The sequence below is a fragment of the Thermobia domestica genome, chromosome 4 (genome assembly GCF_964235325.1).
Source record: "Thermobia domestica chromosome 4, izTheDome1.hap1.1, whole genome shotgun sequence".
NCBI lineage: Eukaryota > Metazoa > Arthropoda > Insecta > Zygentoma > Lepismatidae > Thermobia > Thermobia domestica.
The window spans coordinates 199,194,340-199,266,428 of NC_137457.1; the positions used below are offsets into that span (position 1 = coordinate 199,194,340).

General features: G+C 36.2%; 2 protein-coding genes and 1 pseudogene across 2 annotated transcripts; 1 reads left to right on the top strand and 2 right to left on the bottom strand.

The window, feature by feature from the left end:
- Positions 1-5,579: 5,579 nt before the first annotated feature.
- On the bottom strand, positions 5,580-15,266 carry LOC145683001 (uncharacterized). The gene is made up of 3 exons (XM_081754357.1): positions 15,260-15,266; positions 5,808-7,059; positions 5,580-5,667 (listed from the first exon to the last, which is right to left on the bottom strand). Exons 1-2 carry the CDS (start codon positions 15,264-15,266, stop codon positions 5,966-5,968), a joined length of 1,101 nt encoding a protein of 366 aa, XP_081610483.1. The 3' UTR covers positions 5,580-5,667; positions 5,808-5,965.
- Positions 15,267-15,723: 457 nt separating this feature from the next.
- LOC145683002 (E3 SUMO-protein ligase ZBED1-like) lies at positions 15,724-16,752 on the top strand. The gene has a single exon (XM_081754358.1). The coding sequence runs from the start codon at positions 15,724-15,726 to the stop codon at positions 16,750-16,752; it is 1,029 nt and encodes a 342-aa protein (XP_081610484.1).
- A 9,249-nt stretch (positions 16,753-26,001) lies between these two features.
- LOC145683003 (protein GVQW3 pseudogene) lies at positions 26,002-26,322 on the bottom strand (annotated as a pseudogene).
- Positions 26,323-72,089: the final 45,767 nt, after the last annotated feature.

Genomic DNA, 72,089 nt, shown 5'->3' on the forward strand with positions numbered 1-72,089 from the left:
CCGTCTTTAGTCTGGTTACGTTAGGTTTCTTCGTCTCCGCTTGCAAACTTGTATGTTATATTTTTCGATTCAAAATGTCTTTCGTATTTCTTTTATGAAGTCGGCAAAGTTTATATTAATAACTTGAGTTTTTCTTAAACCACTGGTTCACAAGTTCGTTCTTTCTCCACATGAAACTACAAATATGACAGATTGAATTCTCATACTCCCCATTTCTTTCAAAGCAGTCGCTATTACCTGGTCAAAGACTTATTTCCGCCACGATTCATATTAACCAAAATAAATTCATTTTTCGGAAGCGGAACTTTCACTTTCCGGATTTCGCAAAATTATGGAATTCAGTTATACTCCGGAATTCAGAAGAATTTCGGAACTCGGAAAGAATCCGGAATTTACAAAATTCCGGAATTGAGAAAAACTCCGACTTTTGAAAAAATCCGGATTTTCCGAATTCCGAAATTATTACAAAATTGGAATTTTCCGAATTCCGGAATTTGTCCGGCTTTACTTTCGGGAGTCCGAAAACTAATAATTCCGGAACGGGCTATCCCTAGTTTATACACAACCTTTCAGAACACTAAGCTAGTAGCTGTCTACAAACAAACAAGTAATGCAAAGCATGTTGTATACCGCAATACGTCATGTATTAAAATCCGACACCATGACCCTTTTATTACATTATATTAAGAGCATGTAGGTCTAAATACCTCATGTATTACATATAATGTAGGTTTTACTCTTCCAGCAAATAAGAAACATGTGATCATAGTATACAACCCACAGAATTGATAGCTGGCAATACAGTGGTCGTAATCCCTAACGACACAGGAAGTGAGCGTTGCCATCGCCGCTGGTCTAGAGGCTAGCACGTGAGCCTTGGGTGTATGGAGTCTCGGGTTCGATTCTCGGCGGGAGAGCATCTATCATTTTTAACTGTTCTCGATGTTTCTGTGTTCGTGTCCCTGTCGTTATAAGTTATTAGAAAAAGCAAGTTAAACGAGTGGAGCAAGTAAAATTAGCAATAAGTAAGTTACTGAAACGCGTTCGGTGAGTCAGTTAAAAAAATAGTGGACAAAGCACTGGCTTTTCGCGCCGTCCATGCGAGTTCGAATCAGTCTCGTCTTGATATTTTATCCATTTGAGAGAAAGAATTGTTTCTTTTCGCTACAGGATGGATTTTCTCTTTGGTTTCATGTCAAACATGCTCACGTAATGAAAAGACGCTGTAGAAGATGATGATAATAATAATAATAATAATAATAATAATAATAATAATAATAATAATAATAATAATAATAATAATAATAATAATAATAATAATAATATTTAAATAATAATAATAATATGAAATATTAGTGTGTGCAGTATGAAATATGAAAACTCGTGTGTGTATTTCGACAATATAATTTTATATTATTATGTGGAAATAAGTGGGGCTGGCTGGCGCCCGCCTCCCTAATTTTTTCGATACGCCTTACGGGTCCACGGTGTCCAACGTTGGTCCCATCCCAGTATCACCTCCTGTTTTCTCGATATAAGCTATCGACATTTTGCCTAAAGAGGGCTCTGCCGTGGCCCCATGAGTACCCATGACAATGACTCTTCGTTCATTTTGCATTGAAATCGCTTACTTTTCTGAGTACTATGAGTGCATACTGTCCAACGTTGGTCCCATCGCTCTACAGTTTCCCGTTCTCTCGATATAAATTGCTAATATTTTGTTTGTAAGGGAGATATGGCGTTACAATCATTACGTTTGAAGAAGAACTGAGGAAGATATTGCCTTGCCACAAAGAACACCTATTATTATTATTATTATTATTATTATTATTATTATTATTATTATTATTATTATTATTATTATTACTTTACTTACCATTAATGTTGCCTACCTTTATTTGCAATGCAATGTGTTACTAAAAAGTAAATCAAATAACACTCCTCGCCATTCAGGCTCCCGAACTCGAAATACATGATTTACAGTTCTCTGTGTTAGAGGAATGCACATTTATTATATTATTCTTTCAAATAACACGTTACACAAGTTACTTCACTTTCAATGTGTAATTTCATATCATCACTAACAATCATCTTGTTCCAATAGGAAAATAACCCCCTCCTGCAAAAAAAAAAAAAAAAAACTGACCGTAGCGAAAGGGCGTGAACCTTCTTTAGGCGATTAATCGGGTCCAATATTTCAATAAGTTTCTGCACACAAATATTTCAGTAAAAGAGGAAAATTTATTCAAACTTTCTGAATACCTATTTATGGGCGAAATTTGGTTCCCTTGGAACTTTTTAAGAGTTTGAAGGGCCACCATTTTGAACATTTTCATCTGATTATTCTGGTTAACGAACTCATCAAGATATTTCAACAATTAATGTTTGTGCCAAGTTTCGTCTCAATCCGCTGAAAATTAGGGTGGTTATGGCATTCACAGATAGCGTTATATATATACAAATAGATAGATAAGTAGACACACAGAGGGAGAGAGAAAAAGTGTTTTTCTCCCTTCTTGCACCTGTGGTGCGTCAGAGCTAAACCGGGCCCCTTTGCAAAACGTATTGACGAGCCTAACCTAAACACAAGCCTCTTACTTGCTAACGTAGAAACGTGGTCGGGAGGTGTAAGGCATGTAGAAATTGTATTTTTAGTAACCATGAGTATGGTCGACTTCCATGTTTTTCTTTTTACTTTTTGCAGCTACATCGGAACATTCAATTTTTATTCTTCACTAATTGCAAATGGCGTTTACATTCAAAATATGAGGAATTTTGGTGGCATTTGTTCGGATATTCTTCTCTTTGGAAATGAAGAAAAGAATAAAAGCAATACGCAAAGACAAAAAGTATTATCAGTACTAAACATTACCAATAATAATTGCTACGAAAAACTAAATACGACCTCTTTTAACATCTCTCATGAGTTGTATGTATTATTAAAAAAAATTTTTTTAAATGTTCTTGCCGAGGATTCGAACTTGCGTCCTTTGCATTTGTAAGCCAGCACCTTAACCACCACACCAAGATCATGGCATGGTGACCGTTTAGTTGTCGGCGTATTTGTTGTATTTGTGGTTTATGTTCCCACTTCGTCAATTTTTACTCTTTTTTTGTAAGTTTAACAGCTGTTTCTGACTTTCTCTTTCGGTGTCGTCCTTTATTTACACAATGCACTATTCGTATTCACAGCTTGTGCCCCTCTGCAATGTCTTATTCAGATTAAGTATTTCTTTTTGCCCCTCGTAAACATTTGATTGATTTAATTCCCATACTCTCCACGGATGGAGCGCAGAAATGCCAGACTCGAAAAATAGGTGTACATTTACTTTCCTGACAGATCATACCTCTATTAGTATTGGGGGTCTATGTCGTTTCCTTTTATGGGTAAAAAATTGCCAAAAATTTAAATTTCGGAGGTTTTTGACCTAATTTATCCCCTTTGATGAGGTATTATTACCCTATATGATTATATGTGCGTATACAGGGATTCATTACCTTTCATAAGACATGGGTATATTGGTGCACCCCTTTAAATTTTTCGGAGGTGTACCTTGGCCTACCCCTTCAATTTTGGAAATTGCCCAATTTAAACATTTTGGTACAATAGTATAGAACCCTAGTATGTATTACTATAAATTTGGGTGGTCCACTTCGTTCCCTTTTAGGGGTACAAAATTGCCAAAATTTTAGTACAACCACATGTTTGGTTTTTTTTGGCTCATTTTATTCCCTTGGATGAGGTCATATTACCTTATATAGTTATACGGGTGTATACAGGTGTTTATTTCCTATTGTAAGACATAGGTACATTTGTGCACCCCTTTAAATTTTTGGCAGGAGTGCCTTGGCCCACCCCTTCAATTTTGGAAATTGCCCAATTTAAACATTTGGTATAATAGTATAGAACCCTAATATAGATCACTATAAATTTCGGTGGTCTATCTCGTTCCCTTTTAGGGGTACAAAATTGCCAAAATATAAACGTAAGCAATACGTTGTATCACGTGTTTGGGTTTTGACCTAATTCATTTTCCTTGGATGAGGTCCTATTACCTTATATGGTTATATGGCCATGTATAGGAGTCCATTCCCTATTATGAAACATAAGTACCTATGTGCACACCCTTGAAATTTTTGGGAATGGTACCTTGGCCCGCCCCCTTAAGTTTTAGAAATTGCCAAATTTAAACATTTGGTATCATAGTACTGGACCCTAATATATATTACTACAAAATTTGGGTGGTCCACCTCGTTCCCTTTTAGGGGGCATTTTGTTCCGCTTTAGGAGTGAACATGGATACCTTGGAAGCGTCCCGAGTTTGATTCTTGGAAATGTTGAATTTAATGTCCCCGCGAAAACGGTGAGAAATGATAGGACGAAACATGAACTTACTTGACTGAGGATTGAAGCAGGGACCTCATACAATAGAGACAAGCGCTGAGCCATCGTACACGTGTGTTGATTACTATGCAATGGTCCCGAGTTTGATTCTTGGTGCTAGTTTCAGGAAATGTTAACGTCCCACTTGAAACGATGATGAGAAATGAGAAAACATCATAAACTTACTTGCTTGCGGATTGAAGCAGAGATCTCACACATCAGAAATAAGAGCTGAGTCACCATGGCCCATTGAGAAGTTCAGTTTGTTGATTACTATGTCATGGTCCCGAGTTCGATTTTTTTTTGTGTGTGTTAGTTTAAGAAATGTTGAGTTTAACGTCCCCTTGAAACGATGATGAAAAATGATAGGAGGAAACATGAACTTACTTCGTTGTGGATTGAAGCGCTGAGCCGCCGTACTCCATTCAGTGCGAACAGTTTCGCGTATGAAAAGAAGACGAGCAGATTATGTTACATTACACATTTCAGTGCGAGCAGTTTATACTAGGTTTATGTTTCATATAGAAAGATAGAAGATCTGTGTTGTCATCTTTTTACTTCGTGTGCGATTTTTGACCTTGAAGAAAACCTTGTTGACTCAGTGCAAAGCATTGACGTATACACATAATCTTATTGTTTAGTTGGCTGTATTTAGAGATGAATCAGACATTTAAGGTTGCTGGTTCGAATCTAGTTGTGTTCGCTGTAACTTAGGGTCTGAGCGATACTTACCGAAATTTTTCCAGTGTTGCCAACACTATCAGAATGAATCGATTCATTTAGTCGGAGCAGTTTCGTGACGAAAACTGATTTTTGTTTTGCACACAATTTTTTTTTCTGAAACAGAATTTTGTTTGTACATAAAAATTTTTTCTGAAACAGAATTTTGTTTGTACATAAAAAATTTTCTGAAACAGTTTTTTGTTTTGTACACACAAAAAAAATTCTGAAATAGAATTTTGTTTTCGTACACAAAAAATTTTTCTCAAAACATTTTTTTTTCGTACACAAAAATTTTCTGAATCAGTTTTTTTTTCGTACACAAAAAATTTTCTGAAACAAAAATTTAGTTTGATTTTTTTCCCGCAAAACATTGATTTATTTTATCGGTAAACTGATTCAGAAAAAAGAAATTGAAATCGCAGTACAGGAAAAAGAATTTGATTTTAGGATGTGAAATAAAAACACAGAATCATGTTTTTGTACATTTATTTTAGCATGTGAAATAGAATACAGAATTTCTTTTTCTTCAAAGGAAGACGTGTCCGTGACGGGTACAAATTCTGTAAAGAGAAAATAAAACATATGAATATACATGGTAATATTAATTTTGTTTCCTGTGAAGAAGAAAAACAGATTATTAACATCGAACTAACTGATCAAGAGAGAGTGAGGTGAGAAAAGAAACGCAAATGTGACGTACCTGAATTCCTTTTTTTTTTTCTCCACGGGTTTCTGCAAGGTGATGTCATCTGAGTTTTGTTTCCGCTGTGGCCTCGTTGAAGCATGTCCCGTGTTGCGTTGATTCTTTGCCCCGTCTTTGGGAGGTGATGTTGGTGGGATTAGGGGAAAATATGGCTGTTATTCTGTTCTGGCTTTTTTATACCCATAGGGCAATGTCTCGTATGTGTCTGGTATTAATCGGCGTTTTTTATAGTTGAAACTGTACTTCTTTTCTTCAGGTTTTGTGACAAGATGATGATCGTGGGTTCTGTAAATTTTGTGCGGCGTGCTAATGGAGATTTTTTCACTCGATTGATTTATGATCATTTGCTCCAGACTATTAAAATTTAACTTTTGACTTGCAGTATAATTGAGTGTGAATCCACGAATTTTGCATACATAACTGGTTGATTTCGTGTCGGGGTCGTAGATTTCCAAGGCGTACTGTTTTGGGCCACCAGACACGAATTTTTTAATGTATGCTTTTGGTCCAATTGATTCCAGTTCATTTGACATTGAACCAAGAAATACTTCTGGTTCTATTGTGGGCTGTGATGGTCGCTGCGTGAATATCACGGAATCTGTATCGAAATATAGTACTCTTTCTTGCAGCAGTTCTAAATATTTGTAGAGTTCCAGACGAGCTTGACACGTTGTAAATGCTCCAAGGACAACATTAGCATTGTTATTTTGTACTGGAACATCATCTTCATACTGCCAATAAAGGTATAACAACGAATCGTTAACAGGTAAAATTTGGTTGACTTTTATGTCTGGAGCAGTTAATTTCTGATACAGTTCTTTGGGGTCGTTAATGATGGTCGTTTGGCTGAAATTGTCTCTTATAGCGAGTCGTCCCCAGAAGGCATTCAAACAGAGTTTTGCAAGACTACGACGTGCTGAATTTGTCATTATATTTGCTGCATCCAAAGTTATGCCTTCACGTTGTTGTACCACTTGAATATACTGCTGCTTTTCTTCTTCGGTGACGCAATTGGCAGGCCAACCAGAAGCTTCCAGCTTAGATTTCAAAAATGTGTTAATGTATTCGCTGAATAATCCGCCAGTCTTGGTTTCTGGATCATATACGGTGATGTCGTAATCCCAAATTTCGTAAATTTCAATGACTTGATACCCAAGTTCAATGGCTTTTTGAATTTCATAGGACACCCATGTTCCTGTTAGGCTTCGTTCACTGTCCGAATGTGTACAATCAGAATCTTGATTTAATGCTGTGGCACAGGCAGCACAAAGTGGAAACAACAACTTCTTATTTGAGCGAAATGGCAGCACTGGATGAAACACATTTCTGCTAGGCAAAATCTTCAACTTGACCAATCCGTTAACATCTTGAATGTCGGGCATTTCTGGATCTCCCTGTAGATATATTCGTGGATGCCCTATTGGATACCGTCCACATTTATTCACATAAGGATACAGGGAAACGATATCCAAGAATTTTATTTCTTCGCCTTCATTTTCATTTGCGACGTGATACAATTTAATGGCATTAACACGGCCACCATAGAAGCTGTCTCTTGGATTTAATGGTGTCTTATTAGTATAAGGATGTGTGCTTAAAGAAGAGGCCAATGCTGGATTGGATTTTAACACTTGACGAAATTCACATTCCCACATTTCATGTACTTTATATCCCATGGATCGTAATAATTTCATTTTACGCTGTGTTCTCTCGTAGCGATAGTTCATCGTTTCTTCGGAGTTCTCATAAATGGGTTGATCACGGCCTGTAGGGACACATAGAGGACATCCATGGAATCTACAGCCTTCAAATTCATACACGTGTTCCTCTTTAGTGTCGGGATCTTTGTAGTAGCCGTCCAGATGAAAACCAGCAACATAAACTTCTTTTCCTCTCGCAGCGTGCAGAATTGAATGACCCTCTTTTTCTTCCATGTAGGCAAGCCACTGCAAAGCAATCCGTGACTGATTGTTTCTGTGACGGTATCCTCGTGCAGGAAGAATGCTAATAGTATTAGGTTTTAAGAAATTTCGTCGAAATACTAAATTGCACGCACTCGCCAAAGTGATAGTCTCCAGGAAAGGATTGACGTGAGTTTCTTGTTCAAAAGTGGTCATGAAAGATATACAAGCCAATCGAAGTACGTTGACGTCCTGGACACAATAGTTCACCAATTCTTCTTGGAAAATAAACGTATCGTTCTGGTGTTCGTTGTACCATGTCATGAATTTTTCTCGTTCATCCACTTTCATTTCATCTGCACCATAATAATGGATGTCCGGTAATTTTCCCACATACGTTTTATTTGCAGCAGTATTAAAAAAGTGTGGAAAATATCCTTTGGTCGCTGGTAAATGAAATGCCTTGGATAATTTACTTAAAGCCATTGGCATGAAATTTAAGGAGTCAATAAACGATAAGTGATTCACTTTCATGCTTAAAATTTTTGCTCCGTTCAAGATCAAAGTAAGTTTCAATTCATGTTCTTCCACTAAAGATTTAAGAATAAAATGACCATCATATCCCTTACAATTATGTGCCAAAGATACAATAAGTTTGATGTTGGGTCGTGGTTGACGTAAATACGCAAGAAAGGCATTGATCGGATCATCTTGAAAAATATGTTCTCGCTGTCCACAAACTTCACACGGATGATGTATATCCTCATCTTGAACACAGTTGTAACATACTTGTTGGGCCACCAGTAAATTGGGCTTATGAATGAACGTGTCTTCATCGAAGAAAGTATCCTGTGTGGCTTCGATATCATAGAAGACAATCATAGCCTTCTTGGCATGTAACACTGATGGAACTCCAGGTTTTAATTGAGTCGTATCAGGCTTCATGTAGCATTGGTGGGTAGACGTCACGTGTTTACGACACACATTACAAAAATAATCTGTACAATCATGTTTTCTTTCCCCTGTATGGACAAACGAATAAATGCGTAGACATTTGGAACACTGTTTCACCATCTTGCATATTGGTTGACCTTTATGGTATGGTACAGTTAGATGATTTGTATAACATGTTTCACCATAAAATTCACGATTGCATTCTAGGCACTGCTTCTCCGTATTGGTCTTACTGCATGGCGGTTTTTGCAAACATTTCTCACACATGGCCGAACAGTTCTTAACGTGTCTATTAAGATGATCATATTTTTTGTGGCATGCAGCACAATAATACACAGTTGAAAAAACGGCCGTTAATGACGTGATGATGTCATAATGAGAATTGATGCACATTAAATTGATTGGAATCTTGTCTTCGCCACCCGGCCCTTCATACAGAATATCTTCTCCGGAAAAGCTGGTGTATACGGTAAGTTTATAATTTGTCAAGTAGCGTTGCAATTGTCGCAATTCTTCCACGGATCCCCCATGGTCTAAATTCACTGAGGATCTGGATAAAAGTTCATGTACGTCAGGGAGAACAACACACTTGCACTGTTTGCGATATCGATCGTAAACTCTTTTATTTGTATCCTTATATTTCTTTAGGCCAATAGCAATCACAATTGCATAAGCCAAACATTTCTTGTCGGTGTTTTTCACTCGTAAAATGCCTTTCTTGCACTTTAATAATTCGTCGTTTGATAAAAGACCTCGACGCATTCTCCCAAATCCACGGGGCACATCCACATGATGAAAATGTACAATGAACGGTTCGTTCATGAGAAAACTATCGTTACTTTGAAGGATGCGATCAAAGGAAGCCCATAAAGTCTCCAGTGTCAAATTACTTGCACGCCGAAAAGATAAATAAAACGGTTTGTTCTTCTCATCGTGAGATAAAATCGACAATCCAACCATCGATAATTCGTCGACATTTTCCAATAAGTAATCCAACATCTGTTGAAAGGAGGCCTGAACCCATTCAACAATATCGGTGCCACTGGTCGGAGCATTAATTTGAATTTCCAGCATTCGTCCTTCAAGATTAAAACGCCGATAATGTCTATTGATTTCTCGCAAGACAGTAAAGCCAGAAGTAGCCATATTCAAATAGGAAAAAGGTAAGGTAAGCAAAAAGGTATAGGCAAAAAAAAATACAAATATCTAAAACGATAAGAGAATAAAAGCACGAATTAAAATTCAATTCAGAGATCACTACGTTATCAAAATGACTACACGATCAATCCTAAAAGAATTATCATATCTCAAATAGTTCTACTACTGAAACGTTTTATTGTCGTCATACTGGAAATCAAACCCGAGACCAACATGTAACTGACCTAAGTTTATGTAGTGATAAAAAGAATGAATGAAATTGTTTTCCAACTCAGCTGAGAGAATCATTGTAGTAAGCATTTTTTTTCCTCTGACACTGAACTTTAAAACGTATGACGAACATGAAACGAAAACAAAATCTCATGCGCTTGCTTTTCTCGAGCTAAGACAAGGAATACTCGAATTCGATTCTCGGCGGGAGATCAGATCCCACATTAAACTGCAAGTCCACGTCTCACGTTGTAGGGAACAAATTCGTGCGTAGTTTCTTTGTTTACGTTAATGGTAACTTTCAGAAACTGAGCTAAGTGGTTAGCGTTACGCAACTCTGGCCCGGGTTCAACACCCAGTATGCGATCAGATTCAACATTAAGCTGTATTCCTAGCCCCCCCACTACTGAAAGGACGCTAAACCAAAATCAACAAATTTCTCGTGCTTACTTCTAATGTGTGGATGTGGCCCGGGTTCAACACCCAGTATGCGTTCAAATTCAACATTAAGCTGTATTCCTAGCCTCACTACTGAAGGGACGCTAAACCAAAATCAACAAATTTCTCGTGCTTACTTCTAATGTGTGAGATTCCTAATTCGATCCCCGGTCAAGTAAGTGAGGGTTATTCTTCCATTTGCTAAATATTTCATGTTAAAATAAAAACAGTAATAACAATGTTATCCTCATACAAAAACACTCCATTGATATTAAGAAAATGCGGTTGATACTTACCTCAAATTCAAGGAACGGAGTAAAGTCACGCTGTCACTAGAGGTACACCTACGTTCATTCAAGATCTTCGTGGAAGTAGGATTTGAAAATGAAATTAAGAATTTTATTTAGATCTAAAACGGTTCAACTATAAAGTGACATCACTATCAGCCAATCAGAAACGAGGAAAATGAATCAATGACATCACGGAGAACCAATGAAAACATAGCTTTCATCATGTATCATGAGCCGAAACGTGATGTAAGAAGCAATCTGATTGGTTGTGACATTATTCACGTTTTCTCCTTACACATCAATTGTTACGACATCTAGTATCGCAATTTTGATCATGACATCATACCGTTGACTCGTTAGTTTAATACGACATTCAAATTACCACATCTAAAATGTGATTCATTTTCCTTAAACTTGATTGAAAAATGTAACACTCATCGATATGTTACGAAACTGTCTTTGACATAAATGTAAAGTTGAGCTTTAAAAGTCCGTCAGCTGAGAAAAATGCTGATGTAGTACTCTTCGTAAAAGCACATGCTGCAATTTCACAATAACAAACTTCTATGCGTAACAACGAGCAGAAATGTGTAGTAATGTAACATAATCTGATCATGTTCTTTTTCATACGCAAAACTGCTCGCACTGAAGTTGGCATGGTGGCTCAGCGTTTTTTTTTCTGATGTGTGAGGTCTCTGCTTCAATCCGCAAGCAAGTAAGTTTATGATGTTTTCTCATTTCTCATCATCGTTTCAAGTGGGACGTTAACATTTCCTGAAACTAGCACCAAGAATCAAACTCGGGACCATTGCATAGTAATCAACACACGTGTACGATGGCTCAGCGCTTGTCTCTACTGTATGAGGTCCCTGCTTCAATCCTCAGTCAAGTAAGTTCATGTTTCGTCCTACCATTTCTCACCGTTTTCGCGGGGACATTAAATTCAACATTTCCAAGAATCAAACTCGGGACGCTTCCAAGGTATCCATGTTCACTCCTAAAGCGGAACAAAATGCCCCCTAAAAGGGAACGAGGTGGACCACCCAAATTTTGTAGTAATATATATTAGGGTCCAGTACTATGATACCAAATGTTTAAATTTGGCAATTTCTAAAACTTAAGGGGGCGGGCCAAGGTACCATTCCCAAAAATTTCAAGGGTGTGCACATAGGTACTTATGTTTCATAATAGGGAATGGACTCCTATACATGGCCATATAACCATATAAGGTAATAGGACCTCATCCAAGGAAAATGAATTAGGTCAAAACCCAAACACGTGATACAACGTATTGCTTACGTTTATATTTTGGCAATTTTGTACCCCTAAAAGGGAACGAGATAGACCACCGAAATTTATAGTGATCTATATTAGGGTTCTATACTATTATACCAAATGTTTAAATTGGGCAATTTCCAAAATTGAAGGGGTGGGCCAAGGCACTCCTGCCAAAAATTTAAAGGGGTGCACAAATGTACCTATGTCTTACAATAGGAAATAAACACCTGTATACACCCGTATAACTATATAAGGTAATAGGACCTCATCCAAGGGAATAAAATGAGCCAAAAAAAACCAAACATGTGGTTGTACTAAAATTTTGGCAATTTTGTACCCCTAAAAGGGAACGAAGTGGACCACCCAAATTTATAGTAATACATACTAGGGTTCTATACTATTGTACCAAAATGTTTAAATTGGGCAATTTCCAAAATTGAAGGGGTAGGCCAAGGTACACCTCCGAAAAATTTAAAGGGGTGCACCAATATACCCATGTCTTATGAAAGGTAATGAATCCCTGTATATGCACATATAATCATATAGGGTAATAATACCTCATCAAAGGGGATAAATTAGGTCAAAAACCTCCGAAATTTAAATTTTTGGCAATTTTTTACCCATAAAAGGAAACGACATAGACCCCCAATACTAATAGAGGTACATACTATGGTCCTAGGCTACCACACCAAATTTTTAGATTTGGCAATTTCCAAAATTTAAGAGGGGAGGTCCTATGTACCCCTGCCAAATTCTAGAGGAGGGGGTGGTCCTAAGTACCCCTAGATCATTGACCCGGGCCAGGGACCATGGGTCCTGGGGGGTGGTCCTATGTACCCCTGCCAAATTTTAGGGGTGGGCCATGGTACCCCTAGGTCATTGACCCCGGGCCAGGGACCATGGGTCCTGAGGCAGGGACCCAGGGGCCAAAAAGTTTCCTGAAGTGCAGCCAATACTACTTTAATGCTAAGCATGGCGAATAGCACTCAATTAAACCTAACAACGCTGGAGACGCCTTACACCAATATATCCTAACGTTCAATTTCATCATCAGTGCTCCACGAGACCCGACTCACCATCCAAAATTCGCTGTAAACGCTCCATATAATAAACATAAGCTTCAGCAATTATTATTGTAGAAAGCATGGATATATGAAGCGAAGCACTGTATTGTTTGTTTCTGAATATTATCTCAACTAATATCGATCGTTTTCTATCATTTTTACAAATCAACTAACTATCAATTTTCCATATATAGAAAGTCCCCTCCCCCCCCTTAAAGGAGAATTTTTAAAAAATGTTAGGACACATTCTTTTTTTTTATTAAAGAGCTAATACACTGAATTTCAGTTCCGTAATTTTAACGGCTTGCGAGATACTTAATTTTTTTTCGAAAAAATTCGGATCCGTACTATCTTCTTATGATATGTATTATAATCAAAGGGATATAACATTCCAGTTTGGATTAAGGCCTAACTATATACCAAAAGTCATTTCATTTGACTTTGCAATTTGCCGTGATGATCATTCACACATAGTTACATTCATTTTTTTATATAATAATTTATATATAGCAGTACTTTAAAAATGTATTTTTTTCCAGTAGTTAGCTCATCTAAAAGCTCACAGACCTCTAAGCCAAGTAGTAGTATAAGTCCTATTTGTATTATTACAATTACGAATATCAATATCCAAAAGTGCCTGAAGTTCTTTTTTCACTTAGTTATACTCACCTCAGGTAAGTAGACAGAAACAAATGGAAAAGGAAGGGAAATGGAAGTCTTGAAAGTAAAACACAGACAAATTTACCAGTCTTCAGAAGATACTGTTTACAATGCAGTGAGCAGAGTGAGTCGGTAGGTCGCAGTGGGTCATGGTGTGTGGTGGGTCGCAGTGGATCATGGTCGGTGGTGGGTCGCAGTGGGTCACGGGGGTCACCGTGGCTTACATGCTGTTGACCCACTACCCACTGACCCACTCAGAAAACTTGACCCACTCCATCTCTGGTACGCAGATATGCACAGCAAAATTACTGAATTTGTTATTTCGGAACTTCGTAAATTTTGGAAAACCATTTCAAGTCCGTTTCATGAAAACTGAGTATCACTGAATTTTCACATCCACACAGCAAGAAACGATAGATTTCTCACTTCAGCCGTGCTGATTTCTTTGTAAGGCTACTTAAGAGCCTTTCGTACCGCAGAATTAAAATACCGCTAATTTTACCGTTTTTCTGTATTATCTTCAAAACAGATAAAAATTACCGAAAAGTGAAAAGCGGGCCGCCTAGACAATATTATTTTGCATATGATATCATTACCAAGAGTCACTTAGTTTTTTTCATTTTGAACTCATTTGTAGGCCTGCCATATGTTTGGGGGCTTGTAAGTGGCTGCGAAACAAGAGTAACTAAGTGACTCGTGGTAACGATATCGCATGCAAAATAATATTATCTAGGCGACCCGCTTTTCACTTTTCGACTATTTTTATCTGATTTGAAGATATTACAGAAAAATGGTAAAATTAGTGTTAGTTTAATTTCTCGGTACGAATAGCTCTTAAACGCCCACTCGGTGCCAGAAGTCAAGTAAATTTTAAATAGATTTCTCTCTTTTACGCGTAGCAAGTTTTCCTGCCAGTGGGACACCAGCATCTTGCGACGCTTTGCGCAAGAGGAGGGGGGGGGGAGTGGGAGAGTGGTAACGTTGTGATCCCTTTTGGCTAAAATGAAAATTTTGATAGATCTTTTATGCGTGTATTATGGCATCTTACCTTCTTCAATTGCATTAATTTTGTTAGATGATCTGTCGTAAAGAAGCTATCTCCACAAAGATGGCACGAGATATGCTAGAGGTCACTGGATTCGGTTACGAATATTTGTCATTATTCAACTATTTAGCAATATAATGTAGGCACATATGCCAATTATTGCTACCAGCGATGTATATTTTTCCATGTAACATTGGGATTCTGTAACTAAAAAATTGATTTTAATCTCTGATCCTATAACTCAGCATCCCTTAATACCCGAGGTCCTGTTTTGCTACAACACAAAACTTCACCTTCGTCTAAGTTTAATCCAGATTGCACTGGCCTGGCTTTGATCAGCCTTGTGTAGTACCACAATAAAATTAACACACGAATTTAGGGACAGCCTATAATAATAAGCGAGTTGTAATTGAAAGAATAAACGTTTCTGTTCCCACGTTATGCTACTTACAGTCCATTAAGCTTTCCACAAAGATGTAAAGATTACGTTACAATTTAATACTAAAATGGAACGGCTCGGTGACACAGGTGACTACGCGTCGCAGAGGGACATTTTGAGTTATGCAGTGAAATGGATTTTGAATTATATAGTCTGTGGGCAAGAACCCACTATTTGCAACGCGGCGAAACTAACATGAAACTCTGCATGGCATATATAAACTGTAACTCTAATTTATTCAAACTTCCTTGATGGCGCTAAGTCACCTCTAGCTCTGGGCCATCCAAATATCCAAGAACTGGTTACTGTGTGTGTAACGATACAAATTGGAGCGTTATGATTCTGTGAGTTTTCAGCTCTGTCATGCTGGAAGCAAACATTTCACTCCATCTCCTCTCTTTCTCTGTTACAGTGACATAGTACTTCCCTCAACCTCCAGCGCTCAGCCGGAGAACGTTTCCCGTTCAACGGAACCAATGAGCATTTCCGGGAAGACACAGACACAGCTCACTCATTTTCGCCTTCCGGATAGTAAAACAAATGAGAAGTATCGGAATGCTGTTGCATATTGGCTTGCAATTGATATGATACCTTATTCAGCAGTTGAGAAAGACGGTTTCAAGCATCTAATGTCAATGTTATGTCCTAATTTTCACGTACCTGGCAGAAAGTGTTTTGCTGAATCCAAAATATCTCCTTTGTACAATGCAACGTCAGAATTACTAAAAGTTGAATTGGCAGACGCTAATAACGTTGTGCTAACAACAGACTGTTGGACGTCGGCCTCCGAACATTCGTTTATGGCTGTTACTGCACACTTTATTAACAGCAGCTTTGAAATGAAGAGTTATTGCCTCAACTGTACTTCTCTGGATGTTGATCACACTGCAGCAAATCTTCTGAGTGCCTTGAATTACAGCCTGGAGTTGTGGGGAATACCGCAGGAAAAGGTTTCTTGTGTAACAACGGACAACGGATCTAACATTGTTAAAGCCATTGGTGAATTAAGTGCTTACCGCCATTTGAATTGTTTCGGTCACACATTAAATATTGGAGTAACTAACGCTTTTAAAGAACAACCCAGATGTATAGTTATCGAGAAGATAAAAAGAATCAGGGGAATCATCAGTCCTAGTCATAAAATGAAACTTGTTTTACAAAAGGAACAAGAAGCTTTAGGACTACCATATAAAATGATACCATCAGTGACACCGACAAGGTGGTGGTCTCTTATTCCATTGGTTCAGTTCGCTATAGAACAACAGGCTGCACTCGCCAAGTTCCTTTCCCAGACAAAACATAGGTCTCTTATTCTGCAACAGAAAGAAGTTAAGCTTCTAGAGACGATTTTATCGCTAATTTTACCCCTACAAATGCTAAGTGACAATATGTCTGCTGAAAAATCAGTGACAGCTTCAGCAATCCTTCCTCTTTATGAGCAAGTAAAAAGTGAATTTCAAGCAGATGATGATGATGATGATGAACAAATGCTTACGTCCAGCTAGACTTACTTGTCTGGTTATGATTCTCTTTAAGAAGAAGAAGAAGGTAGTGAAATGGTACTGAAACTGGCTTTGAAAGATGTTCAAGTTCATATGAAAAAGGTAATTTTAGAACCCTTGCATGATAGGTATGACACCAAGGAAGAAACCAGAATCCTTCTTAAGATTTGTTCCTTTTTCGACACAAGATTTAAAATTGAACCAGCAGGAAACGATGTCGATGTAGTGAAGACAGCTGTTTTAGCAGAATTAAAAGATATTGCCATAAAAGATAACTCTGGTAGTGTTCAAAGAAACGTGCCGAAGAAAGGATTTGCAAGTTACTTGAAACGGAAAAAAGTTGAACAAGGTACTGTTGAACAAAGGAAAATCGTTGAAATGAATAGATACTTAAATCTTGGAAACGCTGAATTGGAAGAAGATCCACTTACTTGGTGGAAAAATCATTCTTCTCTACTCTCCAGGTTAGCACAGTTGGCAAAAAAATATTTGAGCATTCCTGCCACAAGTGTACCTAGTGAAAGAGTATTTAGTTGTGGAGGTAATGTAGTGACAGACCACAGACACTCTCTTACACCTGAACATGCCGAGCAGTCGATATTTTTGTCCATGAACAAATTCATTGTTCCAAAAGCTCTTTAAGTATGTTAAGTTAAAACGCATTCTTTAATCAACATTTGAGAATCTTCATAGCATGTAATAATTCTGTGGTGTTATGGCAAAGCTTGGTACGCCTATGTTACTTTTAACAACGATTCATGAAATTAACTTTCCACTCCAGTAAAGGATTTAAATTATTGTAATAGTTGGTTTTTTATATGCTTTAAGGGAATATTTGCCACCATTGTGATTTTTTCTTTTCCCATAATTAAAACATATTTTCTAGCGTTTATAATTGTAAGAAAGTACATAATTATGAACTTTGTAATTGAAATTTTGCAAATATATATATATTAAGCAATTACAACAGGGACGTACGCAGGAATTTATTTCGGGAGTGGTCTAAAGCGTTTCGGAGGGTCCAAATAAAATTTGAGGCTAGAATTTATAAAAATTTCTAAAATTGTCCCTAAAAGTAGATTACATTTACAAAAAAGTCGGGATTTCGGGAAGGGGGTACGGACCCCAGGACCCACCCCCTGCGTACGCCTTTGAATTACAAGATGATTGCTAACTAATTGTAAATGTAACTTATTACTTTTCAGCTCAGCAAAGGAAATTAAAACAACCAACCCTACAGAAATTAAGTTTACATTCCTCTATGACTTAAAGTAATTTGGAAAGCTTTGTGTACAAACACTTGTCTAATATTTAATTGAATTAATCAAGGATCACGTAATTTAAAAAAAATAATATTAGACGAGTGTTTGTAAATGAGGCTTTGCATTTTTTAAGCCATAGAGGAAGAATAACTTTTGAATTTCCGTCGTTGAGCTGAAAAGTAAAAAAAATAAATTAGTAACTAATTAGCATATTTTTTTAAAAAATTTTCAGTTAGAAAATGCATAACATTACTACCTTCTTACTTGCAAATATAGATAGTAAAAATATATTTTAATTACGGAAAAAGAAAAATCAAAATGGTATGGCGAAAAATCAAAATAAGAGAAAAATCTCCTTAACTTTTATTAATGAATAAAGTAGAGATAATATGGGAAAAGAAAGCACTGGGGTCATGGATCGTCTCATCAGGACCAACTATAACGAACTATTCAAAAGTTACATATAAAGCTGTACGGCCAGGACTCTGCCTTTCTACATCTTTACACTTACGCCTCTCGCGCGACAGGTTTATTTTTATTTTTAGCCTTAGTTGCCTAAAAATAAAACTAAATTCAAATTTAGTCATTTAAGTTTAAACTCAACCAGTCAAAATTCAATAAAGTTTTTTTTCATAACACCACAAAATTCTAGTAATTTGTAATGACAGTTTAATACTATGATGTTATAGCTGGTAGGCAGATGTTATTGTGGTACCGTTTAGTATCTTACATAATTTGTTACAAAATAGTGTTTAATATTCTTTTATCTTCAGATATATAAATGTACAATTATTATGCTGCTGCCCGTGTTATGTAAAAATATGCATTATTGATGTTACATGAACTTTTTGGAAACTAGAATCAGTATTTCATATTTCAGGTTCAAATCACGCAAAGCTAAAATTAATAATGCATCACTTGTATTGTATTTAGTATACTGCATGCTGTAAACAGCAAAAAAATTCTTAGAACAAGGGATTACTGTTTAATGTTTTTTGTAACTTCTATAATCATGATGCTACTGCTGTTTTTTTTTTTTTTTTTTTTTTTTTAATGAAAGCTTTATCAAGCATTATTTGCATAACTTGTCAAAATGTACAACGAGAGTAAATCGAATGGAGGTGCAAACTTTACATAATATCTTATTATTATTCACATGTACGCGCTACTCTTTTCTTGTCCTGCGATACTTATTTGAATAACTAACTAAATGAAGGTGTATATCAGTTAAATACTAAGCATTGGAACCTACGTATGAAGATTAGTTCTAACTCTACTAATCAAAATTTTATGCAAGGTGATAAATGAATTGTGTGAGTAAAAAACATTTAAAATTGGTTTGTTGAGAAACTGTATTAATCACCAATATATTATCAATGTTGTGAAATTCTGATGTAAAAGCATGTTACTTTCTTTAAACAATTACATTGATACAAGCCAACAGAATACCGGTATGTACATTTTCATACAAAGCTGCAATATGAAGGGTAGTTATGCATTCAGATGAAAGGGTCTGCACCAATGACTAAGTAACAACAAGAAAGGTAAATGTTCAATTAGTATACCCGAAATTGTGAGTAGCGATGGTAAAAGTTAAAAATTAAAGAAATCATTTCGTAAATGTTAATATTCACATTAAAAGTATTAGCCTAATGTTCATATTTCGCTCTTACGAAATAATTAATTTGTATCAAAAACTATTCGTACTTCGCGTAAATTGATCTTTACAAAAATTGATGTCTTACTTTCCTTGAGTAGAAAAGTTGGCGAAAACTTTCTTTCTCCTGATTTCTCAAATAAATCAGATAAAAAAGATCAATGAGATAAAAGAAGTTTGTTAAGCTAAAAGTCCCTAAAGCCCATTTTATGCGATGCAATTTTCTATGCAATCTTGCATGCTAAGAGTCATGCGTTCAAATTATTTCGTGCAATAATAATTAACATTCAACTTTCCATAGTAAATTGCACGTATTTCACCTTGTTCAGAGATAGAATCTACCATGGAAAGTTGAATTCTAATTTTTATTACAGGAAATAATTTGAATGCATGTCTCCTAATTTTGCATACATAATTGCCTTGTCTAATATCGTCTAAAGTCTACTTTCCCCTATTTAAAAAAAAAATCATCTGGGCATTTATATGAAAATTGATATTTAATACATGCTCTTATAATATTTTATCCACATCATTGTTCTGTAACAGTATTATTTTGTAGCACAGAAATTTTGCTTTTTCTTTCAATAGTAATTTACATTTACATTTTTGTTGCATTATTTGATGACGTCTCAGGTAGCATCAGTTATACCATTTCAGGGTTTCAGTTGTCAAAATTTTCACAATTATGTATTAATCATGTGTACTCCTTGTACTTTAGATTAAAAGTTCATTAATATAATTCCAAATGACATGACTACAAATGTTTCGTGTGCTCTTGTATTGTTTGCTTAATAGTAAAACAAATATTTTGGAATTAAAATGCCAAACATGTAAATTGTTTACTTGTTGGTACTTCAAAATACAAAATGGCAATGATTGAAAAAAATGTAAAAGATAAATATAAAATGCTGTACTTTATTCCAATAATTGTAAATACGAGAATGCATAACTGTTTAAGACATGTTGCTACTATATTCCATAGATACCAAAGTGAAAACGAGAAAGTATTTGCGAGTAAATTTGTGGGATTAAAGCCTTGTAACAATGTTTGAGAACCATTGCCTCAGGACTGTTTCGAACTTTTATATTCAAACTTCGAACTAATATTAATATTACGATTCCAGAATCAACAGTGAGCTTCAAAATTTCAGTCTTGAAAACAGTTCCGAAATTCATACTTTTGAGCATTCCACAATTCCAAATTTTTGGAATGTTACGGAATTTGCGGAACATTCCGGAATTTCGAAACGTTCTGGAATTTCGGAACATTCCGGAATTTCGAAACGTTCCGGAATTTCGAAATGTTGCGGAATTCCGGAACATTCCGGAATTAGATGAATTCCGAATTCCGGAATACGAAATCGAATTCCGATCACCCCTATTATTAAAGTTATTTGATTTTATCTTTAAGCCTCATTGTGTCAAATATTGTTTATTGCCATCAATTCCATGATTTTCTCTTGTCCCTGTCACTCCAGAATATCTTCGGCGGCGATCCAATCCACAATTTTTACATTTAATAGGGTTATTACAATTTCCTTAAAATTGTGGAACTCACCATTTTTTAAAAAAGATTATTCAACCTACAATTCCTTTTCAAATGTCCGTTTTTATAGCATTCATTGGTGCATTGTCTTACTGGGGCCTATTTCTCAAATATCATGTAGAAACAAAATGTATTGGTATTAGTGTATGAAAATTGATTTCTACATACTAACGCTAATATCTCTAATTTGTATTTTATGATATATACATTCCTTTAATATTTGATTTTGACAGGTTTCACATTGATATTACAAGAAGAGTACGAGGGCTGACAATAAAGTAATGAGAATTGTTGGAAAAACAAATTTACTTACATTTTTAACCAATCACAGTATGATCACCTTCAAAATACTCCCCTTGTGCCTGCACACACTTACTCCATCGGCGTTTCCATTGTTGGCAGCATCTCTGGAAGTCATCTTTTGGGTTGACTGCCAAAGTCCGTGTTACAGCTGTTTGAATATCTGCTTCTGCTTTAAAATTAGTGATGAGCAAATACAAAACCAATACGAAAACCCAGGTGGTTTTGCACATTCAGTATTGGTCTTGAATTGGAACCCTTGGTCTTGGTCTTGGTCTTGCTTGCAAGAGTCCTGCAAATCTTGCTTTTAAGAAATTTTACGCTTTTCATGGATAAATGTTACTCTGAATATAAGGGATAATAAATTCTACAATGCGCCATTAGTAACAGAAATACAAGGTATGTTTCTAAATGTAATATACTGTAGTTTACCTTCGCGTAAGTATAATGATAGTGTACAACATAGGCGATGACCTGTATTTTTCTTTTTAAATGAGTGCCCATCCTGCACTACTTGTAAGATAAATCACAACGTTTCGTAATTTTTTTTTATATTTTTGAACAGATCCAACACTCCACTCATTCCCAAACTGGGGAGGCTACCCCTGAAACGCATAAAAGAAAATCAAGACAGAGTACTGAAATACCATAAATTGTAAAATTATTTTTACACTCTAAAGGCGTCCTTTTTTTTTTTCAACAAGCTAATTTTTGTATTGAACAATAATAATATTAACTTCCAATTAAATATTGAGATTTTGTTTTACTGACTCCAATATGCTATCTATGGGGCAGAAACATGGACATTACGCAAAAAAGTTTAAAAAAATGGAGGCTTTCAAAATGTGGACATGGTGAAAAAAGGAGAGAATTAGCTGCGTTGAATGGAAAACGAATGAGGTGTTAGAAATAGAAGCATTAGGGAAGAAAAGAAGGATTTTAGATGTAATAAAGAGGAGGAAGAGAAACTGATTGGGAAAGAAAAGAAGAATCTTAGATGCAATTAAGAGGAGGAAGAGGAACTGATTGGGATATTGGCTAAGGAGGAAATGTATTATAAGAAACGTGCTACAGGGTAGGGTGGAAGGAAAGAAAGGGGGAAGAAGAAGACTGTAGTTGAAGGAAAGTATTAAAACAGAAAATTCCTACGTTAAGACGAAGAGATTAGCTAAGGACCACCGTACACTAAAGCTTTTCAGTTGAGCAAGTGACCTGCCACTAATGGCAGAATAGCTATGATGATTATGATGATGATGATGATGATGATGATAATATGTTTAGCAATATTGGCCAAAAAAGAGAGAGTTAAAATAATAATGCTTATAATCAAACTCTTAATATTTTAGAATAATTTGAGTGAAAACAGAAAGCGACTCAACTGTCTGTCTTTTGTATAAATTCAATTTATATAAATACTTATGAGCTATATTAAAAATGCAAAATAACGGTACCAAACTCCAAGTTATTTGAAATAACTGTACAAAATCACTCTCACTTGTGAATATGGATTATTTATTGTTGTATATAATGTTATATTGCTTAATCCTCGATGTGGCGTATACTTAAAGAGGCTAAATTTATATTGATAAATAATTATTCAATGTGTATATAAGCATTCGCCCATGAAATCAAACTTGCGGTCACATGTACTAAGTTTTCGTCAATGTCATGCAAATGTTATTTCGATATTAATTTTATGAGCACACATTAAAAATTTCCAACGGATACCTGGGCCTCGGAGCCAAGGTCATAGCCATGTAGTCGGCACCTATGATGTATGGAATTACTGATGTTCAATACTTCATTTCTCTTTAGTTTTGTAAGAAGAACACCACTAACATGTTTTGAAACGAAATGAAATATCTAGTTTAGTATACACCGTGATGAAAGGAGACGGTGATGAGAAATGAATGAAATGGTGGAATGAAGAAATTAGGAGGAAACGGGACTCCACCGAGAAAATCCATACACACAGTTGTTTGTCCACCAAAGAACTTATATGGCGTAAGCTGGGATAGAACCACTGACCCCATGCACCAGAGATGAACGCTGTACCACTTGTCTTTATAAAACTTAACTGATTCACTGAACATGCCTTCGAACTACTTACTACAAGGGCTCTATTTATTTACTCGCTTTTTACTAATTTAACTTACCTTTCCAATAACCTAGAACCACAGGGACACGAATACAGAAATATCGAGGACAGTTAAAATTCCAAAGGCTCTCCCACCGGGAATCGAACACGGGATCCCGTACGCCAAAGGCGCACGTGGGTAGCCAGTGAGGAGGGCTTATCACTGAGTCACCGCTGCCATAACATGTTTTTTGTTTACTTTTAGCTTATTCACTTCTTATGGACATTACTACAGATTCCCAAAATCCAGTCATGGGCTGTTGTATATTAATCAAATGATGACCAAAGTAAATCAGACATTAAAGTTCTTATTCCTTGTAACAATTCATAGTATTATGCTCTCGATCGTCTTCTAAACACCGTTCCCATTCATTGTAATTTTTCGTGCTCCAGTAAGAACCACAGAAAGACCGAATGTACACGGAGATTGCATTTCACTAACAGTTATTCTTGTTGCTTTTACTAAGGAGGACTCGTGTTCAAAATCCCACACAACTAAGGATAGACTAATCATGCCAGCCTGAGTCGTAAAGTCCGATTCTGGTTGTGATAGTGAAGTCGAGTGAGCGTGTGTTCGAAGTGAGTCTGTGAATGTGAGGTTAGAGGAAATGAACATCTCTGGTTAGAGGCAACTAATATTTCATAGTTTAATTATAGACGATCTCTATATCGAAACCTTTGAATTCTCTACATCTAAACATTTCAGTGGAAAAAGGCTTTTTTTTAACTGTTGTCTCCCCCTCCCACTTTAACTCTTCTTGATTTTCTCCATTGTTACACCCCTGAGTATGATCCGGGCTCGATTCCTGGCGGGAACACATATGGTTCTGATTCCCCGTTAAGCTGTAGGTCCATATCTCATGTAGCCTCGCTGCTGAACGTGCCTCTAAACTCAAACCAAATCAAATAATAAAAAATTCTGGTACAGTGTTGCACTGCGACGCTAACCGTTCACTTAGTTTCGAAAGCAGTGGCGTCACTAGCCCTTATTCAGAAGGCTCAAGCCTCCTAAGTTTGTTCGAGCCCCTTCAAATTTCACATCGAAAATATGTTGCAGTTAAAAGTTTGTTTGAATATGCATATAAACTTTATTATAGTATATGTATTGTTTTGTTCAGGCCAGAAGTCGAAAATAAAAATAAAAATATTGATGAAAAAATTTCTCAAAAAGTAGTTTGAGAAACAATGCCTTTTAGAAACAGAAGCACAATGGCGTGTTTGTATCTTAATGAATTGGTGAAATATTAGAACGTGCACTTCCGTAACATTAAAGATAAAAGAAATAAACATGACTAAGATACGAAAAATGTGCAATCGTAGAACAGCAACAACATTATTTTGCTCCCAGGACCCCCACGTCAAACGAATTTCATTGTGTCCTTCATTGGTAATCCAGCACCAATGATATATTTCTTTCTGTGCAACAAGCTTTGATTAAAATGACACCTGTGTGGCTTGAAAACGAGTAATAACTATAGAAAAAGCGAACAACAGATACAGAAAACGTCATACTGTAGCTATATGTTACAGAGGCAGATCGACTCAAACGGATTGCATGAACTACTAGGAACGCATTCACTTCAGTTGCATTTTTACCGAAGCCAAGAAATTCAAGTGAAAGATGTCATGATTTTTTTCTTCTTCCTTTTTACATTCTAAAAAAATCAAGTAGTACCGGTACTTGTGCAAGACTCTCGCGCAAGAGTCTTGGTCTTGGTCTTGCATGCAAGACTCTTGCAAAAACTGCAAGACCAAGATTCTTGTACTCATCACTATTAAAATGTTGTCCTTTAAGAACTGCTTTTACCTTTGGAAACAGAAAAAAAATCACACGGGGCGATGTCTGGTGAATAAGGAGGGTGTAATAGCACTGTAATGGATTTTGATGCCAAATACTGCCAAACAGACAATGCAGTATGGGCTGATGAATTATCGTGATGGAGGATACAGGTGTCAGCAATCTCTGGACGAACACGACGGACGCGTTTCCGAAGTCGTTCGAGAATTTCTATGTAGAAATGTTGATTTGCTGTCTGCTCTGGAAGTACCCACTCTTTATGGACAATTCCCCAAAAAAGCACACAAGCATGAATTTTAATTTGACTTCGACACTCGGGCTTTAGTTGGTCGTAACGAATCTTCAGAACACCATAGCGCACTTTTGACGTTTCGGGGTCATATTGAAAACACCAAATTTCTTCACCACTGACAATTCTGTTCAGTAAATCCGGGTTAGATTCCACTTGGTTCAACAAATCAGTCGCCACAGTTCTCCAGTCATCTTTTTGTTGCTGCATGAGATTTTTCAAAACCAGTTTGGCACATACTTTTGCATTCCCAAATTTTAAGTTTACATCAGACACACTGTTTCTCGATTCATGTTAAGTTCATTCGCAATAATTTTCACGGTTAATCGTCTATCCGCTCGCACAAGTTTCCTCACACTGTCTGTGTTCTCTTCCCTTCGTATTGTGTGTCGCCCACTATAGTGTTCATCTTCGATTTTAGTTCTGCCTTCCGCAAACATTTTGTGCCAACGATACACCTGTGCCATTGGTAACACTTCATTTCCAAAGACCTGCTGAAGCTTCCGGTACATTACCGTGACAGTCTCATCAAGTTTCACACAGAAGGAGATTCCGTAGCGTTGCTCAATATTACATGCTTCCATTGTTGTGGTGGTGTCCAACACACGACCGCACTCTTCAATCTCTAACTGCACAATGAATAATATTTCGTGAGTGTCACGTGTTGTGCTAATGGAGTAGGCTCTAGGTCACACGCTGGGGGCGATTTCAGTCTACAGAGTTGCCAGGATCAGATAAAAAAAAAACACTCGCATTACTTTATTGTCGGACCTCGTAGCTTTGAGAAATAAGGATCTGGTGGTAAATAAATTATAAATGTGCATCACTACTAAAATTTAACGCCCTGTGATAATACTTGGGAATTGAATGTCAAAATTACAGATTTAAAAGATTTAAGTTCTTTAATTGTTTGTTTCTATAAGTGCATCTTGCTGAGGTAAGCTGTAAACCATAGTAGATATCATTTAATACATCAACCATCGTAATATCTACTTCAACATATTCGACTACACCCATAAAACAAATAATGTGGTTATTATACTTCCCACTTATTTTGTGTCAATATTGCATGATCTAAAAAGATATTCGTCTCTTCACTTGAATAGAAGTTAATTTTTATTTTATATCTACATACACTCATTATAGAGTCAATGCCTAGTATAGCAGTTTGCAACAAGTTGTGACTAATTTTAATCAAATGCTTTTCCCCTTTTTCATCAGTTTTCGATTTTAGGCAAGTATTATGTCCCCAGGTAACTGGATTGATATTTTTCTATCTATGTAATGTATGTTCCTGTATATGTTTTGTGGTTTTTGTCTTTTATTACTTCGGATATCAACTACTGAAGTAGAAGCATCAATATTGCTCATGTTAGTTAAATTACTTCATTTGCTTGCTCCCATAGCAGGTCCTGATTCTGTTTAATTGCGAGTCGTTTGAGTCTGGCATTATTCTTATTGCTCAAATGTGTATCATCTGATGATTTTAGATTACCTTTAGAAACCTTCGACACATAAAAGAGGCAATTGTATACTATACCATAACATATAGAAAACACTAGTGAACAATTTACACAATAACGGTCATAAAAGTAAAATAAGAATCATCTCATCAACATTTAATCTTTTAGCATATTCTGGAAAGTTCCAGTTCATTGCCTTCGCATTACAATAGTTTGTTAATGCATTTGATGACTTCATTATTTTATAACCATTGGTTCTTCTACAATAGAGTTGTGCTTGGTATTTATGCTTAGCATTTATTTTTTGCTCTGAAAGACTATTATTTGTATTAATATATTCACATGTATCGCATTAGTTATACATATTACAATAGCTATTTGCGATGAAATTCCATTTTTTTCTACTTATTATTTACAGTTACAGGTTCATAACTAATGTAATCTCATTTCAATATTCTTTTATTAATTTATCTATTTCAAAATATCTATGAAGCGTTTCCTGCCCAACTTCATTGCAATTCTCATCAACCATCTTGGAGAAGAACTAGTTTTAATGTTGTTCTACTGGGGGCACGGTAGCTCAGTGGTGCATGGCTTTTCTGGTTCGATCTGCTCCAAGTAAGTTTCTACTGGACATATGATATCTGTGGGTTTTCTCGGGTTACTCTAGTTTCCTCCCACATTCTCATAACAACAATTCTTCCATCGTAATTCACTTGCATTAATCATTTGTTTCCCTTAGCCTAAAGGACATAATCATGGTATGTTAAACTAAAGACCTCGTATATTTTATATATTGTTCTTTCTAGATTATACTCTCTTTCACATCTGGAACATCATTCACTCATGTGTATTTCTCGTGGTAGGGACGTACCCTATCTTTTTAGATACCACGTTAAGTATTTTGTCACTGTAGATGTTTGAAATTTCGAATTGTTTAAAAAATAATAATGTTTCTCATTCAAATCAATAATGATCATGAAGAATCACGCATATTAATAATAGTAAAGTACAGGAAACCTTTTCGGGGTTTTAAGACGTAATCTTGGAGCGGATGACGCCTATTTATAACATAAGGTCCACAGTTCATATATTTATATAAAGAAGCTTACTGATTTATCAAAATTCGTATAAACGCTGTGTCATGATATAACCTTTTTATTATAGTAAGTAACAAATTAAACTTGTACACACCTTAAAAATTATACATGTAGTTTTCACGAGATGGATCCTTTGTTATGTATTCTTTATTTTTTGTTACTATGTAAACTAAACTCACATCGTCAAATCACTATCATAACAAAATATCATCGCATAACAACAGAAAAGAAATTACTTCTGTTTCTCTTTTCATATTCTTCTTCTTCCTTTCTTGAACAGCTTGTGCATATTTTAAAAGTACATTTTGCCAATAAATACAAATAAAGATATAATAAAGATGTTAAAATACAAGTATCTTTGTAGTTTAACATCCCACGATTATGCACTCAGGCTAAGGGAAACGACAATGATAAGGTGGGTAATTGTGGAGTAACGAAAGTACCAAGAAACGGAACAACTTCGGGAAAACCCACAAATACGATATTTGTCAACTACAGAGCCCACTTGGCGGAATCTGGGCAGAAAAATCATTCAAGTTAACAAAAATCTGTAAAATCAATAATAATAAAATAGTTAAAATTCATTCAAATCAATAATATTAAAGCATGGAAAATCAACGAAACCGATAATAAAAAGCAGGAAAATTAGCGTAAATCAATAATAACGATACATCATGCAGAATCCTTTATTTTTCGTAATCTTTCTTACGAACATGATTAGCAAAGTAATGCACCAAAAACATTATATTGGAAGATTTGTGTTTTGTGGCATTTTGTTATGCTAGATCCTTCCTGAGGCACTCAAACTTTGAGTAGGCCATATATTATTCAAAACGTAAGAAAACGGAAGAAAGCAAAAGTGCGCCTCGCACTTCAGAGAGAACGTAAATTAACCATACAGTTACTTAGTCTTCGTAAAGTTTTGTCGAGAACAACAGCAACTATGCTCGTATATATCTATATGAACTTATTACATGAAACATTGTCCAACGAAATTTTGACACAGAACCTCACTGGCACTTTAATTAATGGAGCCAATTTAACATCCCTGAGGGATGAAATACAACGAAGTTTCCTAACAAGCGCTAAGAGATTTTTGTTGACTTGGGAGACTGAAGGCAGTAGACTTGTGGGATTAACGGTGAGCTCTCGAGAGAGATGACAGATTAACCTCTGTGAAATATCAGAACAAACAAAGCAATATGCTTTGAAATAAAGTTCAAAAGCGTAAACACAAACTCCAGTAATTTTATTTGCAATGTTAAATATTCGCTCATAATGTTCAACACACGATCACCGTCATTATCAGCAAATATTGAAAAGAATATTTGGTATTAATAAAACAACTGTTGCTTTTCATAAAGAAATAATGGTTCGTTAAAAGTAAAAGTGAATTCTATGGACATTGATTCCACGTCAACCATGTAATGGTTCTTATAAACCTCTTGATATTGCACCTACAGATCAGTCGCTACAAATTAAAGATAAAACTATAAAGATCGCGCATTTTTTCTTTCGGAATAAAATACCATTTAATACAATTTAAAGTTCTTGAATAAGATAAAAGAAATAAAATGTATCAAAAATGAAAAAGATTCAGATCACATATAAAATAAGTTTCTAAACTATGCTAACAAAAAAGTACAGTATAACTGAATTATCTTAAATCCAGTCAGCGAGATCGATATAATGAAATAATTAAATCTTTGTTTAAAAAAAAAAAAACTTACTGAATTATGAACTGTATGTATTATTTCGTAAAAATTTAGTTTCCTTAAAATTCCTATTTGAGCCAACATGTAGAATTCATATTTTATTATAATTTTCTGTGTTTTTTAAAAATTGTTTGCAATAAAAAATATATTTTTATACATTAGAGATTAGATCAATCTTTTTATTAAACAAAAGCGATCTTGGAGAATATTTTGTCTCGTAACGCAATACTTTCAATGATCTTCCTCAATTATCCGAATTACGCTCGGAACTCATTAATTCAAATAACCAAAGTTTCATTGTAAACAAGGTGTTAATGAATTTCGCGCTCTAAATACGTAGGGCATTCTGCTCACCAAAATACAAAATAATAATATTCACATATGTCCTAAGTCGCTTCGTTTCTGATTGAGAGGTTACTGAAAATCGGAGGAAAGCAAGTTTTAAACTCTGTTGCCTACGAAACATACATGATCAAATTTAGGTAAGAGGACACAATTTCGAACACTTTAGAAACTTTTACTTTTTTTATTTTCGGACAAAGTAGACGTAAGAACAGGACAATGTTTCATAAATACAAAGTTTCGATTTTATGTGTTGCGTTACAGAAATATTAAAAGGAAGCATTGTTACAATGCCCATAAACATAATTTTTCTGTTGCAGCAGAAACGTTCAGATTTGTACCATATCAGGTACAATTTCGATCACGTACATTTTCCGCAAATAACCTGTTTCTTACCGTGTGCGCCTACAGACACTTATGGTACCACACTTTGCACGACTGGCATCGTATCCAATCGCCTTTCACGAGGAGCTCTTCACTGTAATGACTCAATGCCAAATGCCACATATATCCTCATTTGCTGGAGTTAATGACCTACTTCTTTGCGGCTGTCTTAGCTTTTTTCCCGGCATAGGCTGGTTAACAACAGAGGATTTATTAACCTATACCTCAACAATGTGAGAGTTGCTTGTAAGATGGAGCAAGGTGAGTTTTCTTTTACGTGTAGAAGCTTACTTCCAAAGGATTTTTGAGGATGTTATGGACCAAAGCATCTTCTAGTGAATCGGAATATTTTAGTGTAGATGAGAGAATGGTAGGTTGGTCTTCGTCTTGTGGCTAGGAGAATCTGAGGTAGTTTATGTAGGTGAGAGAATAGTGGGCTTATCTTGATCTTGTGACTTAGTTGAATCATCAATTTTTGATGTCCCTGGTGCATACATGTCATTAGTTTCAACGTTGCTTCTAGACTGATTATTTCTTCGGAAGACGATACCAACAGGAGGGAAGGAGCAAATTTGTATTTAGGAACAATGACGTTCAGAAAGAGCATGATTCCAGTACATGCAAAAACCCTTTGTGGTCGAGCCAACAGAAGCTGCCTCGTTCTAAGCCTCGCAAAAGGGAAGATTACATCTGAGCCTCGTTGGGATTGCGATGTTGCTAGTTTCTTCCTTTAATGTAGAAGTGCGCCTTCAGAGACTTGAACAAAGTTCTATCAAAAACGTGCGTTCTATGGCGTGGTAAACCCACGAGCTAGATCTCATTCTCCTGGAAGAATTTCAAGACATTGAAATTGGTATGGCTTCAATGATTGTCCAGTAGCGTATAAGCAAAATTTTACTAGGAGTTTTGTATGTACCACCTTAGCCGTAAATCTCCATATGGCTGTACCATTTAGAAGTGTCCCCCGCTGTACAAAAGTGTTCCAACCACCTAAGGAAAAGCCTTTCATTGATGTAGCCAGACTCGCTCAACTCCATAACTGTGCAACGTGGCTAACCATAATTGATTCCCGGCGCATTCTGACACCTTTGAAAATGATCATCGGAGGAATCGGTGGAGTGATCATCGGTGGAGGTACGGACATTGCGTTGTTTTCAGTGTATTCAAATGGGTTCTCAAGATGACCTGTGACCTTGATCTGATCGTGACCTCCGACCTTGACACTTGATTGACGCATATTTGGTCGGCTTGCGACACAGAATCATACCATACAGCTTTTTCTTTGTTATCACTTCGATTTACATTTTTTCAGGCTCTTTCAGAATTTACCATTGCAATTCCGTAAGGAAAAAAAATCGAAATTTGAATTTGACCCTATATCTCTTTAATCTTTAGTACAAGTGACATGCTTCTAAGGCGAAAAAAACCTTACGTTCTTCGTTTAAATTTACACCAAACTGCACGGTTTTACCTCATACCACTTTTGCACAGTGAACAAATGAAATTGACACAGGAATTAATCAACCCTCTCTCTCTCTCTCTCTCTCTCTCTCTCTCTCTATATATATATATATATATATATATATATATATATATATATATATATATATATATATATATATATAGATAGATAGATAGATAGATAGATAGATAGATAGATAGATAGATAGATATTGTTTTCTTGAAAGGAACCGAACAATTTTGTTTATATTTCATACATCAAGTACTATAGGAACTAGCATTAGCAACGATATTCGAATAAGTAATTTCTCTCCAAAAAATCCAGAAAGGTTCATTTACTCTTGTGGGTAGTTTTTTTTTCGAATTATTTTCTCAAGAAACAATTCACGCGATTTTGGTAATATTTATGAATAAATGTTTCATTAATAACCTGACAATTTGATATAACTCATTTGTCCTGAAAAATCCACAAGTGCTTGTGATACTTACAATATGCTACTGGATAATTTGCTAACAAAATTTGATAAAGCGAACAATTTACCATCTGTTTTCACAAAGCGGGCAATTTACCATCAGTACATTTATTATGTGTGCTACAGTAAATTAAAAAATGAAATCTTTCAGTTTTACGTTCCACGATTATGCCGGTTAGGCTAAAGGAGACTGTGATTATGAGAATTGACTGAAATGGTGGAATGAAGAAAGTGGAAGGAAACGGGAGAACCCACGAACACGGTGTTTGTCCACCATAAAGTCCACACGGCGCGAGCTGGGATCGAACCAGAGACCCCAAACACCGGAGGTAAAGGGTCTACCACTGAGCCTCCGTGCCCCCCTATGTGTACTACAGTGTCCACTATGTAAATTTAATTATGAATGATTGTGTTCATATATCACGTACAATCAAAAACCAATCCAGTGGTTTAATAAACTTGGCAGTGTATTCAATCAGTCTCCCAAATCAAAAACTAATTTTTATAATATTAGGAACAGATTACTCGTGGTACTTCATCAAACGTTTGAAAGATATATCCTCTCTGTTCAGCTCGGTGGCTGTGTAGGGAATATCAGATTGAAGGAGCTATAAACAAGCATCAACTAATACTGAAAACTTTGGAGGAGTTGGTTGAAGATAAGCACGATGAAGCTAGGTTTACTTCAGGAATTTAAAAGTGGTGCTACATACGCTGCATTGTGACTCTTAAATTGCTATCGTATCTTCAATAGCTGAATAAAACATTTCAAGGAAAAACTATTACTGTGTCAAGATTTCTGAAATCTATGAAATTGATCTTCATAGCAAAAAGTTAAGTCCAATCTATCAATCAATTGAAAATGTATATATCAAAGACGCTGTTTGATGCATATTTTTAGTGCGTGTTGTTTTATGCAGCATGATTAATGCATAGACACCTTTTCTCTATAACAATTGGAGTAAAGTAGAAAATAATAGCAAATAGCTAGGCTTAGCATATCGGTGCGTCATATTATGATTTCAGTCACTTTGGTATGTCGTGTCAATATTAGAAAATGTACTAAATCTTTTAATTGACAATAAGCAATGATCATTGTACTAAACATATTTATTACTATCTGCAACCATACATTCAACTTCTGGCACTTTTTACAATTCCTGACAATTTAACATGGCTAGTGTCACACGAAGGACATACACAGGAATTTATTTCGGAATGTCTAAAGTTTTTCGGGAGTTCCAAATTTAGTATAAGGATAAAGTATAATAATTTTTGTGAAAATAACCATAAAATTAGACTCAACGTACGGAAAAGTCGGGATTTCGGAGGTACAAACCTCCCAGAATCTAGTCCCTGACTGTCACTAATTTTTAGTAGATTTGTAATCAATTGCTTTGAAGTTTTCTAGAGAATTAGAATCCTCTCCTCATATATGATTAAAATAATACGAACTTTAGCTTTACGGCAATTGAGAAGGAAGCTGTAGTTCGGGGAACCAGTAAGTGGGTCATTACAATAGCCCAGTGGGTCATGCAGGTGTGTTTATGAAATACAGCTGTGCGGTTGAAGGGGAACACATTTGCTGTGCAAATTATGCCTCTACTGGTTATTTTATAGTTCCATGTTGCTGTTTGACTGATTCTTTTATACATGCATCAGTAGTTACATATTTACATGGCATCTCAAGAGAAAAATGTTAAAAATCTGTTTGTCGTTTTCTTTTCAGATCTGAAGTTCTGAAAGAAATTACAAGATGGAACTAGCACTGAAGAAAGGACCAAGCATGGAATCTCAAGGTAAGTTATTTATATCTCTCTGATTAATTAGTTGTATCTTAAGCTTACTGTGACATTGATGTGTTCTATCAAGCGTTGAAGATGATATTTCTTACAAAGTAGTGTCTTATCAATGATGGTTTTAAAACACATTGGATTAACATGTACTAACATAAGTGCCCATTTCTCGCACGGGAAGAGTAAGTTTATGGAAATCTTTGAAAGACCTATTTGAATATCTTTTCTATTATTACGAAATATGTTTTACCTAATATGTAAGCTCGACTCAGTTAGAAACTGTTTTACAAAATGTGCAGTGAACATTCTTTACAAAAAAATAAAAATTTCTTTCCCTTAGAATATACATTTCAATCAAAGTGTAATGATAGAAGCTAAAGTTAACATATGTAGTATGAACAAAAATTCATTTCGTTTTGGCCGAACAGGACTTTCTTTTTTTGTAAATTGTTTGTGTCCTTTTGGATATTTCGAGCTTTTTGAAAATACTTCGGAAGGGGTTTAAGCCCCTTCAAATAATTTTCCCCATAAACGGAAAAATATGGATCGCTTTATTTTATGTCTAGGATCTACCTATCAGGGTTGGAAAAAATACAGTTTTTTTTAAAAAAGAACAAAACATGTGTTTAAAACATGAAAAAGGTGTTTAAAATGTTTTAAGCATGTTTCAAAACACACACAAAAAAACATGTTTTAAAAATTTTGAACAGTTTAAAACATGATTTTAAACATATTTCAAAATTGGGTTATAATTATTTGTTAAGAGTTCTTGCTCTACTAGCAATCAGTGATGTTATTCTAATTCTTTAACAACCGGTTCTGTATATATATATATATATATATATATATATATATATATATATATATATATATATATAGAGAGAGAGAGAGAGAGAGAGAGAGAGAGAGACAGAGAGAGAGAGAGAGAGAGAGTAGATGGATAGATATAACTCTCTCAGGAAACCAACCGTACAAGGTAAACAAAAACAGTTTTTTACTGGATACCACAAGTGACAAGAAGCGACCCACACAGCTTTCCAACACAAGGTGGTGTGATGAAATTAGATACTACTGCAAATATCTAGGAAAAAATTACCCAATCTATATATATAAAAGAGAACGTACAAATCCTTTGTTAGCTCATCACGCTAATACGGCTGAACCAATTTCTTTCATTTTTGGGGGCTTATTAAGATTTGGACCCTAGATGGTTTTTATCATATCACTTTAATTTTCAATTACCAGTGTCTTGAGATAATTGACCATTCAAGTGTCCATAACGTACAAATCCTTTGTTAGCTCATCATAGCTAAATCTAACCGTATTTATATGCAACCCACATGACCGTGTCACTCGGCGGGTTAACATAAATGACAGGCGATATAATGTTAACATTTACTGCAATCTTCTATGGTTTTTATCATATCACTTGAAAGCGAAAAAGTAAAAATTATCTAAGTAACAAAGTTTATTGCGTTCCGGGGTGACCCCAGCGAAGCGGGGTGAACGCTGCTAGTCGCTTATACTTTGTTTCTCGGAATCATATGTTTAACCCTTTAGCTGTGAGAATTTCTAAAATCTAAAGAAAAAATAAAGTGAAATCTTTAAGTTTTACGTCCTACGGTTATGCCGTTTAGGCTAAAGAAGACGGTGATGATGAGAGATGAGTGAAATGGTGGAATGAAGAAAGTGGGTTCCAAAAACAAAGATAGTTAAACTAAAATTTACTGTTCCTGAGTATAACTGGGTAAAATTTACTGTTATATCTAGTTATAACAAACGGTTCTGCGAACTAGCAATATTTAACAACCGGTTTTGTGGAATCGATTGGAACCGGCTGAATAGCACCACTGCTTGTAACCGACCTTTTCATTTATTTTATCCCTGTTAAGACTACAGTGTGTTGGGTATAGAATATTTAGTATAGATTAGTAATTCTCAACGTTTTTCATATCACGACTCCCTTTTATTACACCCTCTTGCCAGTAACTCTCATAAGTACTTACTTGGTTGTAATAAGCTTTTTTAGGTATTAAGGTATTAGTAGTAAGGTATTAGCTTTTTTAGGTATTAGTAATTAATATTTTACTGGGCCATTTTTTACAAAGAAACATTGTTTTACATGCAGTTTTATGTCAGAATCACTTGTAAAAAATGTGTTTTAATTTGACTCATAAAAAATAGCAGCTCGTCTTTAATTTATGATTATTCCCTAATTGTTTTGAGTTGATAATCCAGCCGATTATGATGATACAATATTCCATGCAGCACTAAAAATATTGTTTTTGCAACCCCTTTTAAACGTTGTTTATCTTAAATAAAGTACAGTTACTTTGATTTGAATTTTTTACATGATAATAGCCAAAGAATAAGGCTTGATTTCAGTAATACTTTTTGTCAGTAATTCCTTAACAATGTTATTCACTCATTTGTGATTTAAAAAAAAAATCTATAGTTTTCTCTCTAAACTTTGTTTATATTAAATAAATTGAGTTGTTTTGATTTGAATTTGTTGCATATATTGTTTATACCTATTCCCTGTTCAGCGTAAGCTCTAAACTCCGATAAACAAAATATTTGTATCCTTCCGCTTGTCTCAAATACGATTGGCTAGTGATGTATCACTCCCACTCCCCACGGGGAGGAGCAAATTATACACGTGCATTTTGATAATACTGTCTCGTGCAGTCCATACTTACAGCAGTAGCTGAAAAGAAGGAAAAAACTTGAAAGATTAAAAAAAATGAATTTCGCTGGTATACAATTGTTGCTTAGTGAGTAAAGGTTTACCTTGGTTTTTCACAACAACACTCGTTGAACCGGGATTCATGTCAGCCATCTTTCAGACTTAAAAGCAGAACACGCCTTCACAGTTGATTTGGCGCCATAATTACTGCTCATGCTTAGTGTTTATTTCTATTGATTCATTAACCATACTTGATTGCAGCATTATTAGATAATCCGTATTATATTTTTATCATTTATAATAATGTAGTAGTTTTATATGAAGCTTCATAGCAAAAGTAATAACCAAATCATATGAACTACTTTTCGGAGGAGTACAAGCATCGGTAGGCCAACAGCAAATCAGCGAGATTTAGTTTCACGTGGCTTTGTTTATCGCAGTTTAGAGCTTACGCCGAACGGGGTTTAGTGATGAGTAGTGGGTGGGAAAATAAAAAAAAATAAGGTGCCTCATTCATTCAGGTTCGTGTTATTTAGCTGATTATTTACATTGTTTTCAACGACTCCCCGTATGAGTAGTTTTCTCGGAAGTGGGGGGGAGAAGGTTCCCACACCTATTGTTCCGTCCCGATTTTTCCTTAAGAGAAGTTAGTAACCCTGGTCCTTACACCGAATAAATACGGAGGAAATATAGATGATCAAAACTGGAACGTTGCTTAGGCCCAATTTCCAGAAATTTAAGCAGACCCGAAAGTAGATCCACCTTTGAAATCCTACGCCAAAAAATAAACAAGAGAGCAATTTAGGCCTTAGTTTCTTACGGTTAGTAGAAATGGTGATCAAAGTCCGTATTCATTCGCTATAAGGACTTCAAATTTTTTCTGTGGATTTTGCTCACCAAAGAGTTTCTAAATCTGCATTACTGCTCCCAACATCTGAAATTGAGGCTAGGGGGCGGATGACCTCTAAACGTACGCCCCTCTCTAGCGGCAATCATATAAAACTCTAGATTGCACCTTGTCATGTAGTTTTTCTTTCTTTCATTTCGAATTCTTTCTTTCTCTAAAGATGTATATATGAAGACTGAGAACTAACACTGTATCAACGAATGCCTACGATATTTCAGAAGCACAATTTAGCAAAGAACCCTTTGTTTGTTTTCTGAATTCAACACAAAAATTTGTTTCCATGATAATTCTTTTATTTATTTTTTTAATAGCAGTTATATAAAAAGTCCAATCATCGACTACGACACTTTCTCGCAAGTTAACTGATAAGCTTTTAAACAGTACAATAAACGTTAAAAACAAGGGGGGAAAAGAGAGACAAAAGAAATTGTAGATCACCAGATTGACCTGCTGTGGCCACGATAAATCAAACATTGACAAGGGAAGAAAATTGTCTTTTGAATGAGAAGCACTTTTTGACCATTTTCTTTGACAGATTTTTTTAAATAAAAATCAAATAAAATAAAAATATGTTTAAAACAAGTCGTAAAAATACACATATTTAAAACAAAATGTTTAAAACGTATATAAAATTTGTTTAAAAGAAAATCAATTGTTTAGAATAAGTTTTAATCATTTGTTTTAAACTGAACAACCCTGCTATCTATAAAATTTCTTTGAAATCAGCGTGCAACACTTTATGGATATTCCATGTGAGTATGTTCTGCTTTTTTCTGCTGCAACACAAAGATTGTCAATATCCAAATGTGTTGTTTGCTCCTCTCATTGCAAAAGTGAGAATGATGCATCACTAGCCAATCATATTTTTGAACAGTGTAAGGATACAAGTATTGTTGAGTATCTCAGTTTCTAATTAAGGTTAAACAGATAATAGTTGCGCTTTTTATGCTAATTTAAAGATGCGGAATCCAATGAAACTATTTATAAGCGTACCTACCCATAGAGGGATGAGGAAAATTACCTTAAAGTTTGGATCTTTGAACTACTGTTTTTGTCAAATATAAAAGTGTCCACGCTCGGAAACCTTTTTAATTACATTTTTATACTAATTTAGGTTTGGTGAATTTAATGGATCTATCTTTAAACGAAATCGTTATATTTTCCACGGAAATATGTAAGGGGCATACATTATCGATAATATATATACGTACTGCCCTCTTCCCGCTTAGATGTTATGTCATGTTGCTGCAAGATGTCTGACATCTAACAGTTTCTCGTATATTACATGCGTATAGGTATGCTACATACGTCAGCCATATGTTATATACGTACATCTGCATGTGAGATCCTATCCGCTTGTACACAGTTGATTCTTTCGTACGGAAAGTGCGTTTATTCGGAAAACTTATGCGAAAAGTATGTATAAAATATACGTTTTCAGTTATACGTTTGCTGTATGATGTTACATAGGCTTGTACGTTACGTCCAAAAACTACAGGATTTATGCACACAACTTACGTTTTTTACGTACGCCACGTATGTTTAATCAATCTGTTTAATCTTCTTACTGTAATCAATTCAAACCATAACATGATGCATTACCATTACATATTTTTAGGGATGTACGCAAAGGCTTGGGGCTCCCTAAAATTCCAAATTTTTACGTAAGTTTAATCAAGTTTTAGGGGTGATTTTACAAATTTTAATGATTTATCCTCATATTGAATTTGGACACCTCGTAAGCTTTGGACCCCTTTCGAAATAGATTACTCCATATGTGCCTGCCTATCTATCATATACGTCAAACATTGACGAGTAACGTAACAGCATGCCAGGGTCGCGGGAAAGTTATGTGGGTAACATAATCCTGCCTGCTATGGAAGAATCTTCGTTTCACGCGTAAAGTACTGAGCTGCTATCACCATACTAGTGTGATTCTATGAAACCCTTTATATGCTTGTATTTTAATGTAAGGTTTGTAATAGATTCTTTCATATTTCGATTATATTTTTATGAGAAAAATATAAAAGAGAAATAATTCATCTACTTGTAGCATTGTAATTTATCTAGTGACAGAAACTTCTTGAAAGAAATGTCAAAACGGTTTTTACTATCTCCTTTGTATTTTCACTGGAATTCTAAACACGATAGCCTATTTAATCATGCCATTATGCTGATGAAGAAGCATTAGTTATGCAGATCGCACATCCGCTGTCATCTACGTACAAAGAAATTAACTACGCCTAAAAGAAAAAAAATCGTATGATTGATATTCTAGTCGCCGAGGGCAAAATTCAGCCTGGAAATATTGCTTGGGTACTGAAACGAGAAACGAGCTGCATATTTAAGCTAAAGATTCTGCTGCCCCATTGACACGGTCCCTTTAAAAGAAGTAATTTAAAGGGAATCTTCTTGTATTCCATTAGTTTTCAATTACAAGGCGTGTTTTGTATTAAAGTTCGAAAGACGTGCTACGACTTCAGCTTTTTAAATCTATAGGATTAATTTATTCACTCTCAAAGTTTCAACTTGTGGTATGTATAAGTAGAGAAAACCTTATAGAACTGTTTCGTCTGTTTATCCTTCTGTCTATAGAAGGATATCGGGGCCACAACTTTAATCTCGGTTTTCCCCCGTGGTTTCAGTATACGAAGGTGAAAAAGAGTAATGCGCAAATACTGGTAACTCAGATTGAGCATTAACAAATATATGGGTCCGGAGAGTAAATATAGTAACTTCAGAGAATAAATTTTTCTCGAGCCACCCCTGTTATCATCACTGAACGGACGCACGGTAGCTCAGTGAAAGAGCTGCTACCTCTAGTGTAAAAGTCCCTTGATTCGATCTCAGACTGAGTTTATGGTATATAACATCGGATCCGTGGGTATTCTCTGAGTTTCTGCGTTCTCCTTCATTTTTATTTCACCAATTTCTTTATAATCATTCATTTTCATTAACCATTTAGTTATTCCTCCATTTTACCTTACAGAACATAATCGTGTAAGGTTTTCATTGCATTTATAAGATATGGAGAGAATGACAGAGGGAAAAATACTTTGAGGAAAGCTGCAATCAAAGGATACGGACCAAATAATACAAGATATAGGGAAGGAAAATGGTACAGATGAAATGTATAGCCCAGGGCAACGAAGAGAGGAAAGCTGTGTCAAACCAATCGCGCAATTACTTATTTGAGAATAGAATAAGTATACAAGCTTGTGAATTTTAACCTCTGGAATATTTCCTAAGGTTTAATGACAGATTCCTGTGTATTTTTAACGTCTGGCAAGATAGCCCCCCGACTTTAGAAAATTGAAACAATGATTAGGTCATTCGTTTGTACTACGTTCGTACCGTTTGTACCGAAAATATTTTCGTTTGTACCATTTTCCTTATAGGGTTTTTTTGAGAGGTCAATTGGGGGGGCTATCTTGGCGCCAAGATAGCCCCCGTATCACAGCACGAAAAATTGAAATACACCATTCGAAAGCAAATCGTTTGTACCGAAAATAGAGTTGTTTGTACCCTGTTAGTTTTCGAGAAAGGGGGGATGACATTTGGGGTCTATCTTGGCGTCAAGATAGCCCTCCCCCGTATCTCAGCACAAAAAATTGAAATACACCATTCGGAAGCAAGTCGTTAGTACCATTTGTACCGAGAAAAGTTTTTTTGTGCACTGATAGTTTTCGAGAAAGAGGGGATGATATTTGGGGGGCTATCTTGGTGCCAAGATAGCCTTCCCCCGTATCTCAGCACAAAAAATTGAAATACACCATTCGAAAACATATCGTTTGTACCGTTTGTACCGAAGAAAGTTTTGTTTGTACCGTGATAGTTTTCAAGAAAGAGCGGATGACATTTGGGAGAAAGTGACAACTATGGGGCAGGATGCATGGTACAGAGTTGTATATTGACGCCAGTTCTTTCTCTTGTTATAGAAAAAATACTTCTGAGATCTATTCTTTTATCCATAAAGGCTAAATTGTTCTTTTTGATATTAGTTTCGACTTTATTCAGTTTTCATTCTTGAATGGTTGGTAAGGTTGAGCATCATGTAGGCCTTCTCCTTCTTCTGCTTCTTTGTAAACAGGTATGCGTGCAATTGTACACAGCGTTTCATTACCCCGTTTTCTCCTAATTGTCCCTCTCAAGACATTTCCGACAAAACCCGCGCTTACATTTTAATCTTAAATATGTCGGCAACTACTCATCAGCAAGTGATGAGACCAACTGTAAGACACTTCTTAGACCCTACGGAATCGAGTGACACCTTAATTATCCCTCTCAAACAATTTGTAACAAAACCAGTTTGCTACCGAAAATTTAATTGAATCGGTGAGTGGAAAAACACTACTAGTCCATAAAACGCATTTAGAGATATTTGAAGAAAGAACTTTCGTTTGTTAATGCCACAAATGTACAGTCGACATTATAGCATTCTGCTATAACCTGCGAGGTCTTGCAAATCGTACTGCATTTCATTACAACTTGTAGTTCTACATCTTTAGTGTTATTTTTGCCTTTACCTCCAAATGGCTTATTTTGGACTCACACTGTTTTCCCGCTCGCCAATTCAATTTTAACGTTGAGTTATTCCTAAAATGTTCTTTTCTTATTATTTGAATATACACAACCAGAGTTCTAAATACATGTAAATTCATTTGAATGAACACATAATACTTATTAAAGGGCATGCAAAAGTACACATTACGGGGTTTATCTTGCGTACAAGGTAGCCCCCCAAATGTAACCCCCTCTTTCTCGAAAACTATCAGAGTACAAACAAAACTTTTTTCGGTACAAACGATTTGCTTTCGAATGGTGAATTTCAATTTTTTGTGCTGTGATACGCGGGAGCTATCTTGGTCGTTACCCCCCACAAGCATTTCTCCAAATCACTGTGAAGGTAAAAAAAAACTAGACACAAAAGAATCTACTGATTGTGGTGACGTTTCGTTTGACGTTCCATTCTTCTTTTTGAACTTAGGTGTGAGGTATCATCATTGAGGTATCAGATGTCTTCATTGCATCTTCTTTATGTCCTGCTGAAAGCATTTATCCATTTTTCACTCACAGCATGTTAAGTTCTCAGTAAAATAATGCAAATCAGAGTATAAAATAAACTTATTGTGCATCTCAGGTTCCTGTAATTTTGGATCAATTTTCGACTATTTTCTTGTAATTTGAGTCCTTGTTGTTTCCTAAAGTTTTGATGTACCATGCAGGGCAACTCTGTACCATGCATCCTCCCCCATAGTTGTCACTTTCTCTCAAATTGATTGCCATTCGTAAGTTTTCTGATATCAAGCCTAGTAAAACTGACTTCTTTAAGTTTTGCTGCTAACAATCCTGAAAACTCGCTGCAGATAAGTATTTAACAAATTGTTTCATTAGTCCACGTTTGATGTCGAGAGGTGGTAACAACACTTCATTTGGCTTTGAAAAAAACTTGCGTTGCATATTTTTGTTACCAGGGTGTAGTTACGTCCTTTTGAGCCATGTCTTTTTTACTAATCGCTGTTGTCTCTCGACTGTTCCATATGCACTAGAACGTAGATACTTTGTGCTTTTTCCTTATTGTTCCAATATCATTGATATTTTTAAATCGCAGGAAATGTGCCATTGCAGGTTTCTGTAATTTATTTTATTATAAACAACAATATTTTCATATCTCTTTCATGTGCACGGAATGACCTACACACAATGAGGCATTCTTATTATGGTTGTGAAACATCATTGCTTTGAAACTTCTCTTTCAGTAGTCAATGAATAGTTGCCAATCACTTTTGTCATAGTCGATATTTAATTTATCCAGTAGTCCAGGAAAATTAATGCAGTGAACGAATTCAGCTTCTTTAGAAAGCAATGGCAGGAAATCTCTCTCTCTTGATTTGTACCAGGAGAAAGAAAGATCATTGGCGAACAAGTTCTTTACTTGTAACCTCGAACCAAGTAATTCTGAACTTTCTTTTGGAAAGAACAGATCCCTTACCAAATTGTTCAAGTCGGCCTTTGTGAACCGCTCTGGATCAACAGTATTAGTTGCGCATTCCTCATCAGCTCCTTGAACTTCCTCTGCACTTGAGTCACTAGCAAAAGAGGCTCTAGATTATTCGAAGGTTCTGGAGTTAGGATTTAGAGACCATGATCAACTGAGCTTATTGAAGGGTAGATTACTGTAGAACATATATTTCTTATACTGCACATTCTAAAGTAAAAATAGCAACCTGATTTTGCGACTCGCGCCAAACTATCAATTCCAAAACATGAAGAGTATTGTTCTCCTTTAGACCACCTTTTAAGTACCCAACACAAGTATAACATACCTTATGGTGCGCCCAAGGCTTGTGTTAGTCACCGAATTGTATGCCCAGATATGCTTACTAAAAACATGATTCACAAACTCAGGAATATTTCTTTGTTGCCTTTTTACCATGAACTTCGTACCAAAGTACCAAAATCGGGTGGAAACAAATTGCAATCGTCTTGAAGACGTTGAGAAAGCCATTTAAAATACAAATTATGTAAGGAATATCAAGTCAAACGCAGTATTATTACCGGCAATGCATTGCAAATCCAGCCCTGTGTGCGGGCCACCAAACTCTTACGCAAGGGAAACAATTATGCACGTTTGGACAGAAAACAAGACGAGCTGCCTCAGGATCCACAATCAAGCAACTATTGAAATTAAATAAGACACATCGTTCTGTCATAGCTGAAGGAAATGAGTCTTACTTTACATTATTGAACAATGTGCTATGATATATCGCTATGAGTCACCCAATCTTGTGAACAAGGACAAAGAGTAGAGTGTAGAAACCAAAGACATTTTGGAAAGGGAATGCTGATCCCCCTTCTCCCGATATTTAACGATGGAATACCCGGGCGGGAGAGCAATGTCCAGAATGGCAAGCAATTAGCTCTAGACGGCGAAGATAAATAAATTCGAAAAGTATTATATATTAACATAATAAATATTGCAAATGAGCAAATAAACATAACGATTGAGGAACAAAATATGTTTTGTTCTTTTGTAATATATAATGAACTACGTCACTATCAGGTGACGTATCATCTTCACTTCCAGTCGATTTTTATCACCTTTACGTAATGTCCACGTTTCCGCGGGAACAGATCAAAACTCCCATATCCAAAACCCCCACACTCAAGAAATGTCAAAACGCCCACACAAACGGTCATAACACCCACACAAATGGAGAAATCTCCCAAATACACGAACGGTCATAACCCACACAGCCAAAACTCCCACACTCAAGAAATGTCAAAACGCCCACACAATCGGTCATAACTCCCACACAAACTGACAAACCTCCCAAATGCACGAACGGTCATAACTATCACAGCCAAAACCCCTACACTGGTACTCGGTTATAACCTCCAACGGTCATAACTCCCACACATATGGACAAAACTCAAACACATAGCAACGGCCACAATTCCCACATAAATGGACGAAACCCCCACAGAAATGGACAAAACTCCCACATGCCCAAATTGTCACAACTGCCACACAAATGGACAAAAACCCCACACAATCGGAAAAATCTCCCACACTCTGAAATGATCTTGGTTGCATGTCTTGCCTTTGTACTTTTAATAATATTTTTTATTCCACTTAAACTGATGTTGCAACTATTCTTCTTGCACTGTTTTCTAATGGCAGAAACACTAAAGCGGGCGTCATAAAGAGCCGCAACAAAGACGTGCAATCACGATCATTTCAGAGTTTGGGGGATTGGTCCGATTGTGTGAGGGTTTTGTCAATTGTGTGGAAGTTGTGAAAATTTCTGAATGTGGAAGTTTTGACCATTTGTGTGGGGTTTTGTCCATTTATGTGGGGATTATGCCCATTTCTATGTGTGGCTGTTTTGCCCATTTGTGTGGGAGTTATGACCGATTGTGTGGGCGTTTTGACATTTCTTGAGTGTAGGAGTTTGGCTGTGGGGGTTTTGACCGTTCGTGCGTTTGGAAGATTTGTCCATTTTTGTGGGAATTATGACAGATCGTGTGGGTGTTTTTACATTTCTTGAGTGTGGGAATTTTGGCTGTGGGGGTTTTGACCGTACGTGCGTTTGGGAGATTTGTCCATTTGCGTGGGAGTTATGACCGATCGTGTGGGCGTTTCGACATTTCTTGAGTGTGGGGGTTTTGGCTGTGGGGGTTTTGACCTAGACCCGTTTCCGCCCCATACAGTACAACACTCCACACGAAGCATTTTATGAGTCTTTCTCTCAACTCTTTATTCAAGGTCCTACAAAACAGAATTTCTTCCTCCTAAAGGCTTCTTTCGCCATTCCTATCCTTGCTTTTATTTCACGTTCGCACTTCATGTTATTACTAAGAATACTACCCAGATATCGAAAAGTATTCACTTGTTCTATTTTCTCCTTTCCTACTTTTACATTTGACACAGACCCCTTCGTTCCAATCACCATGGTTTTTGTCTTTCTAACATTTATTTTCATCCCATATTCTTCAAAGCCCCTTCTCATTTTTTCTAACATTTTATTGATTTTCTTCTCAGATTCTGCAACAAGCACCATATCGTCGGCAAATCTTATGCATCTAATCATTCTACCTCCTACCCAAATGCCGTCATCATAATGTAGGCTCTTTTTCACTATCTCTTCTAGATAGACATTAAATAGTGTTGGTGCGAGGCAACATCCTTGTCGAACTCTCCTTCCAATTGTACTTTCTTCCGTCAGTTCTTCCCCTATCCTAACACTTACTTGTTGGTTCATGTATAAGTTTCTATTAGTATGCTAAAAAAAAACTTAAAATGAAAATTCCAATTCACAAATTAGGTATTATTAATTGTTACAAGTTTTAAAATTTGGGCTATAATTATTATTTTCTACATCTTTATTTTTGCATAAAGACTAACATTTATTACTAACATTTATTACTCTAAGAAAGTAATGTACGGTTGTTACTGCGTATTTCTCTTTTCGTACAGTGCTTTGACATAATGCAATATTCATTTATGTATTGATCTATTTTGAAATTTCACCAAAATTTCTCTGCAACGCTGCTGTATTAGGTAGACCAGGTTTGTTTTGAGGAGGGCATGCCCCCGAGTTTATAGCTGGTTGCGCCGCTGATTGTACGTTATTTTAGAAATTGCTGTTATAGACTGAGGGCCCTGCATGGTAACCGCGGCCTAAGCCCTAATATACCCAGTCCACCTATGACGAGAATGCAAGCACACTTTCATGGAGAACGACTTAAGCGATACCGATTCTTGCAAAACAATCAACAAGCAAAGCTAATATCACCATTCAATTTTCCTTTTTGTTACTAACAACCACAGATATATTTCCATCTTTTGCACAAACACTTCAACTTACTAAGGGGACACAATACCCTTGTGCATGCCTGATCTCCAATCTTGCTTTGATCTCAAGCTTTTACCGTGGAACCGTATTTACCGGGTCCTTTTGTCGCGGGGTCTTTCTGACTTGTGCCTTTTGACGCGGGCACTTTTGGCTCGGGCCCAGTTGATGCCTGGCCGTTTTTGATCTTTTCCCTTTTGTAGCGGTGCCACTTTTGACCAGGGTCCGTTTGACAAAATTTCCTGTTAACTCGGGCCCTTTTGTCTCAGAATTTCTTTGACTCAGACCCTGTGGATGCAACGCCCACAAGACTCGGGCCATCTAGTCGCGGAACCCCTTTTGACCCGGGCCCTTAAAAGTAAGTTCCTGATAACTCGGGTCCTCTTGTCGCGAAGACCTATACTGGGGCCGTTTCAACTCGGGTATGATTTGACTCGCGCATTTTGTCGCAGGGCTTCTTATGACCAGGGTTTATTTGATGCAGGACCCTATTGACTCGGAACCTTTTGTCATGGGACTCCTTTGACCCAGACCCATTTGATGAGGGGCGTTTTGATTCGGCCACTTTTGACTTGGGCCCTTTTGTGGCGTAGTCGTTTTGCACCTGGCTCTTTTGACACGGGACAGTTTGACTCGCGCACTTTTCTAGCGGGGTCCCTTTTCGCCCGCGCCCGTTTGATGCAGAGCTCTTGTGACTCGAGCCCATTTGTCGTGTTACACTTTTAATCCGGACTCTTTTGATGTGAGGGGCGTTTTGATTCGGGCCTTTTGACTCGGGAGTTTTCTTGCGGAGACCTTTTAACCCTGGCTTTTTTGACGCAGGCCCGTTGGAGTCAGGCCCTTTTCTGGCGGGACACCATTTGATCCGGGTTCGTTTGATCCAGTTCCCTTTGGACCCGGGCTCTTTTGTCGTGGGACGTTTTTGACCCGGCCCTTTTGATTCGGGCTTTTTTGACTCCTTTCCTTTTGTTGCGGGCCCGTTTTGACTCATGCTTTTTGGTAGCGGTTCTATTTTGACCAGGGTCCCTTTGAGGCGTGGCCCTTTTGACTCGGGTTCTTTTGTTGCGGAGATCCTTTGACTTGGGCCCTTTCGACGCGGGATTGTTTGACTAGGGCCCCTTTTTAGCGGGGTCCCTTTTAACCCTGGCACGCTTGACGCCGGTCCCTTGCGACTTGAGCCCTTTTGTCGCGGAACCTTGTTTACCCGAGTCCTTTTGATGAAAGGCGTTTTGACTGAAGCCCTTTTTTATGGCGCCCTTTAGACCCAGGTCGTTTTCACGCGGGGCAGTTTGACTCGGGCCCTTTGTAGCAGGACACTTTTGACTCCTCCCTTTCGTTGCGGAGACCTTTTGGCAATTGCCCTTTTGAGGTATTGCCGTTTTAACTCTCACCCTTTTGTAGCGATTCCCCTTTTTGTCCCGGGTCCGTTTGACGCAAGGTCTTTTGACTTGGGTCCTTTTGTCGTGGGACACTTTTGACCCGGGCTCTTTTTACGAGGGTCGTTTTGATTGGGCTCTTTTTACTCTGACCCTTTTGTTGAGGAGATATTTAACCCGGTCCCTTTTGGCGCAGGGTTGTTTGTCTCGGGCTCTTTTGTATCCGGGCCACTTACTGACCGGGACCCGTTTGACGCAGTGCCTTTTGACTCAGGTCCTTTTCTCGTGAGACTCTTATGAGTTGGGCCCTTTTCATGAGGAGTATTTTGATTCGGGCCCTTTTGATTCCTGCTTTTTGTTATAGAGACCTTTTTTCTGGGCCATTTTGACGCCGAGCCGTTTTTACTCGGCTCTTTGTGTAGTGTGGCCCTTGTGACGCAGGGCCTTTTTTACTCGGCACTTTGTGTAGCTTGGCCCTTTTGACCCTGGTTTGTTTGAGACAGAGAGCTCATCCGTGGCTAAGCGGTTAGCGTACGCGCCTTTGGCGTGGGAGACCCGGGTTCGATTCCCGGCGGGAGCTCATGTGGTTTGGATTCCACGTTAATCAGTAAGTCCACGTCTCATATAGCCTCGCTGCTGAAAGGGACGCTAAACTAAAATCAACTCAACTCAATTGTTTGAGACAGGTCCCTTTTTACTCGGCCCCTTTTGTCACGAAACCCTTTTGAACCTTCGCTTTTGATGAGGGTCGTTTTGATTCGGGCCCTTTTGACTCCTGCCTTTTGTTACGGAGACTTTTTGACCCGAGCCCTTTTGTCGCGGTACCGTTTTGGTCTGGCAATTTTTAGCGTGGTCCCTTTTGACTCGGGCCCTTTGGTTACGGAGACCTTTTGACCAGGGCCATTTGACGTGGGGCCGTTTTGACTCTGGCTCTTTTGTAGTGGGACCCCTTTCGACCCGGGCCCTTTTGACACGGGCTCTTTTGTCGCGTTCCCTTTTGACTCGGAGCTTTCAGTCTTTGCCCTTTTGTCTGGCCCTTCTGAAAGGGTATCATATATATAACGGAGCAGCTGAACTACCTGGGGCAGGGACCTGGGGTAGTATGAGTAAATCGATGATCAATCCAGGGCGCAGTAAAAGTAGTTACACCATTGTTCATATATATCGTTCTTTCTATTTTCTCGACATCATGTCTGGATATGAATGTTCTGAGTAATAGGCTACAGCGGCGGAAGACGAAATACGCTATCAGTGATAAATGTTATGACTTTTAACTTAACATATATAGGACAATAAAATGAAAAAACTCTATATCAGTCTTCCCCCCCCCCCCCACTTGGAAAAATCCTGCGGCTATTAGTGATTATGATATTTATTAGTTACTGTATTATATTGTTCTATACACGGAATAAATACTTCTGTGTTTTATACAATAATAAGAACCTTATTTGCATTTATTACTGTCCTTATTTTACGACAGCGAAACATATTCAATTCAGCATAATCGGTTTTCATTCTGAAATACTTACAGTGAGGCGAATGAAATAATTCACATTCAGATTTAGGACTTATAAAAGTGTTTTGCGAACATGTAGTAAATTCCTGAAGAGTGAAAAGCGCTATTAGCACTTCTTAGCAGTTATTAACTTAACATATATAATAAATTGAAAAAATGAGTATACGAATCTCTTCAGAAATGACAGTGCGCTGATGCTTCAAATCTATGCCTTTACTTCCTATAACTACGTTATATCCATAGTCAAAATAAAAACTCTTCAAAATTAATAACAATTTCTTATGCAACCATCTCTTCCTTGGAGCACTGCGCGGTCACACACTTGTCACGGCGATGTAAAGGCACTTTTGGCGACGAGGACACATATGAAGACATACTGCGATGCATGTCTTTTGAACTCAGAGATTTCTCTCTATGTGAGCAATCAGAACTCAATCCGCATCCCCTTAATATTTTCTTGTCAGGGAGTCTCATACGTGTAACTGATAGACTAAAATAAGCTTTGCGCTTGTCTAAATAATCTGAACTAATTAGATTTTGGAAACAATCCTGACTTAAGCCATGTAATGTCAGTCCTTTAAAGTTTAAACTTCCACTGTTGATTGAAGGCACTATGTAACGCATTACTTTTGTACTGATTCGTTTTCAATTAGCCAGTTTAATAATGTGATAATTTCCTTAAATTCTCTGGGCTGCCACCACGTATAGAAAAGTGAGAATTTCTTCTCATTAGGTCCAAGACCGGTGATAAGATGACAAAGGTAACTACAACGATTTTGCAATCACATTGCATGGGACGAGATAACAAACGTGACTTTTTATGTGCATTGTATAATTAGTAATTTATTAACTTATAAAAAATAACTAACAATACGGATTTTACTGTAACTATTTTATAAAGGTTGAGTATGTGGATTATAGTAGGCTACAGTTGTCAGAATTAACACAATCTTACATAATACATGGTTCACAGTGTTGATAATTAGATTAACGCAATATTATCAAAATTTATTGCGGTGCTTATTCACCTGAAGTATTCTATGTCATAAATCTATTCCATATGTAAGAACAGTTATGTAGTTAAATATAGTTCGTTCATTCTGTAGTGTACAGTCATCATTATCTGGATGTCTATCGGCAGTAATACTTCAACCAAATTTATTTGAAAAAATTGCAGACTCCAACATATCATTGAGTTTACGTTACATTAAGAATGGTTTGGTACCGGCTTTATTCCTGCAAACATTGTACAATGCAAATTTTTTGAGCAAAGTTGTTTCTATTTCCCATATAAATTTCTTCATCAGACATAATTATTAATTTTTTCATTTACTTATCATACACATATGTATTATTATCATTATTAAAATCTTAAATAATAAATAGAACCTTGCCTATGACTTTCAAATTCTTATTTATGACGCCTGATTTCTTTGTACAAGACATCCATTATTGTCAACGGATTGCAGCCTGTTATTAATCCATCGTACATATTGTTTCAGAAGCCTAAGTCATCCTTTGTCATAACATCCTCTCTATACAAATATGATCTACTTCAATCTGTGGCGAGCTCAAAGGAAAAAGTAAAGAAACCTTCCCCCACTCATGAACATGTAATGACTTATTTATTTTGTAATAATTTACGTAAGGTTTATAAAATATATAGAAATATTATTTAAAAAGTAGTAAACAAGGAACGCATACAGCATGATAAGTCATCAATTACCGTTGAGTTCATTTTTCTAGTCGTTGCCTTTATCTAGATTTTTGAGTAATTCAAATTCTGGTCACACTGTAATTTCTATGGATGGCAACACTGAAAATTCTTCCGGTTTGTATTTTCGGGTGTAGAATAACATTATCTATTATTGTGGTAAATTACATTTTATTACCTCTTTCCACTTATGAAAAACGGGCAAAAGAAAAATTATTAGTTTTTCAGAAATATTTAGTAGTCTGCAGCCTTAAGGCAACCACAACCACGATATCATCCCGTTGTGCATAAGCAGCTAATTAAGTTCACTACTACATCAGGCGCTATTGCTGTATTTGTGGGCAACGTGCGAGGTATATATTCTTCTGCACCATATCTATGGCAAAATTTTCCATCCGAAATCTCTTGGATCTAGATATGGAGGATTAATTTGTTCCGGCTGTCTGAAGATGAGCACGCTTATGATGTTCCTGCAGTTTACTAGCAGTTTGAGGTAGCTTAGAAAGAGATGACAGACTTGTGATTGTCTTGCTAACCATCTTCCAGAGGAGCTCATAATCCGTTAGTAACGGTTTCTCCAGGGCTGTATAACTGAGCAACAACACTGCTCTGCTATTACACTCCCTTCAGCTTTGGGATTGCCAACCGAGTCAAGTGTACCTTGTAACTTCGATAGAATGTTCAGCATTCGGCCTTTACCAATCTCAGCAAGAGATGAAGTAATATTGCAGCGAGTTACAACATGGGCTGCAAGAATGTTCACCATATACGGACTATGCACTCTTACAGCTTCATTTTTGTCAATTACTTCCATGGACCCAGTGCATTTTCCTATTACGATTGGTGAAGTTTGCTTTTGAACATATACATGATATGCAAGTAGCACTAGTACATTATCGTCACACTTCAACAGTTAGATTGGTCAGAAGCATGTTTAGCCTCCCTAAGAACTATGTGTACCATATTTACTTCAGCTTATACATGATATGCAAGTAGCACTAGTACATTCTTATCGTCACACTTTAACCGTTAGATTGGTCAGGAGCATGTTTAGCCTATCTAAGAACTATGTGTACATATTTACTTCAGATTCTTCGTGTGTTATTGGTTCACCCCATTGTTCTGCTCCCACTTCAATGGGGGATTGTGGTCCAGTGATAACCAATCTATGAGATTCATCTATGTTAATGTCCAGACTGATTCTATGATAAATGAAATAAGTTGCATTTTCGTATTCATTGACGTTCCTTTGGGTAAAGGAGTTGATAATGTAAGTTTATATTGTCTTGGATGCCATTATTGTCGCTTCCTTCGTGTTGCTGCTTTGATGCTGTTCTCATAGTATCTATCGAATTAGAGATGCAAGGGCTCGGAAAAAAACCGGCTTTTTTGGAAAAAAACTCGGTTTTTTCTGCTTTGCTTTTTTGCTTGGGAAATTTTGGGCTTTTTTCAAAATTCTGCTTTAAATCGATAAAGCAGACTTTGTTTCGCTTCTCTATAACACAGAAAATCATTTAATTAGTGGTTGATGCCGATAATAATATAAAACCTCGAAAGTAAACCATGAATTTCGAAAAGATATTTTAAACAATTTTACTTCAACATTTTTACATTATGAATTCCAAAGGATTAACCAATGTATATAATAAACACATTTTAACCTCCTATATACAAAAGTAAGCAGAGTTGGCAAGAACCATGGTTGTTTCTGTAAATGCCAAAAACCCGTTTTGAGGGGGGGGCAGTTTACACCAGGCTTTTTTGGGGTTTAAACCAGGTTTTTTGATTTAGATATTTTGCTTTATGTATTTGTATTACATATTCACAGAAATAAGTTTGTTTCGCCTTGGTGTTATTATTCAACAACGGGGTTATGCTGGAAGAGGTCCCATAAGCTTAAAGAAGTCCGGTCAGTAAATTTCTTAAATTGAGAACTCCCGCCCTAGCCATCGGGAAAATCCCGTTATTCTTTTAAATGTAAAACAATAACGGGAAAATCCTGTAAAATTTAATTTGCATGTAAAATTTAAAGGTCAACGTATTATAATCAGTACGCTAAAACTGAGTGACACACAATCATAGCCAACGTCTTGCGAATAAAATCAGAAAAATAAACACACTGCTGAACAAGACTGCACTTATTTATTATAAAAACACATTTACACCTGACGTTTCGATCTTCTATCCAAGATCCTCATCAGACGTGAGTGTACGTCTGATGAGGATCTTGGATAGAAGATGGAAACGTCACGTGTAACTGTGTTTTTATATTAAATAAGTGCAGTCTTGTTCAGCAGTATGTTTATTTTTCTAAAACTGAGGTATTAAATTACAAATTTAGTATGTAGGTATCATTGAAAGTCCAATCCAAGCTAATGTTGGAAGCTAAGTAGGCAATCGATAAATTTTACCAATTTTAATCAATATATTTAAGCAACCTTCGCTTCTTTATAAAACAACAGGCATGCAGAAATATATAACTTGGTTTCGTTTTGCATGTTTAGGCTTAACATCCTTACGTAATACCGAGGTTATCAAGGAGAAGACTTTCGCTTAAAGTGACATCCGAAAGAGTACTTGGTTTACACATGAAAGAAGGGTTGTGGTTCGACCGAGAATTGAACATGGGACACCTTGATTAAAAGGTGAAAAGGAAATAAGACTAATGCAGATGGTTTGACATGTGAAACGTCACTATGAAGTTCACACGATTCGCATTTTTGTTCTTTTAATTTTTTAAGTTTAAACCAGTTATTAAAAAGAAAAAAAAAGCTGGTGTAAACGAGCCAACCCTAAGAGTAAAAACTTCTTTCAAAAAATACACAAATAACTAGCAAAATTGTATGTAGTATTTTTACTTCAAAATATTCCATACCCTCTTTTTGAAACAAAATAAAATTAAAATAAAACATAAGAGAAATACTTAGATTTGTATGATACAATTAAAGGCTGCACATGGTTCTGTATATTCTTGAAATTCTACAGTCAAGTTTTTTATAACCACCATCAAGGGCGCCCATCAGGGGGGTTAAGGGGGCGCTTGCCCCCCCCCCTAGAGGAAAATGTACTTCAGAATATTGAAAATCCAATAGGATTTTTACATTAGTTACAGCAAAATTTGAAACTATTTTTGAAACGTCGCTTATACTTCCCCTCCTTGGAAACCACAACATGGGCGCCCTTGACCACCATCACGGTTTACCCAGTCTTCAAGTTTTCTGAATTTTTAACAAGAGGGATTCAACATATCATTACGGAACAAAAAAAAAAAAAAAAAAAAAGACTAGGGAATATATTTAAGTTAAACTAAATACAACTGCACAACAAACGTGACAGAGTGGTTGGCTTTTGCGCTTCTATCGGGAAGTCCGGGATTCAACCCAGCATTCGACCATTCTGACAAAGCCTTCCTTCATTCCATCTGAGAATGTAGAAATAGTGCGTGTACTGGCCGACTAGGAGTGTAGGAGTTGGCCGACTTCCTTTCTTATTGTTTTTAAATCGTTATTATTACTAATTACCAGCAGTGACGGTTTTGCGAAGGTTAGAGGATCGGTCTTTCGGACTGAAGCCTGTTCTCCAAAGTTGTGGAATGTCTAAAACGAACGAAATATCTATTAGTTATGCCTTTTACTCATAAACTTTAAGCTCCCGTCAAATAAAAATTACGAATATTTAGAAAAACTAAACATTAGTAGTAAGAAAACCCCTCCCAAAACACTTTTTTAAATTCGCCACTGATTCTCAGTATAAAATGATCTTCAAGGTTGTATCCGGAAGATTATTGCTAAACATATAAACGAAACGAAATATTAGTTATGCCTGTACTCATAAACTTCAAGCACCTCCCAAATAAAATTAGGACTTTTTAGAAAACAAAACAATCTGAGAAACCCCTCCCAAAGTACTTTTCTAAATCCGCTATTGATTATTTGTATAAATTGGTATTCAAGGTTGTATCTGGAAAATTATTGCTAAATCATTGCACAACTACAGTATAACAGAAATGTGGAAATACGGTTTGACGGACATATTGAAAAACGTATGCTTTGACGGATATATAGAAAAACGTAAGTTTAACTTTCGTGCTAGAAGCTGGAGTACTAAGCTCTTAGAAATGAAACACGGATGACAAACTAAAATGATCTAGAGAAGGAAAAAAATGTCGATAACTCAAAAGTTAAAATAAAGTTAAATAACCTGTAAAATTGCCCTCAAATACTACATTCTTCATGTTAGCTTTAATTCGTAAAATATGTGCTCCATCCATCTTGATGGTGAATTACAGAGCTAAATATGGCATTCAGGTCGTGGAAATCTTATCTAACTATAGAATATACTATAAGAAAGCTATTTGGATAGAAAAATCATGAAAATGAAAAAAGCCAAAATTTCCAAAATTCTCGGTTTTTTTCCAAAAAAGCCGGCTTTTTATGTGAAAAAAACCATCGATTCAAAAAAGCCGGCTTTTTTGCATCTCTATATCGAATACTACATTCAGAATATGGGCTTCTTTAAGCTCACTTTCCACCGTTTCTGTGAAGTCTTTACATAGTAGCCGGATGTGCTGGCCATGATATGTGCAAGAGCATTGTACAACCGTCAAGAATGACAGTTTAATGGGTGCTTATTAGCGATCTTGTTGATTTCATTATGGCAAGTTTGTGTTGAAGAATCACTTTTGAGGTTTCTCGCATTTCTCCATTCTCATTAAGCAGAGCAGTTGGAAATGGACCTAATTCATGGTCAAGCACATCATCCACATTAATATCACGACATGATACGAGCATGCCCATTGTACGATCATAAATAACACTGTGGTTAGTTATCATTTGAGCCTAACTTCACTGATGTCGTAACATCTAGCATTGTTTCAGTTCTCTTGGAAATACTTCGGTGAAAATTTCCAGGTCATTTACACACAAAATCAGTCAGCTACTGTGTTCTCACTTTTACAGCGTCTTGTACATTTAGTGCACACTCACGCAAAATTTGACCACAAACAAAATTTAACTAAACCCGCAGGTGAATGGCGTTTCCTATCAAGGGAGTAGATATATGTTGACAAAAATTTACGAATTTTCTCGCGACCTGCACACTCAGTTTTGAATCGTGAACCAGTCTTTTCCTTGTGATGGAAAACTAAGTCCTCATTTTCCAGTTTATTGATATCGTCCACATCTTTCTGAATTTGACCAAACATGCTTACGGAAAGAGCCCATACGGCTAACATTTTCGGCTGCTGGGTAAATCCAATTACACCAGCAGGTCAATGACCATGTCTCATGTATTTATTTTCGATAATCTGAGTCCATATCCCATTTCATATACTCTTTTTGGATTTACTACATGTTCACCAGCCATGAATTTTGCACCCGTCTGATTCTCCTCAGATATAAATTAGTTTACATTTTCGCCTAAACAACACGTAAGTTTGCATGTTCGTAATTTGAAAACTTTTCGATTCCTTTAGTGTGTGAAAAGTTACTATTGTAGTGTTACTACATGAGAAGAAAGAATAAACCTACGTTTATGAAAACCAAATTTCTGATAAAATTTTGTTTCAAATTTTTCTCTCCCTTGCTCATCGGAAATTATATGACGAGTAAATAAAACTATTGCATATGCTTTGAGTAGATTTCGTTTACTTTTACGTTTTTATCACTAAATTTTAGACTCAAAATATTAAAAAAAAATAATTCCATGATAGTTGGCAACTATGATGTATAAAAGGAGGTATAATCTTTACACAACGAACACGTTTAAGGCTATTCACAAGTGATTAAGAGACAAACTGGAAATATTTTACAACAAATATATATTTCAATTGTTCCGAATGTGTTATTTTTGTACTAACTGTATTTAAAAGTAAAAATTTGTACTTCCACATTTCCCTTCTAGTAATTGTCTGAATTTTATTCATAGCTCATATGAGAGTTTAAGGACAGTATATTTGGAATATGTATGATACTTCTCATGTTCTTCATATTTTCTATATGAAAATTCTGTAAAATAAAATATTCTATACAATTTTTTTTTTGTAAATTTTATTGATAGTTGTCAACTCTAACATTTGTGAGAAAATTAGCAAATTCCGATAATTAGTTACTAGTATACTTATTTATAATATATGCATGAATTAGCATTCTACTGTCAATAGAAAATGAGAAAATTGAAACTGCTGAGATAATCCAGTAATTTAAGGCGTGCCCCAATTTGCGAAGTTTCCCCAGGGTTTACAGAGTGGCACTCATCGGATTCGAAATCAGCGCCCTAAAATCATATAAGATCAGCTGAGAAACTTTATATATATATAAAATCATGGTACGGCTAAAAATTGTATATTCTCCCCCGGACTACAATATATATACAATGTGAGATATGTGGATACACGATGTGTGAACCGGAAATGACAGTGAGGTATACATTTGGGATTTCTGTCGTAAAAGTTATGATTAATGAGGTTTGATTTTGTTTTTTGTATCTGTTTTTCATTTGACTTAGTGTATCCTGTGTTTTTCTATTGTTCAGAAGGATGTATCACATTTGTAAGATAAAGTTTTGTGCTATTTTGATAATTTATTTTGTTACTTTCATGTCAGTTATTACGAGGGGTACGACTTTATATACTTTTTTTCTTAAACACCATTTTCGTCACTTTTCATTGAATAATTATTTAGCAAAATCTTACGAGCTGAATGCTGAACAGACTAATGTCTAATGTTTGACAACATATCAAAGATATTATTCCAATGAAATGGAAAAAAGTCATAATAATTAGAGATACAGTCCAAAAATAAAATGGAGTCCGACTTTAGTGACTCTCCTCTATTAATTTTATAATGTGATATTACGATGTAGAAGAAGGACCTAAGCCCTTAGGAGGCATTTTCTAGTTAAGCATTGCTGTTATTTGCTTTCATTCCATCACAAAATTTATAACATCAATATTTTACCGTGAATGTGTAGTTTTGGCCCACCACTAGAAATAATTGTTGAAAATTTGTAATTCATTCACTAATTTACTACTTATTGTCTCCTAAAAGATTTGCGCTGGGCGACATAAAAATATCTCACCTGTCATAGATAAAATTCAAGAGTGCCACCAGAGACAATTGTTGAAAAATTACAATTCTTTGTCGATTTTCGTATTAATACGGTTTCCGGATGTACGGCATAAGAACTACAGTGCAAAAGCACAAACCAACCTGTGCTAGGTGGCCTCTAAAAGCACGAATGCTATCTAACCGAGTCAGGTTAGCTCAAGGCTGGTGAACCCGCGCGTCAACGCGGGGGTGCGTCCGAAGGGAGCAGGCGCATCAGCGATGGTGGTTATATGCGTAAGCGGGGACAGTGAAAAAGAAGTGAATTTTGGCAAATATGCGAGTTGCAATAGCACTTACGGCTTTACACTGGTAACATTCCGCTTTTAAACATATAAATACAGCTTCTGTACACTGTACAGAAATACGCCGCCGGCGGAAAATAACATGTAATAGAGTCATCTTTCATATGCACTCACTTATTTTGTCCGCCGTAAAGCACTTGTAATGATTTTGCAGTAGTATCCCTACACTTGTAAACCTGAAATACAGCTGTGTTACTTTGTATAAAATTTTGTCGCCTGCAGAAATATGTTCCTTCTGAATATATCTTTTCATGCAAAGTATTCAATATTACCTGTAAATCTTCCAAAATGTGGTGCGCCAAAAGTGCGCCAGCACCTATTTTATAAAGATTTTCAAAAATATTCACTGCTAATATCTCCTAATTACTACAAGTATTTTTTCAGACTGCTATAAATGGTATTTAACCTTTAGAACACATGTTCAAATACAAATCTTGCTTTTAAGTAATATTTTTATGGGAATTCAATTTGTTTTCCGAATCTTCCAACCAAAGTACATTAAAACTTTTTATTTACTTATTTATTTATTCTCTAAGTTTAAAATATAAATTTTCTTCTTCAAATGATATGAAGCATTTTTGTCATTTAGTGTTTAGAAACAATGGCTCATAATCATTCGGTGCAGATATATAATATCGTAACCTATTTATAAACTTAACTCTAAAGTTCCAGTTTCAGACAAATTAAATGAACGTTATAGAATTTCTTGATATGAACACCTTAAATAATCAATTACATCTATGAACAGTAATACCTAGGTAAATTGCAACTAACAAATACAAACAAACGGTTACGGTACGTTTCGGGGCATATCACCCATTCAATTAAGAAAGTGTGTATTCAGTATTCAACATCATTATAGGTATTCTGCCATTATTGGTAGATCATTTGCAGCAACTGAGAAGCTTACATGCTCCATGGTCTCCCACTAAGTTCTTCCTCTTCACATGATTTTTCTGTTTTGATATCATCCATTAATTGTAGTTTCATTCGCCTCCTCCCTCTCTTCCTGTCACCATATCCTCAAGTTCTTCCCTCGTGATACAGTCCTTCTTAGCCAATGTCCCAACCAGCTTCTCTTCCTCTTCTTAATAACATCTAAAATTGTTGCTCCTAACCCACCATTTCTAACACTTTCTCATTCGTTTTCTGCTCGACCCAGCTAATTCCGTCCATTCTTTTCTACACCCACAGTGCAGTCATATATTTGCTTGCATTCGTATTTTTTTATTCAAGTTTATTCAAATAAATTAGTTACTTGAATTTACAAAATACAGAATATAAGTATTCACAAATCACAATAATTTCTGGATCTTAATTTTAGTATACTACAAATTATATATGAATAAAGAAATAAGTTGGCAGTAACTAATTTAAATATTTCTTTTTAGCATATTGCTTGATCATAAGCATCTAGACTAATATCAAACGATTTCCTTTTGTAAATAGAACAAAAAATAAGCTTTTCCCCAAAACTTCCGTCTAGACAATTTCTTTTAAAGAACTCAGATCGTAAATATATTTCAAAAAGAATGAATCGAATCTTCAGCTCCAATCTCTCTCCCTTTTTACTCTTATTGCTTTTATTACTGTTTGGAAAGCAAAATGACGAGAAGGAAAGAACTTTTTAAATTTATTTTTACGAGCTATGAATACAGAAAAAGAGATTCTAAAGTTTTCTCCCTCTTGTTAAAAAGGACCATTAAATGAATGAGGCCGAATATGTGAATCACGTTACATTTCTGGAACAAAAGAATAATTTTTAGAAAGTTCGAAAATTATCAATAGAAATCTCAATTCAGAACATTTCCAGTCTTCATCAGTTTTCTGTTTCAACGTATTGTTTCTTTTGTTTATTGCAAGGAAGTGACTTTATCCCCTAATTCTCTTTTATTTCGTAACTTTACTTTACATTGCGTTCTTCCATTTCATGCAGCTTAATATATTTCAATCTCATTCCCCTTAAATCTTCTATGCCATTCTCTGCACTCTCAGTCAACGTTAATCTTACATGGCATGTTCATTCCTTATCTCACTCAGCTTTAATCTTATATGGCACATTCTCCCTTCAATCTTACTCAGCGTGTTCTTACATGACATATTGACCTCTCAATTTCAATCAACGTAATTCTGACATGTCATACTCATCCCTTAACTTTAGTCAACACTAATATTACAGAGCACATTCATCCCTTAATTTCATTCTATGTTAATCTTACATGACACATTCACTCCTCAACCTCACTCAACGTTAATATATGAGTCAATCCATTCTAAGTCATCAAGAATGTGCCGCTCAACCATCTCCAAAAAATCTATTTTTTTCATGAATGTTTAACTTCAAAACCATAATTAGTTATTTTTTTATAACACCCAATGGCAACGCAGCGGCTGCCGCCATTTTGCGTTTTCTCTATTTCAGGCGTTTACGTTGTTTTAAATATATCAGCATGTATTTTTTCAAGCTAATTTAAAATTGCTGGGCGTCTCCAACTTGTGCATAGCTAAAACTTTGAACTCTTAACATTTTTGTCTAAAACCATTTGAAAGGGGTGAAATCAGTGCCAACAGTAGCAACATTTCTGGACATTGAAGACATGTTTTGGAAAAGGAAACAACTGACGTAGATGTTTGAAATTTGTGTGCGCATGTAGTACGAGATCATACGTTTATACCTAAAAATTTGCAGACCTGTAGCTCCTACCAAATCCTGAGAAAAAATCGTAAATTTGGGGAATTACACAAATTCGGCATATTTCACTGTCCAATATCTCCAATGGGCATGGATAGAAAAAAAAACTGAAACTTTGGGTCGACTTACTCCTTTAGTATACTATAACACACACAGCAGCACGTTTTGTGTTTTGGAGCAGAAGGGAGTCAAAGTACTAAGGAATGACGTCATACTCCAGGAGGTATTTTGTTCACAAATTCAACTGGAAACTCGTTGCTATGAAATAAAATAAAGTAGGATAAATGGTTAGTGCAGTCAATGCTCTCAAACTCGTTTATTTCTTCTAGTTGTGACTTACTGTTTTATCACACCCACACCAGCATTACTGAAGAATGCCGCTATCAGTAAAATGCGAGAAAAGTCAAAATGCACACTTGGCAGAAAGTCCGTAAGTAGTCATTGCTGTTTGCTATATCAATGATAGTCAATGTTTACAGTAAGTTTACAGTTAGTCAGTGTTTACAGTGAGTGAGCGTTCATTGACTGGGGAATACAGAGCAAACAAAAGGACAACAGTCTCCTGTATGGGTTGATAGTTTAAATAAGAATAATCATGTTTGAATATCATTGATATAGCAAACAGCAATGAGTACTTACAGACTTTTTCCCAAGTGAGCATTTTAACTTTCCCCGCATTCTGCTGATAGCGGTATTCTTCACCAGTGATAGAACAGTAAGTCACAACTAGAGGATAGAAACGAGCTTGAGAGCATTGACTGGACTAACCACTCATCCTACTTTACTTTACTTCATAGCAACGAGTTTCCAATTAAATTGGTGAACAAAACAACTCCTGGAGTATGACGTTATTCCTTAGTACTTTGACTCCCTAATGCTTCAAAACACAAAACGCGCTGTTGTGTGTGTTATAGTATACTAAAGGAATCAGTCTACCCAAAGTTTCAGGTTTTTTTTTTCTATCCATGCCCATTGGAGATATTGGACAGCGAAATATGCCGACTTTGCGTAATTCCCCAAATTTTCGATGCTTTCAGGCCTTTGAGAGCAGCTACAAGTCTGTAAATTTTTGTGTATAACCTATGTCCCCGTACTACATGCACACACAAATTTCAGACATCTATGTCAGTTGTTTCCTTCCCCAAACATGTCTTTAATATCCAAAAATGTTGCTACTGTTGACCCTGATTTCACCCCTTTCAAGTGGTTTTAGGCAAAAATGTTAAGAGTTCAATGTTTTAGCTCTGCACAAGTTGGAGACACCCATCAATTTTCAATTAGCTTGGACAAATACATGCTGAGATATTCAAAACAACGTAAAGGCCTGAAATGGAAAAAACGCAAAATGTCGGCAACCGCTGTGTTGCCGTCGGATGTTATAAAAAAAATAATTAATTGTAGTTTTGAATTTCTCTGATATAGTATAAACATTCATGAAAAAAATAGATGTTTTTGAAAAGGTCGAGCGACAATTTTCCTTTTTTCTCGACCACTTAGCATGGATTGACCCATATGGCACACTCAGCACATATCACTCAATGTTAAATTTGCATGGCTCCCTAATACCCTTGATGTAAATTTTTATCATATTATTGCTCCATAAGTTGCCCTAACGTAACGTTTTCATTGCAGCTGGCATTCTCAACTTAATTTCACATAAATCTTACATTAACCTTTGGCTTCAAACTTATGGGGAGATCGGGGCTGGTTGGCGAACTTTTCATTCTTCCTTTTTTTCTGAGCAGATAGTGCATTGTATTGCAATGTAATGGACGTGTATGGAAAGACCAAGGTTTCCTCTGGTAAATCAAATTTTTGTTTGTGTTATGTTCCTCACTTTTTTCGAGAAATAAATTTTTCTTTCTTTTAAAATGAAGTATGCCAACCACCCCCTAGTACGGGGCTGCTTGGCTGGTATTGTGGGGCTAGTTGGCATATTTTTTAAGTATATTTCTCAAAAATCATACGCAACAAAACACACGAAATATTGGACTTATTAGTAACCAACGTGACTTTTTAAAATTATATATATATATTGCAATGAAGTAAGTTATTTGTTTGAATTTTGAAATGGCTTTTATTCACAACTTTTAAAAGAATTAGCATTATGAAATATGGTAACTTCTTTCTTTCATTCTAGCTTGGTGTCATGACATCGAAAGCTACAAGATTATCAAAGTACATCAGTATTAATAGGATGTGATGTAGGCTAATTCTTCACGTTATTTCAAAATGTAATTAAAATAACTGAACTATCAAGAAACGAAGTTAGTTGCAGGTAGCGACTTCGTGAACAGCAGGAAATAAAGATAATTTTTAACTGAATTATTGAGAAACGCAGTTTATCTCCTACTTTTCACAAAGAAAGAGAAATGAATAGCTAGGCCTATATTTTTGTGACAAAAGAGCATATACAAATTATGCTTGACACTGAGAATTGAACAACTGAGAACTAGACTTATTCAGAAAATTCAGAGTCAAAGTCATGGCATGTGTGAAATGGCGAATCATCTGTGCACTCTACTTGCGCCCATGCTCTGCAAGACACACACACAGGATTCAATTCTCGCCTGGATGGCTGTTGGTATATGCATCCTAGCACACAATGCAGAAATCTTCCTCTTCATCAGATTCTCTTTTTTCTTATTCTTTCTGGATGTCTGTCTTCCATTCTCTTGTTTCTTTTTCTTTCCAAAAAAGATTATTCTTTGCTTCAGTGGAAAGAGTGCATTACTTTGGTTTGCCTTGACTTTGCTGCTATCTTAGCAAGGACATCTTTTACAGGCGTGTCGGTTAGGATAGCCGATGTTCTCTTTCTGGAATCAGTAGAGCTTCTTTTCTGGCACCAGCTTTCCAAAATGGACGAAATCTTCCATGTTAATAACACCTACGCCCTGTTTATTTCTGGATGTAGCCTAATGGTCCGAATTCAATCAAAAACAATAGGCCTTGCGTCGGCACTAACACAAACATATGTACCAAATTTCAACTAAATTCATTCAGTTTTACGGGAGTTATCTTTAACGAAATATTTTTGGACAGATAGACATAGAGACGTCAAGCCGGATATGGTTTTCATTCGCATTTCAGAGATAGTAGAGCTCAGATCTAGTCTTATCTCGATTTCGAGAGTTTGACAGTGATCCAATACGTGTATGGCTTTAATAACATATAAGTAAAAGATTGATAGAACTGTAAACAAAATAACAATAAACAAACATTGGCGCACTTGCCAACCAGCCCCAAATGCTACACGCCAATTAACCCCAAGCACATATTGCGCAACAAAGTTGTAATTACTTCTCAATTGTTTGGCATTTACGTTTAATTGTTTGAATATTCATAAAAACAAAGTTCAGATCTAACTAATGCTATATTACTTACCTATGTACTGTAAGAAGTGACGATTCTGCGAAGTTATAACTGAAAAAAATACTTTAGACTTGCAAACATACTCTATCTAATAAACACCAATTAGTCGTGGGCCCAGCCTATACCCCCGTAAAAATTTTTAGGTCCGGAGAGTTTGATTGCTGGAATGAGTTATACAGTGACCAAATATAATTAAAATTTTAAGTAGACATCTGGTATCCTGTTCATTCTCTCTGGGCAGCCATTTTCTAAAATGGCCGCCGCTCATATGCAAATGTCTATATATCTCGTGAACCAAGGTACTTAGAAAGGTGATTTTGGTGTCACAATATATGTTTTCGAGGTCGCTGAATTCAAATATGGCATCATGGGTAATGCCACTTAGAAACCTTACTAGCTGGCAACACTGTTGTCTTTAACGGCCAAGTATAAAAGGCTACTGAATCATATTGCAAAAGGATGTAGCGTGCCCCTTCCAGGACTACAGAAAACCAATTTTTGCTGGTAGCTGGCTTCACAGAAAAACAGATTTTAGAAATTAATATAAGAAAAAAGTGGCTTTAAATTCAACATGGCTGCCAATATGGCGCCTAGTGACCAGGCCGCCAAGCAATATACTTATTCAAATGCCTGTAAGGCAGTCACTTATTGGCCTAGAGAGTTCAAACAAGAAGCAGGATGTACAGGAAAGGACAGACATTCCAAGCGTTTACGGTTTAGGTCCAGGGAACGAAGCGTATTCTCAGGGGGGGCGACAGAATTAAAAAATGCACACATTCTCAATGAAAAACAGAGCTTTGACCCATTGTTTTCAGACAACTATACCTACAAGGATGTAGCTACAAAATGTCCTACAAAATGTTCCTTGGAAATCTCCTGTAAGATTCCATTTGTAGTATGTCCGTACTGTGCATAACTACGTGAGGACAAGGGAGGAAACCCTTGTTTTTTGTTAATTCTTTCGTTTCCGGCGCTATAACCCCGTATAGGCCAGATAAAATTAAAATTTACTATAGCCTGTAAAATTGTTTTGGTGCGGAGAGTTTGATTGCTGGAATGAGTTATTTAGTGACCAAATAGAATAAAATCCTAGGTAGACATCTAGTATCCCGTTGATTCCATCTTGGCAACCAATTTCAATATGGCGGCTGGTATAACACCCACCAGATTATAATTGGAGACACTTACACTTGGTGTTTTTAGTTTTGTTCAATCATATGAAATTATTTTCAAACTAATTTTACATGTAGTGCATTGATTTTGGAAATTAATACTACCAAGACATTATACCGTAAGGGTGAATACGAATCAAATATTTTATTTTATGTAGGTAAAGAGCGAATGATAATACTGGATGTAAAATTCTATAATTTATAACAAATAGTAAAAATCGTATGTACAAAATATTTCGCTGGATACAAATATATTTCTAACGTATAATTATGATAGTTTTATTGATTATCAATCTTCTTTGTATAATGTAGTTTTTATGTTATCTTTGTCATGAAATATACAAAATATACAAAATATTTCGCTGGATACAAATATATTTCTAACGTATAATTATGATAGTTTTATTGATTATCAATCTTCTTTGTATAATGTAGTTTTTATGTTATCTTTGTCATGAAGCAGTTTGTTTGCTTATTAAAATTTTCAGTTTGCACTTATTATTTGTTATAACATTGTGCACTATTACACTTGCAGTAAATCGTACACTTGTAAAATACACTTGTACAAGGACATCGATAATTGTTACAGAACTTGCATCCACATTTTCGAATCACATCATTTGGCAACAGGTTCATGAATTTTATTGGTCGCAAAACACCATTCAATTCAGTCCATCCAAAAGTATACCGATCCAGTTCCGGAAACGATGTTTCTAATATGGTAAGATCTTTTCTAATTGAATAATAGGAACGGAGAATGTGACCTTGGATTGACTTTGAAGTTGGGGGTAATTTTGCAAGCGGAACATTTCTTATATATTCTTCATATCTTATTTCGTTAAAAGTTGAGGATTTTGTGCTAGGTTTCCAAATGAACACTAGGTATTTCTCAACAACAGAGACTCCGATTGTGTTGTCCTATGTCTCTACAAACTTCTGTAAATACATTATAGGTTCAGCACGCATAGCAACTTTCTTGGTTCCAATTCTGCTAACTTCATCATTGCCTGTGAGTACATGAGCTTTTATAAGATTGTTGCAGAAAAGTGAACCAAATTTGGAGAATTGCGTGTGAAGAGGTAAGAAACGTCGTTTTTCGCCAGTTCCATAGCTTACCCAAGGTTCTTGCGAACCTAAGAGCAAAAACTTCTCGACAAAACGAAGAAGGAATGCAGCAACATCGGCGTAATGTAAAAGAACAACAAGTCTCTTCTTTCCGTGAATTATTGCCCAGTATGTGTGAAGTACAATACGCAGGTCCGCTTCTCCCACGTTACTGTTAAGATCTTGTACAATTGAGGTTACGTGATTAGAGATTTGCGTTGCTTGTAGCTCATCACCATCATTAAGTATTCTACCAATAATTATAGAAGGACCCTTAGCCATCATTGATGAGTCTCGTAACATGAAATCTCGCGCAAACATTTGCAGTTTTATCTTATTTTCTGTTGACGCCCAGAACTTATCAAATTGAATAGGAATGAGGGTTGAAGAGTCGATATATACCATTTCGATTGTTGAACAATCCGATTATCTCCTTATCCGCTCCGATTGTTTCACTGATAAGGGAAAATAGTTGTCAAAAACAATATGCAACTCTTGGGCATGACAAGTGGACATCATTGTCTGCTGATAGCGGTGCATCACCTCTCCGGTCTGTTTCAGTGATGACATTTTAATGGTTCGCAACTGAGCCATGAAGTCGACGATCAAAACTGTTGGAAGATGGGATGTTTTGGTAATCGTTTTTTGGGTCGATTGGAGTTGGCTTCTAGCTCCGACACCAAAACGTATTTTTGTGGTTTCGTTGGTGCGTCTCCTTGTGCGTTTGTGTCGAACAGGTTACAACGGTATGTTGTATAGTGTTGTACTGTCGTACCATTATTATTTACCTGTACCGGTATTAGAAAGACGATCAGAGGTGCGACAACGGAGCATATTTTGTAAAGAAGAAGAAAAAAAGGAAATTGTAAAGAATATCATTGCTCCTTGGTCAGGGTAATTGGATATATAAATAAGTAAGATTGTTGAGTAATAGATTACGAAGTTATCAGAAGAATTGATGTTTAAGAAATTAACGGTTTGTAAACGAAGGTATAAATAAATAATATTTACGATTCAATGTTCTGTTATAGATATTGTGGCTCAAGAAATATTTATTAAGAACCAGTGGTGTTACGCTGCCATAACCTTATTTCATCGACATTTCGTAATATTTCACAAATTACATATATTTTTAACGTACATTTTACTAATAAATTGAATAAAGAACACATTAACCATAGATGTAAGCAAAGGTCGATCTAATACAAATCTGTCGGACGCCTTTTTAATGGTTCAAGTTATTCGTTCAAAGGGCGCATTTAAGCAGCATTGGATAGCACAATCTATAGTACTTCTTTGTCTTTCACAGGATGTTACCATATTTTGATTCCTATTTACAAAATTCCTGCCATTTGCAAAACGATTTTGTGCAAAATTACGGTAATTGTTATCACGATTATAATTTCGGTGATTATTTCTGAAATTCCTATTATTATTTCTTCCATTAGGTTGAGTTGAGTTACCGGTATTATTTATATTAAACGCTAGTTCATTAAAACGACGATTGCCATTTCCTTGTGTGTGGGAGCTATTTCCATTCTGTACACTTAGATTGCGAACATGAGCATAATTAATAGGATTGCGGCTAACATTACCCTGACCTCTATTGGGAATTTTATTGTTCTTCTGCATTAAATATTGAGTCTCAAAGTTCTGCACTAGCATGACCATATGACTGAAATTGACACATTGTGCAGACATTAACATTTGTTGCAATCTGAACGGCAATAGGATACGAATTGAAGCAATTATACGCGATTCAGGATGATTAGGATTTAGAGCTTTTAATTCGTTGTATGTCGAAACTACAAATTCCGTAACATTCTTGTGACTTCGGGGATCGAAAACTTTGGTACGTAATAAAGCATCCCTGTTAGCAAGCATAAAGTCGTTTTCATAATTGTATAGTAGGGCAGCTTTAAAATCTGAATAAGCATGAAGGTTTTCTCAAATGGCTTTGAACCACGTTAAACATGGAGGTTGTAGGACGTGTGGAAGTATTTTCAAGAATTTCGACTCTTTGATGCCTATTAAGTCGCATTCATCCTCAAACTTCTCGATAAATACCCGTGCAGGAATATCATCAGGTCCACCGCTAAATTTGGTCAACGATTTTACCTCGCTAAATCGCAAAGGTTTGTCATTATTATGTGATTTTTAATATTTACCGTAACATTTTGACTTCTTCCAACTTTGGTACTTCCTTCACTATATCCCGAAGACTCACTATCCTCCAAAACTCGATGATATGTTACTGGTTCTGGTTCCTTAAAAGGAGACTGATTTCTATATCCACCATCATGAGGGATTACTGGTTCTAATCCATTATACGCAGCCTGATTTCATGTCCACTGTGGGACTGATGTCTATGTCCACGTCGTGCTCTTCCTTAGTAGCATGGTACCACTCTTGTAAACAATTCATATCCTCTCGAAGTTCTCGGATGTTAAAGGTGTGTTCATTAATTACGATTCCATGGCTTTAACCACATCCTGCATCTCAGTGTAATTTTGGGATACTCGTTCCATCCTTTGATCATACTGCTTAAATCTCGTGGAAATCTGTTCCTCCAGTTGACCTTCTATTTTACATTGTAATTGATCCATTTTATCTTGCAGTTGTTCCTCAATTTTATGTTGCAGTTGCTTTAAGGAGTCCTCCAATTGTTGATGGGTTACATTCTGAAATTCCTCAAGCTGTTGTTGAGTAACCATTTTTTGTTGGAATTCCTCAAATTGTTGTTGAGTAACCATTTTTTGGTGGAATTCCTCCAATTGCTGATGGCTTACATTCTGATTCTGTTGAAGTTGGTTCATTTGGCATGATAGCTGCTTTAAAAGATCTGTCACGGTATCAGGAGTATGACTACCACTTTGCATAGGTCGGTCTTGGATTTCTTCAGTTTCCGACATACCTCGGTTTATTCGTTTACCACTTCTTAATATAGTGAGATAAATATTGGGCTCAATTGTGCTCGTTGTTACTCTACTTCAGAACGATACACAAACTCCCGGTATCAAGGCACCATTTAATTATGTAACACCACTGGTTCTTAATAAATATTTCTTGAGCCACAATATCTATAACAGAACATTGAATCGTAAATATTATTTATTTATACCTTCGTTTACAAACCGTTAATTTCTTAAACATCAATTCTTCTGATAACTTCGTAATCTATTACTCAACAATCTTACTTATTTATATATCCAATTACAGTAACTAAGGAGCAATGATAATCTTTACAATTTCCTTTTTTTCTTCTTCTTTACAAAATATGCTCCGTTGTCGCACCTCTGATCGTCTTTCTAATACCGGTATAGGTAAATAATAGTACGACAGTACAACACTATACAACATACCGTTGTAAGGTCATGTGAAAGAATATCTTGCATAGGCACAATTCGCTCTTTCGCCACATCAATGTCTCTCTGAGCTTGAGCTAACTGCTTGTTGGATATGGTATCAACATCCCCAACTTTAGAAGCATGTGCTCTTGAAACAAACAAAGTGGGCAAACTGACGCGAGATATAGTGTCAGTGAGATTTTTTTTTTACTTTTTACTACAAATCTCTCCTCTTCAGTTGGTTGTAATTCTCTTCTTCCGTCAAAACATTTAACAAGCGACGTACAATTTCTTCGTGTACGTAGTGTCTAGTTAGAAAGTTGTGCAGTTTTACTGGATGCTGCTGGCATAATCAAATGGATTGCCTTCCTGAATCACAAAATCCTAGCAAACGCTTAACTTGCACACTAAAATTTTCACCTCTTTTCCCGATCAAGTCACGATGAAGTACAGTTTCTTGGAGACTCATTAAACGAGAATTTGTCAGTTCTCTAAATATACTGGTTATTTCCAGAATTTCATGATACACCAACTGCCATTTAGCAACGTATTCCACTTTTCAGGTTTGCCCAACAATCCCTTTCGAGCTTTTTTTTTTTTTGGATCTATGGATAGTCTGCTCAAGTTTCATATTTGGAAAGACTGCATTGAAGGAACCGTTCTTGTCTTTCACAACGAAATGTCCATCTTTAAACTTGCTGTAAAGATACGGCAATTTCATTTCTAGCTTTCTGGCCATTTCCAGGTACCACGAAGCATATCGCAGAAAATTGGTGCAATCGAGCTCGTGAAACACTGGCAACAGCTCTTTAATAGTGGTGAGTCTGAATATGTTCTCTTTCTCTTAAGGCATTTTGACACGATTTTGCTAGCTCTATCTGCGTTTGGAAAACTTTTTTTTTCGTGCTTTGCCCAGTAGACTTGAAATTGAAGAGTTCGTATAACTTGTGAAACGATATGCATATCT

Excerpts from the sequence above, each read along its gene's own strand:
- LOC145683002 (XM_081754358.1), top strand. The coding sequence starts at position 15,724 with ATGAGCATTTCCGGGAAGACACAGACACAGCTCACTCATTTTCGCCTT.